General features: G+C 39.7%; 4 protein-coding genes across 6 annotated transcripts in view; 3 read left to right on the top strand and 1 right to left on the bottom strand.

Moving 5' to 3' along the window:
- tpp2 (tripeptidyl peptidase 2) overlaps positions 1–6232 on the top strand; it is a 15235-nt gene extending 9003 nt beyond the window's left edge. The window contains exons 23-29 of one of the 2 annotated variants that reach the window (XM_061035783.1): positions 418–456; positions 863–1014; positions 1122–1218; positions 1340–1470; positions 2007–2250; positions 3040–3159; positions 3258–6232. In XM_061035783.1, coding sequence (XP_060891766.1) covers positions 418–456; positions 863–1014; positions 1122–1218; positions 1340–1470; positions 2007–2250; positions 3040–3159; positions 3258–3347 — 873 coding nt within the window. In that variant the 3' untranslated portion in view covers positions 3348–6232. The remainder of the gene's footprint in view (positions 1–417; positions 457–862; positions 1015–1121; positions 1219–1339; positions 1471–2006; positions 2251–3039; positions 3160–3257) is intronic. The other variant, XM_061035792.1, reaches the window with a different exon arrangement.
- A 3098-nt stretch (positions 6233–9330) lies between these two features.
- LOC132972728 (F-box/LRR-repeat protein 3-like) lies at positions 9331–18431 on the top strand. Its single transcript, XM_061035771.1, has 6 exons — positions 9331–9546; positions 10785–10989; positions 11577–11741; positions 11870–11992; positions 12514–12685; positions 12936–18431. Exons 2-6 carry the CDS (start codon positions 10786–10788, stop codon positions 13574–13576), a joined length of 1305 nt encoding a protein of 434 aa, XP_060891754.1. The 5' UTR covers positions 9331–9546; position 10785; the 3' UTR covers positions 13577–18431.
- Positions 18432–19706: 1275 nt separating this feature from the next.
- LOC132972704 (LIM and senescent cell antigen-like-containing domain protein 1) lies at positions 19707–27606 on the top strand. The gene is made up of 10 exons (XM_061035740.1): positions 19707–19878; positions 20854–21010; positions 21128–21194; positions 23191–23311; positions 23523–23672; positions 23796–23946; positions 24733–24825; positions 24979–25027; positions 25158–25233; positions 26796–27606. The coding sequence occupies exons 1-10, from the start codon at positions 19850–19852 to the stop codon at positions 26908–26910; spliced, it is 1008 nt and encodes a 335-aa protein (XP_060891723.1). The 5' UTR covers positions 19707–19849; the 3' UTR covers positions 26911–27606.
- A 706-nt stretch (positions 27607–28312) lies between these two features.
- Positions 28313–38840, bottom strand: nkpd1 (NTPase, KAP family P-loop domain containing 1). Of its 2 annotated transcripts, none has more exons than XM_061035719.1 (6): positions 38434–38840; positions 36956–37026; positions 35873–35989; positions 32246–32574; positions 30251–31687; positions 28313–29255 (listed from the first exon to the last, which is right to left on the bottom strand). In XM_061035719.1, the coding sequence occupies exons 1-6, from the start codon at positions 38493–38495 to the stop codon at positions 28965–28967; spliced, it is 2307 nt and encodes a 768-aa protein (XP_060891702.1). In that variant the 5' UTR covers positions 38496–38840; the 3' UTR covers positions 28313–28964. The 2 variants fall into 2 exon arrangements, with proteins under 2 accessions (XP_060891702.1, XP_060891711.1); XM_061035728.1 differs by lacking the exon at positions 38434–38840 and adding an exon at positions 38251–38415.
- Positions 38841–69630: the final 30790 nt, after the last annotated feature.

Below are 69630 nucleotides of genomic sequence, written 5' to 3'. Positions count from 1 at the left end.
TTCCTTGTGTCTTTCTGATGAACTTGCTGACCCTGCTGCTTTGACGCAAAACTCTTTTTCGCTTTGTTTGACATTTTGCATTCCTGTTGGCCTGTGTATTGTTTTGAATTGTGGATTTAAAAAAAAGAATTGTTTTGTCATTTTACCGTAGTTCATGGTACTGAGAGAACGTGCTTTAGCCTCTTGGGAGAGCAGATATAGGAATCCGATATGTTGGATGTAAACCAAAGAACCTGAGTTGATCCGAGTTGGCCAAAAAACAATGACACCATTGTTAACCACTGAATCATTTATTTAAGTGTGACATCAGGTGAATTATACCTCAGTGAGGATGAAAAATGAAGCGACAGAACAGAAGTATCCTTTTTGGTGTGTTTGTGTTGTCTCTTCCTTACTGTGTGTTATTCTGACCACCAGGGGCAGGCCTCTGCAAAACGACAAGGAAAGTTTAAAAAGGTACTGGATGAGCTAGAACCACTGTACAACAGAGCGTCCACTGCTTTTTGGGGATATGGGATATGCTAAACATGTGTAATCAACGTCAGAGCATGTCAGTATTTCTGTCTAAAAAATATGCAAAACTCCTCATCAATGTTTATTCTGATGTAGAGCAGGAAGTGTTCTGGTGGTCAGTTAGATTACTAATATATATGAACCTCAATTAACACTACTTTAAACTTGTATACCTTTGTGTTAAAAAAAACACATATTTTAAGTGGTTAAAATAAAGCTAACAAAAGGGAGGAACCATGGGGAACAGTATTTTGAGGAAGAAGACTAGAATGTAAGATGCTGATTCAAAGTAATAAAAGGATATCAGCAAATAGTCTTTAACCAAATTAGTTTTTGTGTGTTCATACAGGATATTGTTCCAGTCGTATACCATTTGATTCCTGCTCCCAACAAAACAAAGAACGGAGGGAAGGAGAAGGACAAGGAGGGAGACAAAGAGAAAGAAGTGAAGGACGAGTTTGCAGAAGCAATGAGAGACTTGAAGATCCAGTGGATGACAAAGTGAGAGTTGTTCATGTTGTTTTCTCAGCAGCACACAGCTCTCTTTGCCATATTCTTTGAATTCTTTCTCAACCGTCTTACATTCCCCCCCCCCCATTGCTTTTCAGACTGGACTCCAGCTCCATCTATGAAGAACTGAGGGAGAGCTATTCCGATTACCTTCCTCTGCACGTGCAACGACTGCACCAGCTGGACTCTGAAAAGGTAAAGGCACACTTCCCCTCTGACAGAATTGACTTCCAGGAGCAGTCATTATTTTGCTGGAGTCACAACGTTGCAATGATGTCTTCTCACTCTAATGTCTTTCTCTCCTGTTTGTCTACAGGAGCGTGTGAAACGACTCAGGGAAGTGGCCTCAGCAGCCGACATCGTCATCTCACAAATCGACCAGACAGCCTTAGCTGTGTACCTCACCATGAAGACAGACCCCCGGCCGGATGCTGCTTCCATCAAGACGTATGCCACAAAACATCCTTTTTTTTTTTAGTTGTAGTTCATGTCAGAATGCTCAACCAAGGAAGAAACAACTGATATATAAGAGAGCTGGAGACAAAGTGGGTTGACCACAGAAATAGTACATCCCCGCAACCACAAAAAACAAATTAAACATGTGACTCTTTTTGATATCTAAAATAGTGAATATCATGTAGTTAGATATGAATGTATCAAACATAGAAAATCGAGTGATAGATACAGTAGCTGCTTCAAAATAAGTGCATCAATGTGTAAAGAAGAAATATCCTGTCTCATTACAGGACAGTGTTACTTAGATGTAGCCAGTAGCTCATTGAAGCAAACGTTAGCAGACTTGTAATTAATATTGCTGTGTAACTGACAGTTGCAAGCTGGTTTGCCGACTGTGTCTGACATTAAAGCTTAACCTTCTGTCCTTTAAAATGGTAACACAATCTATTTCACAAGCTCTCAAACACAGTAGTATTTAAAAACCAGCTGATGCCTTAATCCGACCTCCTTAAATGTGTTTCTTTCAGTGACATGGAGAAGCAGAAATCATCTCTTCTAGACGCCCTGTGCAGGAAAGGTTGCTCTCTGGCTGACCAGCTCCTGCTGCCCCCTGCACCGCAGGATGGCGCCTTGGCAACGGGACAGACGGCAGACGAAGAGGTGGTGGAACAGGTGGCCAGTAGCTCTGATGACTCCCTACAAAACGTGGCTAAGGCCCTGATGGATACATTCTGGGAGGTGCAGAAGTGGGCGGAGCTGACTGACTCTAAGGTGAGCATGTTTTTTCAGAAACAAGGGAACATTTAGTAAATTTAGAAGAATAACGGGTAAGTCAAACATTCCAAGTATTCTAATGTGATGATGTAGCTATGTGACATGAGTGAGGCTGGAGGTTTCATATTTCATTTATAGTCAAAAGATCATGTGCACATCAAAATAAACAATGTAATAGTCTTGTCTCTCAGTACTAGCTGACTTCTCTGATGTGCCAATCTCTGGCACTTACGGTTACTTATGTTCAGTTTTTTGATATAGTTTTTAAAAAGAGGATAATTGATTTCCTAAACCAGCTGACTGTTGGAATAAACAAGTTCATTTGTTGTTGCACTTTTTTTGTCTTCAAATTCATGCAGATTTGTTGCAAAAAGAAATCCAAGTAGGATGTTGTGTGTGTGAGACTCAATGATCTAATATTGTGCCCATGTTCATCATAGTTAGGGAACATGACATGTGGTGCAACATTGTGTTTCCCTGCAGAGACAGATGCTTCAGCTTTATGGACTATTCTAGTTCGGTTTTGGTCCTTCATGGTTTCTGATTACGATTAGAAAATGTCAAATACCAGACTTCTACACTGATAGCCATTTAGTTTGTGATTTCCCCCCCCTCTGTTTTATCAAATGCTATTATCGGTCATTAGGTCATCTTAGACGAGTTACAACATTATGAAGTTTGTATGGTATATATCATGTATTTATGTGATTTCTCTTTGAACTGTCTCCATAGCACTAGCCACTCAAGAATAATTGAGTGAATCTATTGTCTTTGGTCTCTACTCAGGTGTTGATGTTTTCATACAAACACGCTCTTGTGAACAAAATGTACGGCCGAGCCTTAAAATACGCCTCAAAGATGGTGGAGGAGAAGCCAACTAAAGAGAACATGAGGAACTGCATCCAGGTATGAGAGCAGTGATTGCTGATATCTATTCAACATTGTTTTCTAAATGTCTGCTTAACGTTTCCTTTGAATAAAATCCTGTTTGTCGTGTCTTCTAGCTTATGCGTCACCTCAGATGGACGCACTGCGCCACCTTCAGTGAGAACTGGCTCCCAGTCATGTACCCTGCAGAGTACACGCCTTTCTAGGCACACACTCACACGTACACACATACATGCATGAGCAGTGTGGCAATACATGGTCCATGAAATGGTAACTTTAACGTCATGTCCCTCAGGTTCACATGGTCTACACATCTGGATTTTCACATTTAGATGCACCAAAATGACGGATAATGCTTAGTGTAAATGTTTTGATGCATCCACTCCCCACAGCTGGAGGGGTCATGTGTGTTAATGTCTCATTGAACGTCTTATTTAGTGCTCAAAACTCCTGCCAAGGCTTTGTGATCTCTTTTGTTTTCTCAGTTGGGTGTTCTCCTTTTGTTTGGATGTCATTTTCAAATTTTCGGAAGCTTTTCCAAGCTGCCACCCTCCGCTGTCTAGACTCCATCCATATCATACAAATATGATACCCTGAAGCTCTTGTTTTGTGTAAATACTGTAAAAGGGCCAGTATAAACTCCCAAGGATGCATCCCAAGTAAACCATAAGAACTGAGACTCTCATCTACTCTATTAGAAACTCTTTTAACAGGCCATCATGATCTGAAGATGAGAGAATTTGCTGATTATGTCTGCCTGAGTTATCATGATCCCTGAGTTACCAGGGCGTCTCAGACAGACTTTTATATCTTGTTATTCTTTATATTTTGATTTTTACACACAGGCATAGTTGGTTAAACTAAGATTTTGTCTCGTCTTGTCTATTTAGGCTCTGACTCGTGTACTCAAATCAGTGTTGAGGTGCCTTTCTATATTTACCTTACCTGATGCCACAGACAGCAGCAGAATCAGTACAGTCAGTCAGCCGCTTGCAGTCATTTCTCCCATCAGCTTTTGGCATCAGATGTTTCAAAGCTCATACCTGCTGTATGATGCGTCCGTGTCCTGCATGCAGGAAGTCTTTGACTTGGCAGGTATGTAGAAGCAAAAAAAAAACGCTTACTGGTTGTTGCTTCTACTTACCTGCAGAGGTGTTGGCCACCCACATCATGCTGCAGGTCATTGAGCAGAACATCTGATGTCCATTCAACGGACCTCACTGAATAAAACAGATGCAGTTGTGGGCGGCGTTAGAGGCTTCATTGTAAAATGTTCACAGTGCTTGATGTTTTTCTGCAGCATTTCAAATGTTGCATTTGTACACAGTGTCATAAACTACTGTACATACACACGTAACAAAACATATTGAGATGCAATAGGTATATAATACAAATATTATTCTAAGTGATGTATTTTGCATATATGCATGTCTTCTTCTAGTGAGTAAGGAAACATATGGTTTTATTTGGAAGCAGATTTTAGTTTGTTCGATTTAGAAGATTTTTAATCCCAAAAACAATTCTGACAATATCCACTTTTTTTTTTCGTGTGTGTGTGTGATTTATGAATGTCTTCATGTGTACTTGTGAGCATATTTTGTGCACATGGGCTAAACTGAAATGAAAAGCGTTTAGAGGGCTTAAGCATGACCTTGTTTTGTTTTTCTTCCTTCTTTACGTTTACTTTAAAGGACTTTGCAGTTTTTAGAACCATATTGATTTGAGTCAATACAGAGCAGTTGAAAACCTTTAACGCTGTACCCTCCAAAATATTACCCGTTACAAAACTGAGTGCAGACTTGATGTTCACAGTGAAAAAGTAAATCAAAGAATTAAAAAAGTAATTAAAGAGTAGTTTTCATATTTAGTATCTTGCTACTCGAAAACTGTTGAACTGGAAAGTGATTTTTATTTTTTTTTACCAAGTGTGAAAAATATCAGTGCTGCAGAATGTCAGATACCGCTCTATTACCCCACACATTTATTTCCCTTCCTGGTCAAATATCCTATCTATGCTACCAACAGTGTAACTCAGCCACTGACTGATTGGATATTCTAGCGGGCTATGCTAGTAGGTGCTAATGTAGCCTTGGGCAGCTAGCCTCAAGCAAAGATGGATTACAGTCTTGTAAGCCTGTCTCTTTTTAACAACACCTGCCCAGATTTTTTTAAGTGAAATGTTCATTTCCAGCTTTTTCCACATTATGAATAAGGACTCGCTCAGACGGGATATAGACAATCGTTTATGTGTGAAATCAGTGGAGTTCCCCTTACAGCAAGTTTGAGGAGTTAACCGTTTATCATGACGGCAGAGAATGGCAGAAAAAAAAGCATGTTAAAATATGGAAATGCACAAAAGGCATTTGTAAATGATAAGCATACCTTTCAGGTGTACATGATAAGTAAATGAGGAAAGAAAAAACTGGTGCAATCCTTTAAAATCTCTCACCTGAATCATGTAACACACAAGGAAACATGGCGGTTTGTTTTCACTGTGCCAATGAGACAAAGGACAATTGAAAGATACTACATTTGAAATTCTCATCTTTAATATTAGTGATTCATCCTGCATGCTAAAGAATGTAAAACCCCTTCCACTTACCTGATTTGTGTGTGTGTGTGTCTGAAAACATTTTGAATCTTGGGTTTCATCCTTCTGCTTTGTCCTCTATCTCCTCTTTCGTTTTTATTTCTGGTTCATACACATGTTAGGTTCAGGGCTCAGCTGTCCACTGTAAGCGTTGCCAATGACAGTCTCTCCGAAAAATGGCCTTAACCTTCACCAGGGGACTGTACCGTCCATTTGTGACACCTCTGTTGCTCTCACTCTGCAGGTGTCAGGAAACACTTCATAAATGCTTCTACTGGATGTTGAGTGTTTATATTTATAGTCATCAAATGTAGTAAATGCCAATATTTTACAGAATGTTCTGAGATGAGGTTGTATGCTCTTAGTATTATTTTATATCCATTCTTCCTTGATGACGTGGGGAAATACCTGAGCTAATGTCACACTATTTTATGGTCACATTGAATTTTAAAAAAGGAAAACATCACTGAATTAAAAAAAGATTTGGAAGAAAAAAAAAAAGTGTCTTCTTGTCATCACTTGTATATAGCAATACAAAGCAGCTGGGACTTCCAGTGCTGTGTGAGAGGTTTCATATGATGCCACCAACTTGGTTACGATGGATTCACAGAGTTCAAACACCAAGTACAGGAAGGGCTGGGAAAGGTGCTGCTCTAATGTGAGTTTCACCTCACAAACCCACTGATATACCACCGTTTAAAATCAAAGGAACATTGTTTCATTCATTTGGAGAATACCTATGAAAAGTGGTGAAAGATAAAGCATCAAATGTCAAAAAGGAATGGTTAAAAAAAATATTTTGGCAGGATTGGGTAAAAAAAATTTTTCTATGATTTCGCAGTGTAAACTTATCAGTTTAGGAGAATTTGGTGAAATGTACCGGTACTTGTTTTTTACCCTTCTGTTTAAGCTTTTTTGCCCTTATTTATTACCATATATTTGTATTAGGCTACTGAAGCTTTTATAGTTTATTAAAAGGGGTTAAAGGTCATAAATTATTATATTTCAAGTTCCTCTTAGCTTACTATTTAGCGTTCGCTATCTACAGAAGTTAGTGTAACATTATGGGTTAAGGAAAGTCTGAGCATAACGGTATTTATTTCGTACTTTAATTTTTAAGTTGACCTTTTCATATTCATTGTCACGACTCAATGTTACCTTTTTGGAAGGGTTAAAAGTAATTACTTAACCAGCCTAAATCAGCTTATCCTCACTGTCAGCCCTTTACATCCTACTGCTCACCCTGTTTCTTCACCAACACAGAAACAAACTCATCCACATCTCACATATTGCCTCAAAAATCATTGGACCGCCCACCCAAAACCTCTCAGATCTCAACAACAAGGCTCTGACCCTCAGGGCTGAGCACTCGCCTTAGTCCAGGACCCCACTTGATCCACTCCTCTTTGTTTAAGAAAAAAGTCCCTGACCTGGAAAAGGGCATGCTTCAAAAAAAGAGCTTTGTTCCCTCAGCTATTGAAGCTCCCAACAAACCGCCACATTGACTGTTATGTATGCTGTTATGTGTGCTACTCCATTTTTATGTTATGTGTTTACTCATGTATGGATGTACTATGCACGTACCAACTGTGTAACTGTGATTACACATTTCCTCTTGGAGACAATAAAGTATATTGTAAATGTGATTAAAACCTTTTAATCAGGTCAATAATCACATTTTAAATAATTAGATTTATTAGACACATTTAATTGAGGAACATTTTAGTGAGGCATTGGGCTTTGTTTGTGAGTCTTGGTAAAAAATAAAACAGTTATTGATTGGGAGGTTTGCCAGATTCATGAATATTTTACCGGGCAGCAGTGAAGATAATTCTTTCTTCAGGAATGTGTTCCAAACACATGAATAAACATTTTTAATTTCTCTAAGTTATAAAAAAACTGGGTAATAACTTTTTTTTTTACAGCTTTGATGACACTAGCAATATCTGAATTGTATATTTGTTGTTGGAGATGTAATAACATTTTTGACCACCAGATGGCGATGAATGTTCAAGTTGTTTAAACTGGTGGACTGAACCACAAGTGGAACATAATGAAAATAAATTAACATTAGAGGGTTTTTAAACGACATCAAAAAAAATGCAATTAAATATGTAGATGATGTCAGATGTTAAGAATCAATGCTCCTTTTTCTTCTCTTTTCGTCCATATTTTCTACACAACACATCTATGTTCACATCCTCTGCTCTGGCTTTGACGGTCATAGAGCAGTGTGATTAAGTTTTATTCCTAGGGGTGATAATAACAAAGTTATTGTTCCTAATGCTGGATCAGATGTATTGTGACAGTTTTCAACATTGGTGTGAAACATCCAGAAAAGACGATCGACGTAGTCTAAGTTCTACATTGCCAATGAAAGCGAAGAATTGATGTCAAAGAAAATGTCTGTTTCACAATGTTTGATATCTCACTTCACGTAACACTTGTACTTGTTTTTTTATGTTTGGAAATGGAGAGAGAGAGAAAAAACCATCTCACAAACGACATGTGGTCAGATAAATCTCAGCTTTCATATCTGTCTCCCCCTGAGTACTGAGGTTACGAGTCTGACCTTTTCATCCTGACACCGCTCTCCAAACCTGAAAGAAACTCAAGTCAAGAATATTGATGAAGCCCAAAAGTTCTTTACAGGTCTGTCATCACAGAACACTGCTTCATCTTTTAGTGCGTTCCAGATGTCATTTTTATGTAGAATAACAATACAATGCAGCTTGGACCTCATAAATGTTCTCCCTGACAGACATAACTCGTGAAGTTTATTACAGGAGGGATGAGAGAACAGCTAAATGTGGTTATGTAAAGCTGCTGTACACAGCTCTCTTCATAAAGTTAAATTGTTGGGTACCTCTATGCTTTCTTAATCATATTTAACACGTGTGTCTCGTTGAAGAGATGTGCCAATGTTTTTCTGTTTCCGAATGTAACCGCCCAGTTTAACTGGTGTGAAAGAAACCTCATTCTTTGCACACTTCATAACACTCTTCTGAGATCTACAAAAGAGAAAACATATTCTTTGAAAAAGTAAGCCTACATGTTCTATGCTTTTTAAAAGTTGTAATTTCTTTAAATCACGGGGGCATCAAAAAATACAAAATAAAAGTTGTAGCTCTGCTCTGACACACACCTCAGTTGCCTTCTGTAATCACAACACATTTCTGTAGGGATCATGCTGCAAAAATAACAACACTTTTCTAACACAGAAATGGGTAGACTCCTTTTCAATGACAAAAAAACAAAACTGACTGCTTCAATGTTAAGGTTGTGCATATAAACATAGTTAAATGTTAAAATTTAAATGTTAAATGAGACTATCCGATATTTAGAAATAAATACAAATCATTTCTGGTATTGTGTGAAATATATGTGTAAACATTTTCTTGGCTGTTCCTTTTCTAATGACTGATAATATGGAAAATTGAATTAATATTCTATTAAAGATTATGGGGGGGGAGCGCCCCCTGGTGACAGTCCTCTGTAACTGCAGGCCGCCCACGGAGTTTCGCTCGACGCAGCAACACAAACGCCATCTTTAGCTGACAGGCAAACTACTGACGCCGAGTTGGGGAACCGAAACTAGGTCAGGCGCTTGGAATACAAAAATTCTCGTCAAAAACTTGCTTTGTAAGATTGCAGTCGGCGTTTGCTGACTTACCCGACACACCGTGCGGTCCTATGGTCCAATGTGTTTGATCGGTCGACCAGCTCGGACGCGGTTTTCTTGTGCGGGTCCTGGTTGACGGTGATTGATCGCTTTTGTGGATAACCAGCCGACAGAGGCGAAAGGTGAAAGACAGGTAAGAGGAGGACGAGGTCGATAGCGACTAACAACTTGGTCTGTGAGTTAACTACGCTGTTACTCAGTTGTTACTTTCACTGTAAATAACTACAACTTGATTGCTTGTTAGCAGTATGTGAGACCATCCTAACACGTCTCCTGGTTTGGTTGACATGGTTACATTTTGGTGTCGACGGTAAACATGGAAAAGATTTAAGTGAGAAAATGTGCACATAGAGGTAGTTTACGATGGGAAAATGTTAAATTTTAGCTTGTGAAATTAGCAGTAGACTGGTCAGAAGGTGAGTCAGGGAGGCGTGTCTTTCTTAAACAATGTTTTCATTCTGACTCAGTCACACACACACACACACACACACACACACACACACACACACACACACACACACACAGACAGTACAGTAAAAGTACTTTACAGGTAAATGAACAGTGTTGTTTGTATCGTTTACAATCCTTATAACCCTGTTAAAAGGGATTACAGTAGTTACAAATTTGCTGGTTAATATTCTTCAAGTAATTCTTTCCCCACTTTCAGCAGCACCTGAATACAAGACAATGTTGTCTTGTCCATATTAAACTGAACATTATCATATTAAAGACAGAATTGATGGCAGATCTCTGATGAACTGATGCATAGAGTGACTGAAAAAAGTCTGATCATTTCCACTAGTTAATGTATGGAATAAAACAAATTACTTAACATATCTTTAAGAGAGCATTGCAAATGTTAGGATCTGTTTATTATTTATTTTTTATATTTATATTTTGGGGGCTTTTGCAGTTATTCGATTGGACAGTGAGAGTGGGCAATGACATGCGGGAAAGGAGCCACATGTGGGACTCGAATCTGGGCCGCCCACTTGGAGGACTCTAGTCCCCATACCACTAGGCCATCTGCGCCTCCCCCGTGATCTGTTTCATATTGTGAAGTTAGATTGTTGTAATTGTTTTAAACATTTAATAAGCTAAGAAATTAGACAATTGATCCTGCTTATGAAAATAGTTATAGCTTTACAAACATGTAGTAGTACACAAATATGTATTTAATATGTGTCAGCATGCATCAACCCATCAGACATGCTCTGCAAACTTACTAACAGGACAAGTGGAATAACATTTAGTTTGCTAAGCATGCCAGGTCTGTTGACGAAAGAGCCTCACATAAATAATACTGCTAATGAAGAGTTCCCTCTCCCATTAAGTGAACTCAGCCCAACCATCTGGATGTTGTTTACCCAGGATGAAACGTGCGCTGAAAGGCAATAAGCAGGAGGACGGAGGTGGCACCAGCGCCGGGTCTCAGGAGACTCTTAAACGGTCCCGCAAGCAGAGGAGGGAGAAAGATTTTGAAGGAGAGGGAGCCCAGTGGGAGTGTCTGCCACAGGAGATCCTGCTCCACATCTTCCAGTATCTGCCTCTTCTGGATAGAGCTTACGCTTCTCAGGTAACCTTGAATCATTTTTGCATAATCCTCCTCAGTCAGTGTGTGGTTTGTAAGTATTCACTTAAAATAACCATTTGGTAGGTTCTCCTAGTCTTGACATGGGACTGCAGTTAAACAGTAGAAGTCTTATAGGTGTCCATTACATAAGGAGGCAGGCCTGAACTTCAAATGAGTGTAAATAACAGACAACATGGGAAAGATTAACTAACACTCATACCTGGTGTTTTTCTATACCAGCAAGTCTTGTGTGCCAGGTTTAAGGCCACTCATCTCAGAGTAAATCTTTGGTTTTAGTTCTCACAAGTGAGTCACTTTTTGACTAGGTGTTCAAAAAGCATTTTTTTGCAAACAATCCCTCTTCAGAAAAACAAGATAATTGTTGTATAAAAGATATAGATTCAGAGGAAAATTCATTTTGTATGCCAGTTTTGGTTTGTCCTCAAAGTATTAAGTTTGCATCAATGATGTCATTTTGGTTGCAGCTATAAACCGTTTTCAAAATTGAGATATTATAATAAAATTCAATACAGAAAAACATGGTTTGTAGCTAAGAGAGTTTGTTTGAAATCCCTGCCCTCCCCTAACAGGTGTGTCGAAGCTGGAACCAAGCTTTTCACATGCCAGAGCTGTGGCGATGTTTTGAGTTTGAGTTGAACCAGCCAGCTAGCTCTTACCTGAAGGCCACGCACCCAGACCTCATCAAACAGATCATCAAGAGGCACGCCAACCACCTGCAGTATGTCAGCTTCAAGGTATGTACTGAGTGTGTGGCTCGGGAGGTTACGTTAAGAGAAGTGTGCGGTGAAGTGAACTCTTCTGTCCTGTTCAAACTGAAGGTGCTGCTGGGTGTTCATTTTCCCCTCTTTTTCTGCTTCTCTAGGTGGACAGCAGCAGAGATTCTGCAGAGGCGGCGTGCGACATCCTCTCTCAGCTCGTCAATTGCTCTTTAAAAACTTTGGGGCTCATCTCAACAGCCAGGCCCAGCTTCATGGAGCTGCCCAAAGTAAGCCTCAGCAAGATTATTCTTCCTTCTGTCATCTTTATATTCAGGCAAAGCTTACTCACTGTATTATTTCAAATGGCACCTGGTCATTTGAAGAAGTTTTTAGTATTGTATTTGTAGGTAGATGTAGTTAAAAATGCACAGGGATGGGGCGCCGGTGGCTTAGTGGTTGGTGCGCGCTCCCCATGTACAGAGGCTGTGATCCTTTCAGGGGAGCAGCCTGGGTTCAAGTCCCACCTGTGGCTTCTTTTCCCGCATGTCATTCCCCACTCCCTGTCTCCCAGATTTCTGACTCTCTCCAATGTCCTATCTCTAAAATAAACCTTTAAAAATAATGCACAGGGCTGCACATACATTCTGTTACCAGCAGAGGGTGCTAATGCAAATGTGAAGTAGAACCAGACAGCAAACTAGAAGTCTTTTCAATTACTTGATGAGCTGACGAGTGAGACATGAGTTCAACATGTGCACTAACAAAAACCAGAGGATTAAATGCGCCTCTCCTTTGCTCTGTTCAACAGTCTCACTTCATCTCAGCCCTGACGGTGGTTTTTGTCAACTCGAAATCCCTGTCCTCCCTGAAGATTGATGACACCCCTGTGGACGACCCCTCCCTCAAAGTCCTGGTGGCCAATAACAGTGACACCCTCAAGCTGCTGAAGATGAGTAGCTGCCCTCACGTTTCACCTGCAGGTACTGACAGTTATTAGAAATGTTAATAAGGTGTTGGAAGGGTTGGCGCAAACTGTTTGTTCATACCTGGAACAATTGTTCTTTCTTAGAAGAAGTGTGGCACTCACTTTACATGTGTTCCTTAATGTTACAATTAAAGTCTTAAAGCCACAGGGAGGAAAAGAAAAGTTTCTACCACTTTCTGATGTTTTTCTGTGCTTGGCTGTGTGGATCTAAAGTCTCCTTTAACTTCTCTCTCTCTCTTTCCAAGGCATCCTTTGTGTGGCTGATCAGTGTCATGGACTAAGAGAACTAGCTCTTAACTACCATTTGCTCAGTGACGAGCTTCTCATCGCCCTCTCCTCCGAGAAGCACGTCCACCTGGAGCACCTTCGCATCGACGTGATTAGCGAGAATCCAGGCCAACAGTTCCACAGCATCAAGAAGAGCAGCTGGGACGCCATGGTGCGACACTCTCCTAAATTCAGTCTGGTCATGTACTTCTTTCTGTACGAGGACGAGTTTGGCCCTTTCTTCCTTGATGAAATCCCTGTCACACATCTGTACTTTGGACGCTCCGTCAGCAAAGACGTGCTGGGCCGCGTCGGGCTCACCTGCCCGCGCCTGGTGGAGCTCGTGGTGTGCGCCAACGGGCTGCGGCCGCTGGATGAGGAGCTGATTCGCATCGCCCAACGCTGCACGCAGCTGTCTTCCATCGGATTGGGAGAGTGCGAGGTCTCCTGCAGCGCCTTCGTGGAGTTTGTGAAGATGTGCGGCGATAGACTGACACAGCTATCCATCATGGAGGAGGTGCTGGTTCCAGATCACCGCTATGGGCTGGATGACATCCACTGGGAGGTATCAAAGCATTTAGGTCGCGTCTGGTTCCCAGACATGATGCCTACCTGGTAAAGCTCGGGGAGAAGTTTGTGTCCAAAAGTTTTAGTGTCTGTATGTGTGCCACTTTGAGAACTAAATGTATTGCAGACGCGCCTCATCTTTCTTTTAGTTCTTTCCCAGCCACAAACTTTACGCTAATCTCTCTTACTGAATGCACAAAAAAATTACTTCTTTTTTTATTTGAAGAAATGAAACATATAGCAATGATTGCAACTACTTCACACCGTTTCATGTATATAATTTTATATTTATATGATATTTATATCTAAATGTATTTCTCACTTGTCACAATTAGCACCTTTTGCTCTTGTCTTTGTTTAGGTGCAACATCTTTTAGATTGGTTAGAGGTAGTGTTCGTGCAGAATTCAGAGGAGACATTTTTCCAGAGGAATAAACAGGCATGTCAGGGCATCCTTAAAAAATGAATTGACATTTATGTACACAGAAGTAAACACAGGAGAATGCATAAACATTTTGCCATATCATGAGCAGACATTTGTACAAGTCCTCTAAATCAGCCTTTCCGAGTCAGGCCCGTTTTTACTGGGTTGCCCCAAAGTAAAATGCCTGAAAGTTGACAAACTAATTATCCTTATTAAAATAGAATTGGTGTTCATTTTTGCTACACATGCTGTGTGGGGGGGGGCTGTCTCTCCTCCTCCTTTCCTACTCACACCGCTGGTCAGTGACGCTCTCACGGGCCCTCTGGCTTGACTGCGCGCTATGCGGAGAGTGAGTGAATGGTACTGTGTCCATGATGTCAAAGCGAAAATATAAAGAAGAGTTCATAAACCAAAGCCTTTTAAAATGCAGAGGGAGAGGCCTCTGTGTTTTATGAGGCGAGGTGCTCAGTACGGTCATTAAAGCTGAAGCTCAAAACGAAGCATCTGCAGCAGCGAGGAAAGTCAAAATGATTGTTCCTGTGAAAAGAAGAGGTTCAAGAAACAGTATTTTGATATAGGAAAAGTAGCCCAAGTAACGTTAAGTCATTTTAATGGACGCAAGAACGCACATTTGAACTCAGTTTGCCATTCATATCCGCATGATTTCATGTGAATGCAGCTGACTGATTAGAAACATGTTTGTACCTTAACAATTAGAGAGAGAGATGGGAAAGAGGGCGTTAGAAAGATGTTGGGTTGTGTGTGTGTGTGAGTGTGTGAGTGTGACTATGTGGTAAAGACCAGTGAGAGTGGTAACTTTTTAAAGATAATATCCTCTCTCATCAACCAGACATTTAAAGGGAACAGACTCGAGCATTAGTTCATATTTAAAGATGTTATGGCAGTACATGATGTATTTCTGTCAGTTTGGATCCCTGCACATTTCTCCATTGGGTTTAAGCTGAAAAAGCTTGGGAGCCCCTGCTCTGAATAAACATCAGCAATGTTAAACCTTAAGAGTTTGAAGACGGTATAAAAGTATAACTTTACTTAACACGTCGAGCGCTGACTCAGTCTGACTATATCAGAAACATTTACACATGGACTGGATAGTTCGTCAGAAAACTTCATTGAGGGTTTCATGTCTAAGTTATGAGTTTTTGTCTCCTGTCATAGTTTTGGTGTTTGATGGATATTTGTCTCTGTTTGATATCTTTAGAGTGTGTGTCCTAGTCACAGCATCTTATTTTGAAAAACAGCAACAACAGCACTGCCTCTTCCTCTGTCCTGTCACTTTAACAGGATTAAAGCTAAAGGCAGTTTCACACTCCTGCTAATAGTGAAGGTGCTGCTCTTATAATCATCTTAGCCTGTATGTACTGTACATATGAATGAATGTATATTTACATAAAGGGTGTTGTTTTAACATGCTTTTGTGTTTCATGTACAGCAGCTATATTTCTGCATTGCCTGACCCATGTTTGGAATGTAATTCTTAATATCTATATTTCAATCACTTTCTATCTGTAGAGCATTAAATAACAAGAGTTATCTGGTGACACTTTACACACAGAGCAGGTCTAGACCATACTCTTTCTATATTCTTATTGACTGACGCACTTATTTTCATGAAGGACCCACGTTTAACAAAATGAACTGCAAAGTCACATGAGGATGAAACAGATTTTATAGCATAGTATTTGTAGATGTTGATCGTTTTCAGTTTATCTGTCAGTTTAATAAGTCACCTTGAATATGACGGTGGACTTTTTCATTTGTGACTTTGGACAAACTCAAGCTGCTTGTAAGCACAAACGTTCAACACGCTAAGCCAATAGTTTACCAGAGAAATATTTATTGTTGTTTAGCTTTTATAATGTACTTTGTGTGAATGTACTTTAGCTGCAAAATAAATCAATAAATACGTGGAGGATGCCCCATGATGAGAAAATGCATGGATGTTCAAGTGTGGACAAAAATGAGTAATGTTCACTGATGCTTTTGAAAACATAGAAGAGAGGCTCATAGTTTCACTTACAGCGACGTCTTCTTTATCTTTAAAGAGCAGTTTTTGTGTGACTTTAACTGAAGTTTCCATGGCAACATGATTAAAGCCAGACAAATGTAAATGTTACTGCACGTCGGCATATTTGAAGTATTACTCTCTAAGCCTATCATCCAGAAACAATTAACATGGCCTTAAATAAGGATCTTTATTTTCAACTGTAGTTCATGGTGGGCTTTTATTGTTTGTCCTCGGTCATATTTATCTCTTGGATTAAAAAAAAAGAAGTAGGTGCACATCATCCAGAAACTGTGGTGTTAATGTAATTGATAATTAAAAAAAAATGTAAATACATGCTGTTAATGAGATTATTGTGGAGCAGTAGACAGGAGAGTGTGTGGCAGCTGAATGTTGATGTAAATGTGTAGGTATCAAAGTTGATGTCTGACTGTGCTGAAGATAACACCCTTGGACTTGTGCAATGAAAGAGACTGGAAATCATTATTTGGTAAAAAATGTATGATGGTTTTACAGGCTTCGTATACACATCCCCTTCTTTCTTTTTACAAATGTTGATTTTTAAAAAAAAGAAAAAAGGCTTTGATTCACAACAATATTTCTTCTGTTGTCTCCCTCTAATTTGTACCCATCATGTCTTAATCGTATGTGTTGGACTTTATCCTTTAATTGTCAGAGCTTCTTTTTTTGTATTTATAAAACCAAGCCCCCTGCTGGTTTATATTTATTGCATTTGTATTCAATGCGTATAGATGGGTAGTGTACCATTCAAAGAAAGGCTTAGTAAGGCCTGCTGTTTTTATATAAAGAGTACAGTGGCATGGTGTTTTGATTTCAGCTCAACAAGGCCGCTCTGTACCGATCAGATTTATTGGACGGTAACCTGCTTGTACTTTTTCCAAAGATGTGTGATATTTGAGTAAAGTTCATAGCCACATTACAAAAGTCTGTGTTTCTCTATTCTCGACCTGTTTAAGAATGCTTTTGTTGCCTTGTGCACTCCTCTTATCATTTGTCTAACACTATGCAAAATATGTTTTGTCTATTTGTTTATGGTTAACAATAGACACATTTAGCTGGTGTAAATTGGTAAAAAAAAAAAAAACGTCAGCTCAAGGCAGGACAGATGTGAAATTAGCCAGTCAAAAGGTTTAGACTCTAAAGCTCTAAACTGTGTTGGAAATGGGCCATTAAGGAGAAAAAGGTATGGATGCAATAAAATGCAAGTAAATGTTATTTATACTGCACTTACCTCGAAGCAAAGTGCTTAGAAGAAAAGGTATATAAACGAGTGCAAAACTGAGGACATAAAAACAGACACAAGCAAGAGAGGACACATTCAAATAATAGCTCCATTAAGTGAAATCAGATAAAAGATATAACTTGAGCGCTGTCTTCTCTTCCACCCACAGCTCATTAATTTTTTAAGTCTTTAAGGATTTAAAAGGCCAATAAGTGATATTTCTTAAATAGGAAATGTGCTGGAAGAGCTTCAGGTATTGACAAAGAGCTGATGAAGTTAGATAGGTGGTGCTACTTAAATCCATGTGCTTTATTGTTTCAAACACAAAAGTTTTACAAAGGACATCAGCCGTCATCAGGTTTTACAGCTTTGTTTGCAGAGCGTTCACACAAAAAGAAATCGTATTTTTAATTATGATCCCTTCATATTTGAATGTCAATTAAACGTCAGCTGTAAAAGCTAAGATCATGAAAAGAACATGAAGTGAATGAAGAAATAAGTTTATTTGGTATCTTTGTTGGTGAAGTAAAGTGATTGAGGTGCTACGTTAAAAAGAGGCATCACTTTGGCTCTTTTATTGCACTAATAAAGTATCGTTTATTAATGAACCTTTTCACTCTTGATAAAGTAATGAAGCATCTATGTGACCTTAGTCTTTGAGGTCAGTACTTTTCTAGATTAGGTGTCCGAGGTCTTTGGCTGGGAAGAAACATTTCTTATTTGACAATCACAAACTGTCCTTTTTTGCTGCTGTTAGTTTGAAAAATGTTGCTATATCTTTTTCTAAACTGTCCTTAGAATACAGAGTGAATTCAGTCAATTTTACTGTGTGGGCCTACAGGGCTCTTAAATCAACAGCAATACCCTAGTGTGTGTGTGTGTGTGTGTGTGTGTGTGTGTGTGTGTGTGTGCGCACTCCTGGTAGAGAGGCAAACAAGAGTGTTTTGAGAATCAGTTTAACCCACACAAATGACGTTATGTAGCCAAGAAACTTAATTTGTGGCAGTTATTTTATAATTTTATAATGAAATCTCTTCAGAGAGCCTATTCACCTGACATGATAATATGATATATTGCCTCACATACATTTTTATTATTAACGTTTGGACCTTTCAGTCAAATTTAGCTGATGTACGTGAATTGTGCATAAACTGTGGTGCTGCCTATTAATCCATCACCCCTATGTTTAGCATTAAAATACATTCCTGGGAGTATTATGAAGTTAATGTTTACATGAATTACATATACTGTATCTTACCGGTATATATTTTATTTCAGTCCCATAGGTCCATATCATATATATCATATAGCCTACGTTTTACTTTATCTAAATTAAAGAGACACAATGCAGTTTTAAAAGCACATATAGGCTATAGAAAAACATCATAAAGGTCCTGCTTTAGATCCATAAACAGACTGTGTGTCTTCTTAAATCAGGACAATCTATGCCACATATACTATCACATATAGGCTATTCTTTTTTTGTCATTCAACTTTTTATTTGAATTTAACATTCAACAAACACAACAGACAGCATTGTTGTTGTTGATGTTGTTGTTGTTGTTGTTGTTGTTGTTGTTGTTGTTGTTGTTGTTGTTGTACAATAGTATGCCCAAAGTCCCATAACAACTGAGTACATAATTGGAACCAAAATAAAAATTCAGTAACCACAGTATACACAGTACCACATCTTTATCATTACAATGATACACATGTATAAGCAAAACAGTGGCCCCATAACCTCTGGATGTTCTCACATATAGGCTATTCTAATGATTTGGTAATATCTATAGGCTATATAGGCTTATATTTACTTTTTATTTTTTATTAATATTATAGTTTTGGGTTTTTTGATCCTTTAACCACTTGTTTCTATTTCTTTTACTGCTCTTACCTTCTTATTGCTGTTATCTTTTTATTTATTTTTTTCAGCTCTTTTAGTTTCTTACATTTTTAAAAAATGTTTTTGGTCCTCTTGGTCTCAGCTCTTGTTGTTGGGTTCTTGTGTTGCCTGGGTTCTTATAATGGTTCTTGTGATGGTCGGGTTATATAAGTCTGTTGGGTATTGTGCACTTTGGGTTCTTTTCTGTTGAATTGTATTTAATTATTTTTAGTATTTTGCATTTGTTATATTCTTGCTGTTGTTAATGTTCTTCTGTGTTTGGTTTAGTTTGCTTTGTTCTTGTTTTTGCTGTTTGTCAAAGCACTTTGTAAACCTGTGTTTTTAAAAAGTGCTATATAAATAAAGTTATTATTATTATTATTATAGCTTTCATAAAAGTGACTTTATGCTTGATATATTGGTAAGAGACGACCACAGCAGCCTGATACAACAGGCATGCATTGTCAAATATCACACATATTTTATGGGACGGTCCCAGTGAGGCTTTTAACAAAATCAGGACCAAACCTGGACGACTTGATGAAGCAGACTGAGAGAGGGGCTGAAGACAAACTTCCGTGGACACAGTCTACGGGACACACCCTGAGTGGGTGGTCAAAAACCCCCTCTGCCACCTCAGCTGCGTTTCGGCTCTACAGGGAGGAGACGAGTCTGCTTTCCCCCCACCTGAGAGCTTTCAGCACACAAGTCCGTCTGTTTGCCACATTTCTGAATCTGTGGTGGTAGAAGGTGATGCTTGGGGTGGCAGGAATGACGGGCAGGTGAGTGTTTTCTTTAGTTTGAGTAACTTCAGTAGCAAAACATCAACAACCTCAGGAGGGAACAAGCTAAAGCTAACTGCTAAGCTAGATAACAAGACGTGTGTAGGATACCCACAAAATGTTATTATAATTACAAATCTGGCCCAAGCGACAGTATTCACTTTACTTACAGCTAACAACATCACGTTACCTTGTGTGTGTGTGTGTGTGTGTGTGTGTGTGTGTTTTCTACATTTGTTCTAAGTAACTCTACGGCTTGCGAGCTAGTTAGCATTGTAGCTTTAAGTCCAGTTAACTTGACAAATTCCCTTTTTAATTCTCAGTCTATATTTATCATTGTTGGGCGTTCACATACTGATTACAGCAACGTATGAATAGTTTCCTAATATGACTGTAAATTAAAAAAAATTGCACTCACTTTTTGTATGTTAATTATAACTTCAGCTTGGCTATTATTAACATATTTTACTCAGTCAGCAATTACTTTTTACTTCACTGGTCTACTTGCATTGACACGCAGGCTTTGACATTAAAGAGTTTATTCAACGAGTTATATCTAAATAATAGAAAACAAAGTTGTGAGAATGTGTATATGAAGTACAAAGTGTGTGTGTGTGTGTGTGTGTGTGTGTGTGTGTGTGTGTGTGTGTGTGTGTGTGTGTGTGTGTGTGTGTGTAGGAAATGCAGTGCCCCTCTGTTAGGTTTCAGTACCTCTATTCCTTTACCAAATTAGGTGATGATGACTGTGCTGTGAGTTAGTGTGTTAGTGAGTTCCTGTCAAACTGATTCACATAATTGTTTCCATTCTCCATGGTAACAGCTGCTGAAACAAGCAGAGCAGTTAATGTAGGAGCAATGTGACAAATGATAAACACCGGTGCAGCCTCGCACCCCAGTTATTTGTCAGCCCAACATTTCTCGGGGACTCTGTAACAAGTAATGCACTAATGTTTATATTCTTGTCTCACGGAACAGCATTGCTAATGCCCTGGCCAATGCGGCCTGCGAGCGGTGTAAAAGTGGCTTTGCTGCGACTGAGAAGATTGTCAATAGTAATGGAGAGCTGTACCACGAACACTGCTTTGTGTGCGCCCAGTGTTTCCAGCAGTTTCCAGAGGGCCTCTTCTATGAGGTAATGTACTCAAAATGTTCTTTACAACTGTTTTCTTATCAACACAATAATGAGCAATACTTAATGCGCTTCATGTCTGGTTTCATACAGAGAATGTTTCTGATCTTCTCTTTGCAGTTTGAAGGAAGGAAATATTGTGAACATGACTTCCAGATGCTTTTTGCTCCGTGCTGTCACCAGTGTGGTGAGTGTCACATGGCCTCTCAATGAAGGGGCTACCCAGGGCTTATACTTATGGGGGTTATGTGGGCCAAGAGGGAGTTGTGACCACTTTATTATTGATACAATCATTTTTTTAATGAAATGTCAACAGGAAAAAAGTATGTGTGGATTATAAGTGATTTCACTTCCCTTCTCATGTTTTATTTTAAATGTGACTGGAAGTTGACATCACATAAATAACATGGCTGTAAAAAAAAAGGACCTTAATGCAACACCTGTGGCTGTTGGATCTTTTCTATTGGTCCCCTATTAAGTCTGTACTAGAGGTGGGCGATATGGGAAAAATATCATATCACAATTTTTTTTTTTTTGCAAAATCACGATCACAATTTTTTTCATACTGATCTTTAGACAAATTTGTAAGTTACTGACCAGTTCAACCAAACTTATTTCCCTGTATAATGTTTTTAAATGCACAAAAACTGCGCTGACAAGTTTAATCTATTTGGAAAAACATCTTTGTAGGAGGTCTGGAGGTCTCTCACCCAGAACATCTTTAGCAACAGAAATGTCTTTCCCTCAATTTGATCAATATTTATGAACAATTTGAAGGTTTTCCTCACCACTTTGAAATTATGATTTAGTTATGTGTCCTCTTTTTATGTTCATCAGGAACATTTTCACGCAGTGATGCATTCATTTAAAAACATGTAGACTTCAAGTTCTTGTGTTTCTTTTCTATTTTAACCCTGCAGAGTTTCTACAGCTGAAGCTTCATACAGGCTCTGCAGCCTTTGTTGTTTTTTTTTATGACATCATTGGACTAACTTTAGTTTAGTTTATATATAATCAAACATAATACAGAATGTGTTCATTCTGTGACACATGATCAAAGTAAGTTTTACTGAAAGAAGTTTAATTCACAGAGGGGGCAGGACATTGTTGATTGACAGACAGACAGTCACCATGGTTACTCACTCTCACCTGCCTGATGCTTTGTAACATTGTTTAGCCTAATCCCTATAAATTCAGTTATCACAACAGGTGAGCTTCGGGTGGAGAGGCTTAATAAGTAACTTTTAAAAACTGAGAGAGAGCAGAAAAGACAGACAGCAACATTTTAAACACCGGGGTTATATCTCTCATCTCTGTCTGTCTCTCTGCAGACTGTTAACGTCTCTCCGGCTCGTTTATCGGTTTCTTGTGTCGCTATCTGAGATGTAAATTTAACTATGCAAACTATGCAGATTAGTTAAATGTTGCTCACAGTGTGTCGGTTTGAGAAAATATCAGAACATTTGCATATAACCGAGATGGAGTTGTTTTTGCGGACTTTACTTTTAAGTTTCGTTTTCACCGCTGCGGAGCAAAAAAGGAGGGACTCGTCTGTGTAGGAGCATTAACTGCAGCATGATAGAATAAACACATAAGCCCGGTTCTACGATCTCTCTGCTTTGGCAGATCGTCAGCAAGTTAAAATCCTTCACGATCTAAGATCGTTATATCGCCCACCACTAGTCTGTACTGCTCAGTGATTATTTGAGAGCGCTCACACACTCTTCCATGCTTTGCAGGCCAAACATTCATCCTTCACTGTACCTCTCTTTTGTAGCGCACTATGGTACATGTGAGTGTAAGCGTCCCTGAACTCTATTTAATTTCTCTGAAAAGATAAGACCCTAGAGTTTCCCTTCTGATCTTCATATCTATTCATACTTCCGTTCAGAAATACCTAATCATGTTTAGAATGCATTTTAAACCTTGTAATTCACTCCTTAATCTCCAGAGGGACACCAGCATGGTTTAATTAAATCAAATTGACTATTAAAATGCATTCAACATTGAAGTGTCACTCTGAGAACACTACAGAAAGCACTGAAGAGCGTTGTGGCAACACTAGGTCTCTAGAAAGGATTGCTCATAAGGCACTACCATTACGACCAACAACATAGCATATAGTCCAAACCTCATTAGAAATGTCAAAGTTAAACTGATCTCTCACTCATGGTTTCCTTCAGGGGAGTTCATCATTGGTCGTGTCATTAAGGCCATGAACAATAGCTGGCACCCGGACTGCTTCTGCTGCAACATTTGCCAGGCTGTGCTTGCGGACGTGGGGTTTGTCAAAAATGCTGGCAGGTAAGTTTCCCATCTTATTACAGTCTTAATATAACACCGTGACAGCCTGTAAAGCAGGTGGTTACACACACGCCAAACCTGGTGACTTGTACACTTGTGTATTTATAAATAATGGAATTCTGAGCAGCTGTGACAGAGTATGTCAAAACATTATTTGAGGCAGTCTCTCTTGACACCCCTATTTTTCTTTTCTTTCCTCCACTTACCTCAGGCACCTGTGTCGCCCCTGCCATAACCGCGAGAAAGCCCGTGGCCTGGGCAAGTATGTCTGCCAGAAGTGCCACGCCATCATTGAGGAGCAGCCTCTGATCTTTAAGAACGACCCCTATCACCCAGACCACTTCAACTGCAGCAACTGTGGGTCAGTGTTTTTCACCTATCGTGTCAGTTTAGTACAGAAACGACACACTCTCAGGCTGATTATATTTCAAATGCTCAAAACCTGTATTCTCTCTCTCATATGCGTTACCATGTTTCTATGCAGCAAGGAACTGACAGTTGAAGCCAGGGAACTGAAGGGAGAGCTCTTCTGTTTGCCCTGCCACGACAAGATGGGTGTACCAATCTGTGGAGCCTGTAGGAGACCCATCGAGGGGCGTGTTGTCAATGCTATGGGCAAGCAGTGGCATGTGGAGGTTTGTTAGCAAGAATACTTGAAACAATTAAAAGTTCCTGTTGCTGTTTGTTGTTTAAAGAGCTAGTTTAAACAGGGAGTTTAATTCTAAAGAAAACGTGGTCATTAAAAGTTTACCTTAGTAATCATGACCTGTTTTTGCTGTGACCATGATGGACTTAATCTTTCCAATGAGTGGACGTGTCCAGATTCCCAGAGAGAGGTACACAAAGTGAGGTTTCAGCTTTAGAGAGAATGCATAAAAAAAAACACATGCATAAACAAACGTGGCTAAAAGTTTCACAGATTACCTTTGTATCGATGATGTTAAGTGTAATGTTTGTCGCCATTGCGCCAAATTCAAGCACAGGAAAATAGAATTCATGAAAAAGCCTCATCAGAACCAATTAACTAGTAATGATCTGACTTGAGGCAGGAGGACGTCTTTAGAAAATGACTTCTTCCTCATCAAGCTGTATGTTCGTCCATCTGGAGGCTGCCAAATTTTGTACCATTCAAATAAAAGACCGAAGACATTAAATTAAGTACTTTCATTATTAATATTACAGATATATTGATAGGGAAACAACAAAACAAAAATGAAAGCTCACTATGGAAAGAGTTTTTTTTTTACAGTTCAAGTCTATAACATAAATATATTCATGTAATGCTCGTGAAATATTCATTATTCAGACTACAAAAAAGAAATGAGCTCCCTCTCCATGTGTGTTGACATCTGCTCCTCTTTCACGTGCCTTCATTAAGAGTTTTCCCTCTTTCCCTCAGCAACATTTGTTTTTGTTTACAGCATTTTGTGTGTGCCAAGTGTGAGAAGCCGTTCCTCGGTCATCGGCATTACGAGAGGAAGGGGCTGGCTTACTGTGAGACTCATTACAACCAGGTAAGGAACAAGGAGCCAAATCATGTCAAGGTTTTTTGGGGGACACGACAAGCATCATGTCTCGAATAACACAATGCAATAAATCCCTCATTGCTCTGCGTAAGGAAAAGTATGTTTGCTGTACATAAATCTTCTTCTTGTTCCGCTGTCCAGCTCTTTGGAGACGTGTGCTACCACTGCAACCGTGTGATTGAAGGTGATGGTGAGTACAACTACAGTATGATAACGCTCTTATTTTGACATTTTTTGGAGACATTTCCATGAAATTTTGCTTGAAGATTTCTAGGAGTTGGATTTTAATCATTTAATTTTTTTCTTTGTGATTCCATCAGTGGTGTCTGCTCTCAACAAGGCCTGGTGTGTCAGTTGTTTCTCCTGCTCCACCTGCAACACCAAACTCACTCTCAAGTAAGTGATGTGGCTCATTAATTGCTTCTTTAACTGTTTGTGTACAATACTAACAGCCAATTGTTTGTTTCCTCTATCTGTAACAATGTAGACATGCGTTTAACCACTACTTTAATGTTTAAACCTGTCTTTGTGTATTTCACTCTCTGGCTACAACTCGTCCCTCTTCCCTCCAATTTCTCCTCTTACACGCTTCACTTGCTGCTTCCATGGTAACTCAGAGATAAGTTTGTTGAAATTGACCTGAGGCCAGTGTGCAAGCACTGCTATGAGCGCATGCCTGAGGAGCTAAAACGCCGTCTGGCCCGACGTGAGCGCAATGCCAAAGGCTGCAAGAAAAAACCTGCTGCGAGTCTGTAGAGTTATTATTCTCAACAACTCAGCACTCCATCTCTTGGTGTGTTCTTCCTCTGCTTTCTTCTTTTTCTGTGCTGTTCCTTGTTTACTCCTATGGCATGCTTTTTTGGTTTTACACAAAAATGTGCATGTATTATATTATATTATATTATGTGTATATACATATATATATATATATATATATATGTATAAATGATGAGCTTTTCTTCATTGATTTATTCGGTGTGAGACTGCAACTAATGATTATTTTGTTTATTGATTGTTTAATTTTTTTTAATCAGACACCCATTTAGTCATTTTCAGAGTTCAGGGCTTCTGCAATGATTTTCATCTTTAGTCAATCAACGATTTACTCGAAAAAAAAAACTAAAACTAAAATCTACAGAGACACTACTTGATCAAACGAGTAGAAACAATTTGCTCAATTCAACAACATTCCCAGTATAAGACAAAAAAAACCAAACCATCTTGTGCATACAGTAAACACAACCACATGCAGAAATGAGTCAAGTGACACTGAACAGATAAGAAACGAGCTTAATGCACAATGCGTTCATATTGCATGATTGAGATTGGAAGTAAACTAGTGTTCACTAAAATACTTGAAGCTGCATAATCTCAATAATGCAATGGCAGATTTGAAAGCTTAAACATGTAATTTGTTCATTTCCTAACACCAGTAAAGGATGATCAAACAATTTAACTTCATGAGCCACAAACCACAGCAACAAGTAACCTGTCCTGAGCGTGTACAGCCATGTTTATCCTTCAGTTTCCCAGTTGCATCTTCTTAGTGGCACAAAGCATTGATTGTATTTGTTTTATTTTCTTAACGCTGCATGTTCTGTTCAATCAGTTAAGATGTTTCTAAATGTGCTTTTTAAATTAAATGGTTAAGTGATTAACAAAACAATTACAGATGAATTTTCTGTCAGCTGATTAGAGGTTTTGTTAGGATGAGTGAAGTTATTGCTGTTGCTCATTGCACTAAAGTTCAAAACTCATTGGTTACCATAGTAATTCCACACTTGAAGATTGACATTGCTGCCTAATAGAATTTAAAACAAGAGGTTGTGTGTTCAGATAAAGTTAACCTGATGTCAAGATAATTCTTGGATATCAATGATTCATGCTGGAGGGAAATGTAAAACGAAAATGTTGAATTTTTGGCACTGACATAGTCTTCTTTTTTCTTTTTTTTCCAGGAACAAGTTTGTTGAGTTTGACATGAAGCCCGTTTGTAAAAAGTGTTATGAGAAGTTCCCCCTGGAGCTGAAGAAAAGGCTGAAGAAGCTGGCTGAGTCATTAGGACGCAAGTGAGCTGCTTCCAACCAAACAATGTGGAAGTGTTCCTACTAATGTCTGCGATGCTAAAATATCAACGAGTGCTTCTGCTTCACAACATAAAGACCCACAATCAAACATGATGAGTATTTGTCATTTCAATCTGTGATCCATTTCAAACGTATACATGTCTATCACTGCTGTTGTCTAAAAGTTGCTTATTAGATGCTTTCTGTTGTTTGTTTTTATACACAGTTTGATTTAATTTTTTACTTATTCCTAAATTGTCCACTTCTAGTTATTTTAAACAAGACATTTGTTGTGCCGTTATATTTTGACTTTACCCAGAAGGCTACTAAAGTAAAGTAGCTAACTTCTATATATATGTCATAGATTAAAATAAGATTTTCTTGAACTTGAATAGATTGTTGTTTGGCATTATATTGAATAATCCTTGTGCCTTGAATATATATATATATACATACTATGTGTCTTAAAGAACAAATAATGGTTCAAATGTAACTGGCATACAGACATCCAACAGTTTAGCCTTAGTTTATATATCTTATCTAGAGAAAGTATATACTGAAAGCTAACTTTTACTAGCCTTGTTGCCATTTCAGATTGTATTCTTCCAGTATGTGAACAGTAACAAAGCAGACACTTTATTCTCTAGGATTCTGTGATTCTTTATTTCTGATTTAAGAAATAAATATTTTCTGAAAAAGGTAATCTGTCCCGTGACACTTTTATTATTTAGTTTAAATGTTTAGTATACCTGCACTGTTGTTAATTTACTGCTCTGTGTGCCTTTGAATTGCCCTCCCTCCCCCGGGGACAAATAAAGAATTTTGAATTTGAATTTGTAATATGGGTTACTACTAGAAGCCTCAATCCACGACCAAGTGTTAGATAATCCACTGGATATGTTAATACTAATCTGTGTCCAACATATATTAGATCTTAGATAATGATGTATACTGTGTAGGTCTCTGTTCATGTGTTGAGCTACAGAGGTTCTAATGCTCAGGTAAATAGTTCATAAAGAATTACTCCATAGCTTTTTCATTTGCACTGATGGTCCCTGGCTCCCAGTGTGATAAAACATGAATATTTGGTTTGGACAAATCATGCTTCAATGATAAGAAATGCTGCAAAAAGATTCTTTTACAATTACAAACGGGTGCTGAGACACATATTTACTGTACACTTTCACTAATATGTTTGGCTGGTACTGTAAATGCCCGAGGTTATTATTCTGATATTTTTAGACGGATGAACCTTTTCAGCTTTCTGAGGGAAACAAGTTCAAAGGAATCCGGATGAAATGAACCTTCAGCTGATTTATTTATTTATTTATTTTTACTTTGATGTTCGAATATCATTGGTGAATCAGCATATTCCTAGTGCTCCTTTTAACCTGACAAAGTACCCAACAACACTTTGATGAGCAGTTTAATTATTGCACACATAAGCTTACATTTCATTTACTGCCTGACCTGTTTCAATGTTTAGCATTAAAAAGAGCATTATGGTTTACTGGAGCTTATACTTATGCTGTATTTTATTATCTTCATTATCAATAAATTCTATCTAAAAAAAATACTCGTGAATGTCAATTGTAAGAAAATATACACAGAAGCTACTACAGCTTTTCTTAAACCTAAATGTTCAGTTCTTTTATTTTTTACAGTACAAGAGATTCAAAATTCTAGCATGCTTTTATGTTTTTTGTAAAGGCACAGAACACATTATTTATGATATTAGAAAATGTAGCAACAAGGACAACACATTATTAAAGTTTTATGCATGAGTAAATTACAGCTTTTTACAGATATTTTGGTTCATCTGTATGTTTTTCCTTTTCTTAACATATTTCACAGCTTGTTTGTCGCCCTGCTAATTTTCTATTTCCACCTTCCATAGCCCATTTAATTATAAAAATACAGCAGTGTTGTCCAGGCCCTTTTCACAACAAACATTTTGACTTGTTAGAATATACTGTATTAAAAGCACAGGTGTTATTGAAATCTTACATATTTAAATCACAATATTAGATATGCCAGACTTCATGGCTCTGTCGTGGATTCCTACATGCAGTTCTTAACCAGACTGGGGTTAGACGAGTAATGCTGGGCAGCATGTAATCGAGACAGCCGGTTCTGAGGGTGAGGAGGAGTTGACGTCGTTTTCTTGTATTGTGGTCGGAGCTGCGTTGGCAAGTGCGGAAGGAAGTGCAGTCTGAAAGTTGCCCATTCACCAAAGGTCATATTCAGGAGGTCCTTAAGATCAGCTGCATCACCAAAGATCAGTGCTGAACCACTGAGGTTATTCCTCTTCACAATATCAATATACTCAGGAGGGTATTTCAACCTCATCAACTGGGAAAACAAGAACATTTTAATGTTAAACATGCAGAGGAGAACATGATGTAGTCCCATAGTGTTCACTTATATGACATGGTGGATCTGAAAATACTTTTCTTTTGCATTTTCAAGAGTTCAGACAGTTCTGTTTAGTTCCGTTTTGTGGGGTTAAAGAATCTAATCAACTAATACAGCATTGTTACAAAATGTACAAAAATAAGACCATAAACTTTAAGATGTTTATGAAATGAATCCCAGCTTTAATACATTTATGTTCAGCATTTTCAGAAAATGCCATTTAAGGTTTTAACATCTTAATAGGTCGGTTTAATGTAATGCTTGAAACTGCATACTTTATTAAAATCGTCAACCCCACACAAGGTTTTCCAGGAGATGGAGCAGCATTCAGTTAACAGCCTCAATGTTTACTGTTAATCCGTCCATCTCTGTATCTGTATCTAAATTAAATTACTGCTTAAAACTAGAAGAATGAATGTGGTGACAAATGGGGTGTCATTGATTGCAAAGAAATGCAATGTACGGTATTTGCAGATGAGACAGTAAAAGTTGTCTATTCACTGCATGTTTTAAGAGCACATCTAGCTTAATATTTCAGAAAGTAATGGAACAAGAAAAAGCAGCCACTGTGAGGGTTTGAATAAAGAGCTGCCAACAACAAGCTGTACACCTCCAACTGCTCAGCAGGGAAACCAAATCCACTATGCCCTTCTGCTGTGCAGAAAAATACTCACGCTGTGTGAAAATCATCTTGTAGTTGCTCATGGTATGAATGGAAAACTAATTATTGGCTGACTTTCTCATTCAACGAAGAAGAGTTTTTGTTAGGCTGCTCTTTAAACCGATACACAAGATGTTCTTCTGTTGTAACACTGATAATGCAGCTGCTCAGCAAGTGTTGTTTTCTTGATTACCCAGCATTTGTTTGTTGTTTGTTGTCACCATGGATACTTCCAGGTCAAGCTAGTCTGAAATCTTTCGAAGGGTCTTACCTCTTCACAAACATCCTCTTTATCCATTTTGATGATGGTTGCGATTGGCAGAGGAGCAAGGTCCCTCATCCAGCCAGAATCTTTCAGACTGGATGTCCCTCTGATCTGAGCCAGCTCCTTCCTGATCGAATGATCCAAGTTCACCATCGCCAGTTCAAAAGTCTTCAAATTCTTCACAGTGAATTTGAAATCAACTTTGAGAAACCTCTCAAACATCTCAGGATCTCCGTCTTGCTCGAGGAGGTCCTCGATCTGTGAACTCATCACGTACAACTCTGCCCTGGACTCGGTGAAGACTTCCCATAAGGTCTTTGACTCATCAGTGTTGTCCACTTTCTTCCCATCGATATCTGCTCTCTGCTGAGCATCTTCCACACACTGGATGATCCAGCTGAGGCGACAGGGCCACTCATTGGCCAAGACCACCCATGCTGCAATGCAATCTGGTGGAGGAAGCTCTTTATTTAAGGCCTTCATGATTATCACGGTCACTCTGATGGTGTTGATCACCCTCCTCATGGACATGGCATCATCTACCATGTACTGGTTTAGATTCCTTTCATTGCTGGTCAAGATACTCCTCACCAATTTCTCCACTTCCTCCTCCTTTACATCCGGTGCCGCAGTAGATTTATCAATCAATGGCTTTGACTCTTTGGTTTCCAAGACAATTTCAATTAGTGATACATTGGAGGAAGATTTCTCATTCCGACCCCCAGTTCTACATCCGTCTTTGGAATTTTTGGTCAGGCAGTCAAACAAACTGCGCCTTGAATCGTCACCCAGTGGAGGGACTGTGAAGGCCAGTGTCATGATAGAGTTCAGCAGTGCATAAGCTCTGTCCTCTTTGCTGAAGCATCCATCTGCAAAGTTCACCTTCTGTACAAGAACATCAGGGTTGACGGCCAGAATGGAAATAAAGGGACTCTCTTCTTCTGAAAGCAGTATGTTGATTGCATCCAGAACTGAAACGATTTTCTTCGGAGAGCACCGATCCAGATTGGTGATCTTTAGTACAACTCGGATCCTCCTCCTCTCGAATACCTCCATAAACTGGATAAAGCATGTCAGAAACCACATTTCCTTCCTCACTTCGTTCATGAAACCCAGTTGGCTGCTGATCTTTTCATTGTCCATCCCGTTCTTGATGTTCAGATCCTGGCTGAAGATGAGGTTCTTGCCCATCTGATAGGCAAACCTCAGTGCGCTTGCAGCAGGGACTCCTAACGCAGCAATGAACAGACCCTCGAGAACACCCACTTGGCTGTTTGTGTTATTCTCCTCCTCATCTGGTTTTATCTCAGGTTTGGGAGGACCAAGAGTGAACATGACTACCAGGATTACCATCGGTACTATGAGAATGGACAGCAGGAGAAACCACAGAGGGCAGCAGCAAATCTTTTTGGACCTCCAATTGTTTCGACTCTCCTCCACTTTCTGAAACAAGAAAATACAGAACCAAGAGAAGCATGTTATACATCACTTACACTGTTTGTTTGTTTGTAAAGATTTATTTTGTGTCTTTTTATGCCTTTATTGTAGTGATAGGACAGTGGATAGAGTCGTGAATCAGGGACAGAAAGAGTGGGGAATGACATGTCGGAAAGGAGCCACAGGTCTGATTTGAGCCCGTCTGCCTGCTTCGGGGACTACAGCCTCTCTGTATGGAGCACGCGTCCTATCCACTTGGCCACAGCACTTTCATATTTTTGTCACAATAGCAATTTGGGTGTATAAATGGTTGGTTAAACATTTAGGTTCCAAAACGATCTATCTATTAAATAGTGCATATTTTTGTACCTACATTTATAGTGTAGACAGTAAATCCCAATGACTTTGAGAAATATCTCCACTTATGGATAGATTGTGTTGATATTTGGTTCAATGTTCATGTTCCTCTAAGGATAAATAAGCAATTATTTCCATCAAAGGATGCAACGGAAGTGGTGAATATAATACTTTTATGACCAAATATATGAAAAAAAAATCACAAACCTTGTTCAGGACTTCCCTTTCTTCATCATGTTGAGCAACACGGTATAGTACAAGCTGTAATTTCCCAAAGCTCATCTGCATGGCACGTAACAGTCGTATGGCAATCCCAGCCCATAGCAGGTCACTGCCTGCAAAGTGCCAGGCACTAAAATGTACAGAAATGAACCTGATGTTATGGTGCTGCTGGTTCTCTTCAGTCCAAATGGGCCTATAGAAGAGCAGTCGGACAATGAGCCCTAGAAAGTCAGTGGCTGAGGGAGGAATTGAGCGGGGCTTGGATCTCCCTTCATGTTCCTGCTCAATCCTCAAAGTTTCCCTCTTCATGTAAACTGAAACAAACAAAAAAATAAAAACACAGTATTACAGGTAGGTTAGGTAATTGAACGAGCTGGTAAATCTAAGGACAAACCTGTGACAACTAAAACAACATGTGGGCATTGGAAGAGATGTAGACAATGGTTAAGGTTTTTAAGTTAGTAAATTGGTTAGTTTTACTTATTTTGCTTTTGACAACTATGATAGGCCTATAATATGGCAGTTCACCCAAAACCAGTTACAGAGAAAATAAACACCTTGAGTTTCCTACAGAAACACAGACATGAAAAGGAATTTGTTTTTCCCCAGGAATTTTAAAATGTAAAATACTTACAATTTTTTTTTAATACTTTCATCTTGACATCAAGCTGGCTTATGGTATATTTATATTACTATTTTTATTTACCGGTATGTAGCCTAGCTAACTGTAATGATTGATTCGTGATGGGACCTTTGCTGGTTGGTTTGTATGCTTGCAGGACGTTATGATGCAGGTGTGGGACTACAAACAAACTTAATTCTGAGTCTGAGTCTGTTTAGTCTAGAAGTTAATTCATATGATTTAATTGGTTCAGTGAAAACAAGTCTATTAAATATAGAGTGTGAAAGTTAACTGTTACACAGAAAGTAGCCTTTACTTTTGATAGGTAAGAAACGAGGGAAAGTGGATTATATTGGTTACTATTATGGACAACTTCCAGCAAAGGGGATGCTAACGTGGAGAAATCGTGATGCCACAGATGGAGGGACGATGAAGAGGAAAGGGGAAAAGAGGACTGTCTGAAGAAGCAGCATTAAAACTGTAAGTAATGAGCTGTAATATGTTTCTTTAGTCTTGCTGAGTTGAGTACCCACAGGTTAATGTTAGCTAAAGCTGTCACGCAACTGCAAATTCACTTGCTGGACTTTAAAGTATTCAACCAAAGCAGTGCTATGGACACAAGCTGAATTATTTTGTGTGGACTTTGGTTTTTTGTTGTTGTTGTGGTGGTGGTTGTTTACTTGTTTTCTTGCCTTTGTTTAGTTCAATTTTGCACATGATTGTGCTTGCTGTGCACATTTAGTAACGAGAAATTGGATTATATTCCCCGGATAATTGAATGGTTTTCAGTAGTAATGCCATCTGTTGTGGTTTTTGTGTCAGTTATCATCATTGTGTCATTAGTATCATAAGCACACAGCCCAGCCTCCTGTAGTTCCCCTAGTTACAAGACTTTTCTTAAATAACAGTAGCATACTTATTGGTAGTCTTACAAAAAATGGAAGCATCATTTTTTATCTGGATATGTGAACATAGAGCTTGGTCTTATGTGTGCAATATATATATATATATATATATATATTTTTTTACCAAGGTTTGAGAAATAAATCATTGTGACAACCTTACAGTGCACCATGTATACTGCAAGACCTTTTAGGTAACACAAAGAAACAACCTTAAACCCAACTTTTCTTTTGGAGCTCTTCACTGAATGGACCGTGTACTGTTGCACCTGCTTGTCTTTTTTTCATCAGTTGAAAATATGCTCATGAATTTTCAGTCAGGGATTTAAAACACAGTTTGATTCTGTGTGTTTTGCTTGCATTTCCTCTGTTAAAGTCGTCTGTGATGGGGATGGTTTGGATGGTATGGACACTCTGAGAGTGGCACACATTCTCTTGAAGGCAACTATGGATATTTACTACTATTTACCACCTTTCATATAAAACATTAGTGTTCTTTTTCTGATTGCCAGGATATATATGCAGTGTTATGAGAATTATTATGTGTGTACTTACGGCAAAAGAGATCCCCTGCAGGCCTGAAGGACAGAAATACAATGTCCACTTTTCAATCAATCATTCGGTTGTGAAAAACTAATTAAAGCAGCAGCCAGCTCTGAGGAGCTGCACAGGTCGGTCACAGGCTCAGTCATAGCTCACTGATTTTCTGACTGCAGTGGCAAAGTCAGTGCAAGAAACAAACATGAAGTTTATATTGTTGCATTTTTGAATAGATTTCAACATGGGATTGTGCTACATGCAAACGTGTTTTTCTCCTCTTTTTTTCTACTTGATTGGCAACATTAATTCTGTTTTTTGTATATTTACTTATTTTTACATCTCAGTTGGGCTGATGTATTATGTATTAGGTCATACAAATAGCAAAAGCTTGTTCAAAGCTTGTTTTGTTGTTTCATACAAATATGATCTGTTACAAGGGGTACACCCTGTTTGTGCTTGTTAAGTTTTTGTTGCTTGTGATCTTTGGGTAGATCTGCTGCTCTGTCGGGAATAGAGAAAATGGTTTTCTATCATTATGCCCTCAGGGATGATAGTTGAAAATACTGTTCTTAATTACACTTAATGAAATTTGTAAGCACTCATTGGTGTGTGTTGGTACCCATAAGTTAATTAAGGGAAATGTGAGGTTAATGTTTTGTTATTCTGAACCATTTGAAGGCCTGATCTCTTCCTACACTTACCTGGGCAGGTGCTAGGTTCCAGTTAGAGGAGGCTGAGAATGTAAAGTTTCATTCATTAAAGCAGTGGCAGGAAAGAGATGACAGCTTTAAGAAAAAGCTAAAGACCCAGCTCTTTCATGAATACCTACTAACTTAAATATGATGGTTTCGATATCATTGATGATGATGATGGTTGTCACGATTGTTTTTGTTTGATAACGATGACTTATAAGATGGTTTCTATACTGATCAGAGCTCTCAAGAACTGCCGTCGATGTTGTGCTTTGCCTCTGTGCAATGCCTGTCAGCACGTGTGTGTCCAATCGGACTCAAAGCTGATCGTTTGCTCTTACTGACATTGTTCCCCTTTTTTCTAGATCCTTGCTTGTGTTGTACTCACTCTCTGATGTACGTCGCTTTGGATAAAAGCGTCTTCTAAGTGAATTGTAGAATTGTAGAATTGTAGCTTGCAGTTCCTTTTTTTGTTTCAGCCTTACTTAGTTTTCTTGAATTTTCCTGGGTCTGTTTTTTGACCTTTTCTTTGACATCTCTTTTTAAAAAAGTTTTTCCAATGCCTGTGGCGCTACATGCTGCCACAGCATTTCTGTTGCTAACAGGTGCAGTTTCCACAGTCAACATACCATAATTTCACACACTGCAGTTGTGTTTACAGCTAACACTGGGTGGTGAAAACAGAAAACAAACACAGTGTGGGAGTCATTCCAAGTTTACTTTTCTGTGTTTGGTGCCCACGTAAGAATTTTTTAAAATCCTTTGACCCATGGACCGTAGATGCACTGAAATCACATGATTTTAAGTGGTGAAAGATACAATATGCTGGGGTACACAAAGGGATAACATAACATACTTTCCATTCGTCTGAGAATCATGCTCGTTCGGTTCTCACATGAAGAGTAGAGTCCCACAGTCGCAGGTGAGGAAACCTTTGTCAGAGTCTTTGACAGTGCATATGCATAAATCTCATCTAGAAGGAGATATACAAAACAAAAAAACAGCATGCATTACTCACTCAGCTGAGGAGTTCACATTTAGTTTTGTAAACACTCAGAAATAATTCACGCTTTATTTCCACAGTCTGCTGTTGGCAAAAAGCATTGCACGTAATCTAAAATGAAAGATTATCTGACACACCCACTCGAATAATGAGTCACATGAAAAACTGAGACAACTGGATCCTGCGGTAACCACGCTCACAGGATTAATGATTACCCCAAACATTCCTTTAGCTTACTAATACTGAGCTAAGTGTCAACAACTGGGGAATGATAATGTGATTCATATAGGCAGATAGGTGAGCATTCACACACATCTCAGGAAAATGTTCTCTTTAGACTCTAAAGTTGGTGCTGTCGTTTTGTTTTTAAGCAACTGTCATCATTAGCTGTGAAAAGAAAAAGAAAGGTGAAGACTCGAGAGGAACATTTTTTTTTTATGTGGCAGACATATCTTGAATAATGTTATGGTGATAAAATCTATGTATTCAGAGTCTCTATTATATAGGCTATACCAAGTGTCTTCTCAGAATCCTGACTGTCAGTAGCAGCCAGATACATAGGTAAGTAATTCAAATGCAAAATGCAACTAAAAACTCTAAAGGAACTCAAATCTTACTGCACACTGCAAAATGCACAAGTACAAACCAACCTTGACTGCTGGTTTAATCATTATACAAACAAACACCATGAAAAAGAACAGCACAAGGGACAATTGTTTCCTTATATCTTCCATTAATATGACATAATGATGACTGTAATAATAATGGAGAAGGGCCATTGACAACAACGATGGGGCGTATGTCTATATATTTTAAGCCTATGTTAGAAAAGTACATGTGTTTATTTTCATGAACAAATTGAAACTGAAAATAAAAATGGAGCAGCTCTAAGCAGTAGGGGACAGAGCTGTGCCACACTACCTGCAGGGATCTTACCTTTTGTCGGCTTACGCATGATGACCGTGTGGTGGGCTGACGTGCAGCTTTCACAGAGAAATCCCTTTGACCTGGGGAGAAAAAGGAAGCAGCAAGGACCTCAGTGCCTGCAGTGGAGGGGTGTGTGTGAATGTGAATGTGCATGTGTATGCGTGGGTATGGGTGTTGCTTTCTGTACAAGTTCCCTGTCCTTCTTTACATCACTACCTTGTGTTTATGCCAACCGAGGAGGGTTCATAACAACGACATTTAACATATTTGCACCATTTGTAATTAGTCCTGACAAACAACTTCTGTTTCTACAGTTGATGGAGAGGATACATATTCTTAAAGATGCGGAAAAACTTAGGTAACAGTCACCTGAAGCACAATTAGGATTGCTGCTCTAAGAGAATTATGGACTGTAATTGAAATCTCTTAATTGTTAAGGGCAGACATTTCAACAGCTATACATGCAGCTTAAATACAGGCAGGTAGTGTTATTTTAGCACTTATATAGTAGCTGCAACTCAGCTGTTGTGAAAGGACACTAGCCAGGACTTGAGGAGGCCTGACAGAGTAAGTGTTGATAAATGCAAAGTATGTGGAGCAGACAGAGGTGTTTTCAGCCTCCAGTGAGAGGAGCTCTGAAGCAAAAAAAAACTCCTGATTTGTTCTCTGTTGATTCACTACTCTCAGTTTAACTTGAGGATTTGCTGTTAAGGATTTTTGAGCTCATGTACTGAACTCCTCGACAGCTAAATGAAAAAAACAACCCAAAAAAACCCCACAACACACCATGTGTGAATTGCACGTCCTTAAGAACGCTTACATTGCAGAAAGAGAGAAATTCACAGCCTACAGTGATTACATTTTGCTCTTTCTGATTGATGGCCGTTTAAGTGAGTTTTTTTCTAAAGAAGATAGCTGACATTCATGCACGTGTACACACCACCTAGAGTCTAGGCATTTTTTTTTATGATCTTGGAAATGTCAACAGTTTTGCTGTGTCAATGATTACCTGACATTACCTTCTCCTTTTCCCTGCTGGCAACATAGTTTAGTGTCTTTGTGTTCTTGCCTGTACTTGCCTAGTAAGCTACATGTACAGTTTTACATGCAGTTTAAAATACCACATACAAGCCAGAAACACCAATAGTGTTTTTGCTTATGTTCATATTTAACTTTAATGGTGCGACCTATGAGCAGTGTGGAATGAAATACTCTTTACTGCAACCGTAAAAGTTCAATTATATCATAATCTGCAATAAAATAAAATAAAAAGTCAAATCCAGATACAGATCAAACAGGCTTACCTGTTTAAGTTCCAAATGCCAGTTCTGATCTATATTTTGAATAATCTCGAATCCCTTCTTTCAATATCCAGCAGACAGAGAGGACAATGCAGCAGCAGCTAAGGCGTCTGCGAACGTCAAACCACCGAAACCTCCCTGCTGTAAAACTTAACAACACTGATATCAGAGGGGGGAAAAAAGCACCTGATAACCTCAGGCTGCAGTCTGTCTTTAGGCCGGTCACTCTCCAGGAAGTGCTTTAACATACAAGATGAAATTATTTCTCAGGGATGGAGCTGTACGTTTCTTCCATTCCTCCTCTTTCAGTCCCTCAGCTCCACCGTCCTGCTCCCAATCTTCTCTCTATTCATAGAATCGCAGTGAAGTGGGTAGTTCCTGAAAGCATTACGAGCTAGTAAAATCCTCATTCTTGCTATAGCTCGTGGCGTTCACAGTCCAACTTTTTTCCGTCCGTGGAAAAATGGAACAAATGAGTGATTTCATGCCGGAGCCCGGGGTCTGCATGATTCATGAACTGAATTCCAAGTTTGGAGTCCCCCAGGTTGAGAATGGCTGGATTGCTGTTCATGGCCTGAACTGACACGCAGAGCAGTTAAGATGCCAAAGCATGCAGCACCAAAGTGTGTGTTTGCCCGGAGCAGGATTTGTTATGACATGACTGGTTAGTCAAGCTTTGAGAAACAAGCTAGAAGCCTAATTTAATTTGGCATATTTTTATGGGGGGGAATTAGCCTACTTTTGTCATCTGGTGTCGAATAAACTTTGGAAACCTATGTCTTAAAAATAGGCATCATTTACTTTACAATATTTAATTTAAAGAATGTACACAGCTATGTTTTCCTTTTGATGACGGCAGAAATGACAATACCTCACATGAAGCTCACTCTTAAAAAAATGATTTCTCACCATGACTCTTTTCGATTATAAAAATGTATACTGTTGTGTAAAGAGCTCTGTGGGCACAGCTATGTTCAGGTACATTAGCTTTAGGAGCAGGCAGGTTTAATGGTAATGACTCCATCTTTTTTATATGAGTTCAGAGAAAGTGAAAATTGAAAAAGTATTGTATGTTTGTCACTTGTTATATGATGATTTAAGGGCTACATTGTTAAGGGAAATATGCAATGACATTTTTGATGGCAGATTGTTTGTGGCAGATTTTATTTGTTGATCCAATGATAGGAAAACGAAGTTACATACGTTTGCAATTGCAATATGTCAATATGTAGTGCTATGATTTTCCATTGCTGCAGATCTTGATGATCACTCAGGCTTTTCTATTATATGTGCAGCTAACTGTGCAAAAATGCACAAACTGACACCTGTCGGAGAGCAAACATACTTAATTTATGACTAGTTGTTGAATAAAGTTCAATTAGTGAACGTCTGATTAAGATTTAAAGGGCTTGGCCTGAGGGCAACTAATTCTGCCTTTACTCCGACTACCTGATTGTGCAACTTCTCTTTAATTAACTTGACTGTGAGAGAGAGAAAGGCAATATGTGTTTCTGTGTGTGTGTGTGTGTGTGTGTGTGTGTGTGTGTGTGTGTGTGTGTGTGTGTGGGCACACACACACACACACACACACACGCGCGCGCAGTTATCGCTTGTCCACAGGTCTTTTACAAACCTATACTGAATCAATTGGATGGTATCTCCCTGTGTGTGAACCCCCAGCACACTGCAGCCTTTCACTAAGTAAAGCTTCCAATTAAGGTTAACTAATTCACCTGCATGATCAATCCAAGATAGGTATCAGACACAGATAAATTATATTCCAGGATTGGGCAGGCTTGGAGTGATTTTTGCGAAAGGCGAGGGGAAATTAAACCAACATTGTAATATGTTGGGTTCAGGGGATGACAATTATTTTCTGTCAGGAGCTGGGTGGAAATGTGCTCACTAAAAGATCATTGGTATGAACTTCGCTGCATACATAGATGAAAACGGTTGTAATCTCTTCAACCAACAGAGGGTGCTGAAGTATAGTACATGAAAGCAGGACAATGACATATGATCTGGCTTCCCACATCAAACTTCTCTGCTCTGTTTGGTATGTAGCACCAGTCCCGACATTGAAGGAGGCATTTATTGCAAACGGGGTGCGGTCAAGAGCTTTAAGACGTGCTAGATGTTCTCCAGGATGGGCTGCTGGTCATTTGATGTAAATCAGTGTCTGCAGCACACACATTAACACACTGAAACACACACACTCAGCTATATCTCTCTGCCTCTAGTCCTTATCCATTGTTCCTAAAAGCAGACAAGCTTGGGTATTGACACGTGGCCTGACACCAGCTCTCCTGCCCGGCCTAATTGGCCTCAAGACCTCTTGTTGGTGTGATCTATTGATCAGCCTCACTGCAGATGCAGCTAAATCACAGGGAGAGGACGGTGAAATAGCCAGATATACTGAAAGTAAGCACTACCAAATCTGAGCATGATGTCTTAAGCTTTGCCTCTCCCTTGTCAGAGCTGTGCAGCAAGCTAAGACAATGATAAGGTCTTCACCCCGAGGTGCAAGGGTCCAGATTCTCGCCACAAGCTGATTCACACACACTGATTGTCCTTTATTGTTACTGAGGGGATGATGGCGCCAACAAATGGAGGTTTCTGAATGCCATGACCCCCCCCCCCCCTCTAAAGATCTATAGACAGTGTCTGCTTTAACAATCCCACCAGAGACAGCGAGATGAAAACCCCTCCACTCTCAGGAGATCCATTTTTTGTTTGATACCTCTGCAACAAATATTAGGAGGGGTAAAGAAAGGGGGCTTTGAGATTGCAACAGAAGAGCTCTTCAGGGGCAGGGGTGAGCAAAATGGCATGCATGCTGATCTTGTATCTATCAGCGCAAACATCCAACACCTGATTATTTCTGCCTGCACCTTCAACCTCCTTCCCCATTCACATTCAGATCCGAGATCACATCATCCCCTTTCTCATCTCTTCCCGACCTCTCCTCCTCATCCTCTCCCTTCTCACCAAGTACAGCCATTTCATTGTAAATAGTGTCTATGCTTCTCTGCCTCTTAATCCTGCTTCTTTCTCATTCGGTACAGCCTTCTCTCAAATCCCAGAAAAACTCATGAGAGAAACATGCATGTGTTTATGAGGCCTGCCACACAATATGTCCTCTGCTACCTTGTAAAAGGCAATACATTCTTCTTCATGGGGGTGCACAAATTTCCTATTCTCTTTTGTGTGTGAGAGCTCCATTCCCATATGGAATTACATTTATGATGCATGACAAGGCTTACTATTCTCCATCTCCACTGCGCCGCGCTGAGAGTAACCAGAGCTGTCCAAAAGTCATGGCTGTGACAACGCAGATCATTATACATTTTCTCTCTGTGCGGCTGCCTCTCTGTATTCCTCTCCATGCCTCCATGAAATCTGTCTTTATCCCGCCCTGCCAGAGTTGAGCTACCAGGTGCAAATATCCCAGCTCTCTCTGGGTGTTGTTGTTGGGACTGAGTGTCCACTCTTGGACCTTTACACCAACACGCAGACTTACACGCATGCGTGCACACATTCACACCGCCCCGCTGATCCTGCCTCCTGTTTTATTGTCAATATCAGGCAGCTCAGGGGTGGCAGGGGTTGACGGCTGTTGACAGGGGCAGGATTGTCAAGGTAAAGATGATGGCAGCTCTTGCGGAGATGGAATAGCTGCATCTTGAGACCCCTTGGAGGGTGTTATTAGGGCGATATGAAATCTGCCCTCTATCGGACCCACATAGAAAGAAGGGGGGAGGATGCGGCGAGATGCAGTGCTAAATGTTGAGCCTCTCGTTCCCCCTTTCAGCTTCCTCTTATCTACCACGCTATCTTCACACACATACACACATGTTCAGCTTCAAACCACCTGTGTCTGTGTTTTTCACAGCGTGCAGTCTCCCTGCCTATTTGCACAGAGGAGTTGCTATATCATATAAGAAAGGGCACTAATCTTGTTTATTTTGGATATCCTGAACATGTACACCTGAGGGCTCACAGCATGCACTGCACCATGAAACCCGGAACCTGCTGTCATGCTGCTCCAAAGCTCCTGACAAGATATCTAAGCTCACACAAGTGAGTAAACGGCTGTAGTAAGGTTTGAGCCTTTAGTGCAAACAAATGTGGAAAAAGAGGTGACATACACATGTCTACCATAACTGTTATGTATTCAACAAGTCTGCAATATCAAAAAATCTTAATGCAAGAATCTATCATATATTGAGTGAATGCACAGCAGAGGAGCACAACTCAACATTCAAGGTATTTCTATTGGTATGCTTTCGTTTGATTTCCATCACTGAATTCCCAGAATTAAATATCTATAGACAACTGTTGGATTGGATTGCTTTGATATTTTTATGCAGACCACCCTCAGAAACAAACCCAGAGGATGAATCCTTGATGACTTTTTGGATTCCTGTGATTTGTTATCTGTGGCCACCATAAGATTCACATGTTTGACGACATCACTATGAAATTTGTAGCGTCGGTCATATTTTTTTGGTTTATTGACAAATACTGTACGTGTAAAGCTATTGTATATCTCAGCAGCTTAGATATACATTGTGTTTGGTTCTTATATGTAAAATCATTACAACAAAATGCTAAAATGAGATGGTGAAGATGCCAGAAGTTGTTCCTGCTTTATGAGGTCGTGTGAGACTTACTCGCTGTTTGTCATTTTGACTGACAGGGTAAATAACACCTGTCATAATGCTTATTTGAATTTACTTTGACTTCCTGTCTAAAATCCACATCACTTGCCACTGTGGAGTCACTACAGTTGGTTTGGATAATGTTAGCATTTTTCTGCCACAAGAGGTAAAAGTATCACCAGCCTGGGACAGCATTTCACCTTTTTTTAATTTTTATTTCTGTGTATACATGCCACATGTCTAGGACCTTCAGCTCTAATCATCAGCAGCCATGTCTTCATGATCATGTTTGTGTGTTGACATTTAAACATTACAAATCAGAGCACAGCTGTGACTAAGAACAGCCTCACATAACTGCTGGTGTGGCTGTAGCCTGTCTTTTAATAAGGAGCGTGTACATAAAAGTCACCACTTTAATGCCTCTGATGTGCACAGAGAACGTGTGAAGATTCAACTCCTCAAACCACCTAGCGAGCCACTGAGCGATGCTTTGGACGGGCTGAAGTGTAAATGCTAAATAAACACGCTGCACTACCTAAATGAATGTTTCTGCAATTTATTTATTCTGCTGTTTTGTTGTTGTTGTTGTTGTTTATTCTGGTATTGCTCACATTGCACTTAAACATAAACAGCCAAGTCCACATGTTATTATCAGCCTGATTGAAATTGAGCAGCTAGGGCCTGTGGTGTGTTCCTGACAATGACGCATTTTGAATTCAAAGAATAAGGGCAGGCTTTGTTATGGCCTCTCCAGAGTCGGCAGTGTTCTGAACAAAAAGTAATAATTGAACATTGCTGTTAACATTTCTGTCAGGTTCTCCAATTCTTAATTTGATAAAGAAAAGACTCATCTGATTTAGCGTGGAAAGGTAAAATGCAGCTTAATGTTTGGTGTTCAAAGAATTTGTATCATGTAAATAAAACTATCAAGGCGCTATACACATAAAAAGGTGAAAATAAAATAGTGGAACGTGGGTGTGCCACAGGTGTGTGTGTTATTTGTCTGACAGGAGAAAAACAGGTTGCACCAATCATCAAAACATAATTTGTCACACCTTCACACAGCAAACAGACGCACTTATAAAACATGCATTTGGAGATTTTCTGTGTCGCGGCAGAGCTGTCAAGATTCAATAATAATGTCTCCTTATGCGGTGCAAAGGTTCTGTCTGTGCTCTTTTAACTGTTGCATCTAGTATTCAGATGTCAGGGCTGTTTACACGGCACACACATCCTGCAGCTCTTTAAAAATCCGGGCTGCAGAAAGGCAAAAGGTGGAGGCAGAAATCTTAGCTGGAGTGTGGATCTGATTTTATGAGGCAAGAATCGTTTAAAGTGACTCTCAGAGCTCCTTCTGTCAGCTGTGAGAGAGGCCGCTCTAATCCATTGTCACTGGGTGGATTAATTTGCATAATTCCACTATTGTGCAGTCCCAGATCTTATTCTGTCTCCTTTCACACACACACACACACACACACACACACACACACACACACACACACACACACACACACACACACACACACACACACACACACACACACACACACACACACACACACAAAGTAAAAAAAGAAGACTTTGCCACTTGTTGCTTTGGAAACAGGGGTGGAAATGTAAGGAGAATGAACTGGAAGAACAGAAGGGACTCTGCGGTGCACAGGTATAGAGATGAGGAGGGCGTGTGGAGGGAGATATGATGATGATGAAGCAGAAGGAAGGGAGGACGAACAAGCTGAAGACAGGGAAAGAAAGAGGGAAGATATATAGAGAAGAGAGGCAACTACTGTTCAGTGAATGGAATACAGAGCAATTTTCTGTTACTTAAAAAGTAATTTATCTATGTCGACAGTCTATTAGTCATGTATTCGAGTGTGACCCCCCCCCCCCCTTTGCACACGCACACACGCACACATCCCTCTTTCGCACCCACAGTGTATATGTGCATACGTGTGTTACTGTTTATGTGTTGTTGTGTGTCGGTTGGTGTGTATGATGAGGCTGTATTGCTTTTTCCTCCAGGGAGGGGAGGTGGAGGAAAGAGAGGCAGTGCTAAATTGCTCAGATAAGATCAATATGTAGTTAAGGGGTGGGGCTGCTACTTTCAGAATGAACACTGTATAATATTGCATTAGCCCTGCGCAGTGGTAAATAGATTATTGCTAAAATGTGATGTGCAAAGCTTAGCTATCAATGAATAACATTTTAGGACGAACACTCAGTGCTCAGGGATTTCTGTTTTTTTTTCTTCTATAGGATGCGAGCATGACAGAAAAGTCGCAGAAAAAAACAGTAAGAAGCCACCTCAGCAAATGCCTCAAACATAATATGTATATTTTTAACGGACAAAAAAACCCTCTATTTGGTGTTTTAATTTTGACTCTTGACTTTTGGGAGTAATAGAGAAATAGTGTGGCTTTTTTAAAGTTGTATTTTTTATTGTATAGGACAGCTGAAGAGAGACAGGAAATGTAGGGAGGAGAGAGTGGGGGGATGACATGCAGCAAAGATCCGAGGCCAGATTCAAACCCAAAGCCGCTGTGGCAAGGACCATATCCTGCTCACATGGGGTGCGCAACATAACCGCCAGGCCATCCAGCACCCTGTATTGTGGCATTTTTAAAGCAACATGGATTGGAGTGTTGATTTTGACGAAAGAAGCTTTTTGCAATGGTGTTCTTTAATGACCATGATTGTCCACTAATCTGAGAGGAGCACTTCAAAACAAAGCATGTGAATATGGTGGCAACAGATAACAAGTGAAGAATTAAAATGACTTGTTTAGAACCCGACCAGAGATCCAAACAGTGTCCTAGCTGATGATGTGTTTTCTCCACCTTGAGGTCAGTTGCCATTTGTTTTGCTTTGGCTTTGCACTTGGTTTGAAGAGCCATTTTATGCAGTCATTGATTTTTTCTTTGTTTGTTTGTTTGGCTATACTTACCGTTTACTCACAAACAGCACGGACCAGAGAAAATGGTACACCACAGTAAACTCCCTCAGACGCTCTGATTGGCCAACCCCTGCTGGTGATTGTTCCTAGAGAAGTTGGCTGGATTCCTTGTTTTGAAATACTGAAGATAAAATGCAGATTTGGTGGCCACAGGCTCAATCAGAAATGTAATAACTCAATCAGCAAAAGATAGAGACTTTACAGACACTTAATCACTGAAAATCTTCAGAAATAATAACTTTAATTAAGTATTCAAGTATTTTGCTTTGCAGGGCCATCAAGACTATCGTGGAACCAACTGAGATTCTTTAAACTAGACTTAGAGTTTTTGATGGGAAATTATTAAATAATCACCATCACACATTTTTCAAGTATTACTTCTTAAGATTTGAAAATATTGTTCTGTTTTTAGACTCTGTCTATATTTAATTAAACCAACCTCCTGACTGCACCACTATTAAATAGCTCCACTTGGAGTAAATGAGCAAATCCTTTCAATAGGCTCTAAACTTGAACATCCCAGTGCGGCGCACTGCATTAGCACATTCTGCTTTTTCATTTAAGGCCATAACACATTTGAATACTCTTCCATCTGCAGCCTCAAACTTGCAGACTTTCGTTCTTTGTCTTCAGGTGCGTAAGAATAGATATTGGGCAATAATTTGATCTTGACTGAGTTTAAAAGAGTAATGTATTGTAGTATTATACCTGTACTGGATGAATGTGCTAGTATTTATATATGGATTTGTGCTTACATATGTTTCTATTTGCATATAAACAAACTATTTCAGTGTCTATTAATTGTTTTGATCTGCTCATGGTGTGCTCAAACATTCTGGGTATATCTGGCATACAATACATTTCTTCTATGCACAGTTCTTTTTGCAAAGAAAAACATATGAAAGCCAGGACAATATGTTATTTTCTTTTTCATTTAAGTGAAGTGGCCTTTAAAAATAGAATCAGCTTCAGTGAGACTTGAGCAGGAGTAAGTATCTGTTGGCCTCAGCTGAGAGACATCACACTGTTAACCCTGCTGGCACAGGACGAAAACCCTGCTGAGCACATGTCCTCTCTCTCCCCTGCTGCCTGTCTCTCTCTCAGCTCTCCCACTGCCTTAAACAAGCGAAACAGCATGTCCTGCTATAATCACCATCATACATTACATATAATCATGTATGCTAATGAGGTCATAATTTGGATAACTCATGCATTAATTAGCAAATATTTCTCTGTCAACACAAATAGTCACACCAACCAATATGACCAATAATAATATCTGCCTTCATATTGTGTGAGTGATCGAGTCACTTGGCAATGTAATGGCTTAGTTGTTTTAGCAGTACATTGCCAAGTGACTTCTAAAGTTGGCCTGCATGAGATAAGTAAAATGTGCAATGTACGATTGCTTTTTCAATATTGAGATATCGATATGAAGTGGGATAAAAAAAAGCATCAAGAGTGCATGTTAGTGGTGGCGCAGTGGTTAGTGCGCGTGCCCCATGTATGGAGGCTGTCGTCTCAAGCAGGCGGCCTGGGTTCACATCCCACCTGTGACTTCCTTCCTGCATGTCACTCTATCCACTGTCATATCCCTCCATTAAAGGCATAAAAAGCCCAAAAATAAATCTTAACCAAAAAAAAAAAAGAGTGCATATTAGCTATAACTCGCACTTTCTGAGTCTGCTGTTCTTCATGTTTAACACATGTACCCGTGTTTGCAGCATGTTAGACCTGAATCTAAAATAAATCCGAAGGGCATTTTTTATACCAACACTAAATTGGCATCAATTAATCTGAGTGTAGAAGATGTCTTGAGCTCCATGTGACTGCATCATAGGCCACCATCCAACATGTATGCATTCTGAGACAAAGCATTGCTTGTTTACATAAAATTATTTTTTATGATTTATTGCAAATGATTCTGACTTTTGTAAGGTGAGTATTGTGAACATCATATTGTCAAAGCAATAGAATTATGATTTCTTGTGCAGCCTAATTCTATATCATCATATTAAGATTGAGAAAATCAGATCTGATACTGATTCTGTAAAAAAAAACAAAAAACAAAAAAAATTTAGCTGGCAGCCATTTCTGATACGATGATATTCTTGAATTAATTGTTGTTTCTTAATTTTTTTTTTGTTATGTTTTTTTTGTCAAAGCCACAAACTCCATTAAAAGTTTATCTTCAGTCCTTACACAGCCCAACAAAAGTACTGAAAACCATCACTGTAGTTGAGTTGAGTAGTTGCAAAAAAAAAAAATTCCTTAAAAAAAGGAATCTAGGAATCTTTGAATCAGATGTTCACATCAAGGACTCGCCCATTTATAGCAAATGTTTACAGGGTTATATTTATATTAAAGCTCTGTTCTTTGAGGCAGCTCTGAAATAATCCGAGCAGCAGCGAGGCTTCTGCTGCTAGAACTAATCCCCCGTTAATAAACACATAACTGAACATTAAATCTAAATTAAAGCACCACATTGGCAGGTTGCGCTGGTGCAGGGAGCTGTGACACCAAACAGCACCAACAGAGTCAGGAGATAAGTGTCAGGTTATACCGGCTTCTCCGTACCTCTGGATAAATCTGATTGGATGTCGCTGGTCAGCGTGTGGCCACATCGCTGCTGAATGAGTTGGTGATTGTGAAGCGTGCTGATTCCAATCAGCTGATGGAAGCCCCCACTGCTCTGCCTGAACTATTACTATACGCTCCATTGGCTCTAAAGGGAGAAATGCACAGATTGTGAAAATCACTGCTGATAAAGAAAACAATTTAAAAAAAAAAAACTCTTCCACTGATTGCTGATGTGAATACCAATGTCTTATTCATCACTAATTTAACTTAATTCTTCTTTCAAATAAGCTTCATGTGATTTGATGTATTGCATTTAAATTGTTGTTAGTAGTGTCTCACTGGAACATGTCTTACAAACTGCATGTCTCTGATCTTTCCCAGAGACGCTGTAACACTCCCACACTGCAGACATTTTCTTTCACATTCGACCATGAAAAAAAACGTGTCGGTCCAACAGGTTGATTTCTTCTCCTCAATAAAAAAAACTTCTCTGAATCGTTGATAAGGTATGCTAGCTTGCAAACATTAAATTGACACGACACAACAGATAAAAATCACCTATACTGTCATTGGTGACTGCCACCTTTTTTTTTCTCCCCCAGTTGGGCTGATGTCTACCAACACGGCCAATATCGGCCATTACAGATGTTCAACCGATACATTGGTGTGTCCCACATGAAGGGCATTGTATGTGATGTTTAAGCTTTAATTTAAAGTTGTATCTTTATTTTAATTTGTTCATTATAGTATAGACTGAGCTAAATATTGGGTAGCACAGCAGTCAGACATTACTGTATAATCATCATCATCATCATCATTAAATATGTTATAATATATGTTAAATATGTCAATGAAACATTGGACACATTGAAAAGCATTGTCTATGGGAACACCTTTAGCTAATGAGATGCTTGATCCAAACACTGCAGGTTGTGATTCATTGCTGTAACTCTGATCAACTTAATGATGCAATGGCATATAACACACCTCCTTAAATGGATGGCATGTGATCATCTAGAAGAGCATGCCTGGAGTTGTTGGGACTACAGAAACACTTGTGGATTGTTTGGTTGTCTTACAGAGTTTGGGAGCTTTCCTCAAAAATGATCTTTGGTGGATTTATTTATTTCTCTTTTACTGCACATAGTTCTGTTTACATCTGTTTACATCTGTTAGTCCGATCACTGTCCATCTATATCTACTCTTTTTATATTTTGTATTTTGTATTTTAAGTTTTAGCTTTAAGTTGTATTTAAATTGACACTTTATATTTAGGTTAAAATGTTTCGTCTACCTGCACTGTTATTAATTTACTGCTCTGTGTGCCTTTGAATTGCCCCCCGGGGACAAATTAAGCTTTTTGAATTGAATTGAATTGAATACAGGCACAGGCTTGTAAAAAGCACACCAACTCCACAACAGAAGTTTGATTCTGGGGTTTTATTGAGTTAACCACGGGATGAACAGTAATTAGCAACAGCTGATGTGACCTGCTGTCTCTAAGGTTTGCCAGTCAACTTCTATAGGGATATATTTTTTTAAAACAAATCCTTTCCTCTATGTTTGGAAAGTGCTTCCTCTAAAGAAAGAAGATCATCACCAAACTCTGCAGTCCCCCCAGCTCCATAGAGCACAACAGCATCTTGTAATATATGAGGGGTTTTAGATTTATGGCCTGTGATTGTACATTTCTTTTGATGCAATGTTTGCTGCAGGCTGTATGGACAGCTGAAAGAGGGTTGCAATATTATTTACGCACTACATAGGTGCAGCAGGGCAATTACATAACAGCAGCAATAAGGTCTGCACACTTACTCAATGCCATTAAAAGTTTAATAGTCACAACGTTTCGACCGTACGATCCCCGGGCGATGATTGTTTGGTTGAAACTTGTGATTATTAAACTTTCTGTGGGACTCCCTAAGTGTGCCGCCTGTCCTCCTTTTCTTGCTGCTATGGACAGCTGACAAAAGAAAGTGAGCAACAAGTTGTTGAACATAGCAGACCCTGTAGATTATCCTTCAAATTCCCAACATCAAGTTTTTTGACCTCAAGGGGAAATTGATGTTGCAGCTACTTACAACCATTAAAACACAGCAACAACAACAACAACAACAACAACACATAAACAGAACATGCACATAGGTGCAAAACACTGAAAAACATTAATACAGAAAGGAATACATAGAGGCGGTATGTTAAACCATAATGAAAACCTTCATCAGTCATCCTGGAGCTAGAACAGACTAAACAGAGCTTATAAGTAGAGCCTGACCGATTAATCGACCAGCGAATAATATCGGCCGATATTACCTTATCCAGTGACTATCGGTAGCAGCTAATTTATCGCAGATATGTGCCAATATTACTAGATTTTATGAGCAATCAAATAGCATTTAATTTGAGTTTCATCGTATTACACTAGCAGTTCTCTTTCACCAGCAGAGTTTGCTATATGGATTACAACCAGCATCATCACCCTCCGGAGTCACCACTGCACTGCACTGCACTCAGTCTTGTACATATTAGTCTTTGCTTATTTGTGTTTATTTTGTGTTTATTTTTGATATTTAATGTCGTTCTTTTGTACATAGAGCGCACAGTTCACCAAAGTTAAATTCCTTGTGTGTGTAAGCATACCTGGCCAATAAAGCTGATTCTGATTCTCAGTGTCAAGCAGTGATGCACGTACATGCGCAGGTTACTTTCCAGTTGAGTGACCATCTTGTCTTCGTTATACTGAAAATCTTTTCCACAAGTGTTTTAAACCTGTATTTGAGGGATCAATGCAATAAATGTGTATATATCAACTATCTCTACAGATTTCAAATATCTAAGAAAGATATCGGCTGATATATCGGTATCAGATTTCTTCTCTGCCCAAAACATCGTTTTCGGCCCAGAAAATCTCATATCGGTCGGGCGCTACTTATAAGAACATTTATCTACCCAACCAGCTCATCTTAAACACAGAATAAAAATCTTAAAACATTATTGTGAAGGTTTCCGATTAGACATTCAGTCTGAGACACTCTGCTGAGATAAATGTAGGAATTAAATTGTAATAGTTGTCTAAAAAACAGAATGAGGAAGTTCATGATGTCTCAGAAGAGTTCTTATGTTTATTTATGCAAAAACATGACCGTTCATGCTTTCTAATTGTTCAACAACGCTTCACATTCAAATTGTTATCCTCCCCAACTGTCCAGTACAACAGCAGCCTTGAACTGTCGGACAATACTGGAGAAAAAAAATAAATTAAACAAACAGATTTCAGTGTGGGCCTTGCCTGAGGGATACTGAGAGCTAAAAAGAAAAATCTATTTCTCATAATTATGACTGAAAATGAATGTCTATAAGTCACTGAGCGGGGAAAAAGGTCGCAGAAGGCTCTGCAGAGTTGTCGATAGAAGCTATTGATTAGGTGATTACATATATTTCAGACCTCCCCTGTGTTGTATAAGGTGCAAAACATATGATTTGCAATAAAATCAAAGCCTTAATAAAGGGAACAGGGCGTAGTCACCTGTGGCGTCGATTTGTTTTTGAGGCGAGAAAGAAAAATCGATGCGTAAAAACTGTACCCTTCAAAACATCAGATTATAAATTCAAGTATAACTGAAACCCCCTCCAAGCAGTAGCCTTTATCAGATTACAGATTTTTTCAATTACTTTTTTAACCTCATGTCATTACATAATCAGAGGTTTGCATTCGGAGGTCCTGCAGCATACACAGGCTCTACGCTGGATGTTTATTCATGTGAGCTGTGAGCCAAACCGAGCGGACCATCCATCAACACACTCCGGATAGAAGTGACTTTCCTCCTCTTTCCTCACTCTGTTCAACACCTCCTCCTCCTCCTCCTCCTCCTCCTCCTCCCGCCAGCGTGTTTGCTGATGCGTGAACAGAGTAGCCGCGACGGAGCGCTGCAGAAAACAAAGGCAGAAAACAAACGGGGGTTCTCGTTCGTCTCTTCTGTCATGGATCATCAAAAGGAGGTTCATTGTTATTACTTCCGCTGTTACACTCAATGATGGAAAAACAGACAGGGGGCTGGGCCTGATTGGTAGTTAAGACACATCATGCTAAGAACACCTGCTGGTTGATAATTGTCACAACACAGGAAAGGGATACAATCAAGCGGTGGGATGTGCTGTGAGGATATACCGATACACATGCATTCAGTCCCTATTATTCAGGCACAGACACACACACACACACACACACACACACACACACACACACACACACACACACACACACACACACACACACACACACACACACACACACACACACACACACACACATATATATAAGCACACTATAATGGGCCAGTGTGTGGTTTAAATTCTCTTTGATGCTTTGGATACCCCCCACTGTTCACCATATTACTCTGTACACATCAAACAGGTTGTTCTGGGAAGAAAAAAGGGACACGATGACAAGACCGTGGCTCAGAATTCAGCTCATCCTTACGCCAGGCTTTTTATTCACATAAAAAATAGTTTCCTCTACCCCTTTTTCTCCTCTTTCTAGTCTCTCTTTGTTGCTCTGCCATGGTTTCCCTTTTTTTCAGACTTTTTTTCCTCACAATATCAAACCATTCCTCTTCCTCCTCCTTCTTCTCCCTGCCTTTCCTCCCTTTGCAACTCTTGCATCTGTTTTCCTCATCCTTTTTGTTATAGACAAAAAAAAGAAGCTTTCTATAAATCTTCCCCATCCTGTTTTGCTGCTCGCTCCGCGTCTATCCTCTTCCTGTCTCTATTTTTCTTGTAAGCTGCCGCCGCCGGCTACACACAATCCTCTTTTGGAGTCACCTGGAGCTTGTCGCAGCATGCCACCCCATCATAGCTGACCATCCAGACAATGTCAGCATGAGTCACAGTTCACAGATGATAATGACCCTGTCCAGCTGCTCTGCAACCAGGGACACACTGCGGCCCCTATATATATACGATCCTGCTAGGCGTGCGAGTGTGCCCATGCATGTCCTTTTCAATGCATCCGTAAATGTGTTTGAACAAATTCTTCATGTGCAGAATGGGAAACTGGGAAAGAAGATTTCCTCCTTGTGTTGATTTGTGTTATGTATGCAAATGCATCCATGTGTGCAGTGAATTTACTGAACTGGAGATTTGTCCGCTGATGTCTGTGCATGAGCCTATTGGTATGGATAGCATGATCTGATCTCCAGTGTGATCTGCCCTCGCCGCCTCCCAGCCAACGCCCCCCCAACTCCCTCTCAACCCTTAATTCCACTGCTACCTCCAAAGCCCTTCTAACCTTTCTCCTGCACACCCGTCTGTCAATCATGTTCAATGCAGCATAGCAACGTAGGGACACTTGGTTCAGTGTTAATTGAACCCTCACAGTTTACATTGGAATTCGCCTGCATCCCTTATCTGTTATTCCTGAGGTAACCCTTTGCAGAGCCATTATTAATCACTGCACACAGCCCGGGGAACCTCTATCGGCTGATAAAACATTTGGATAAATGAGGTTGTCGCAGATGCATTTGCTCAAAATGTACATGCAATTATTAGTTTACCTTTAAAATTTAAGGCTGTTTTGCAGATAACATAGAACTGTTTCTTGTCTCCTGCAGTCTCGGGTGATTCAGAGCTTCCCAGAAAGTGGTGTGAAATACTGCAGAAAAACATTTTACCATACTTAAAGGTCACACCTATTTAAGTAACACTTTTAGGTGGTCCATTTTGCATTTGCATTTCACACAAATTACATCACAAAAATATATCTTTGCTGTGTTATACTGATGGTCTCTGGGAAGTTTAATCAGAAGAAAACCTGTTTCAGCCTTGACACATCTGAAGATGTTTGGGGAATCATTCTCGTGATGTTTTAGATTAAAGCTTGTTAATCTAGTCATGTTGTTGAACATGAGTGCCATCACTCGATGGGCATCAGTACATTTAAACACAAGTTTATCTGACCAGCTAAGAGCATGTGAAACCATTTTACTGTCAGCTTTCCGGCTTTGGTGAATGCTGGTGAATCATGGGAGCTGCATTTAACAATTCTTGTAACTTTCCGATAACAGCCAAAAACACCCATTTAGGCATCAATTAAAAAGGTATGCAAAGGTGAGAAATGAGCAAGATTTGGATCTGCCACTTAAAGATTGTAAAACTTAAATACAGTTGTTTAAGACTCTTGCTTATTGTCACCATAAAAGGAGTCCATGAAAATATAAAGGACTTTTTTTGTTTGACAATTTCAGGACCTCACGACATACTGTGTAACAGATTAACACTGTGCCTCAGAGGTGTTCAGACACGTCCCATGACCTAGGTCAAGCATGCTGAACCCCTTCTGTGACGGGGTTTCTTTAGAAGCAGAGACAAATCAGTTTGGAAGCTTCTGATCCCCAGTGGCACTTCAAGCATGCCCTCATAAATGTGTAAAGTACCATTTTAATGTCATGAATTCTGCCCAAATCAGTTTTTGGATTGACTCTTGCTGGATTTGTGTCGTCTAATGTCCTTGGCGTAGTTTAAAAATATTCTTGACATCTCGTTTTCTTTACTGATAAAATTTTAGTTGCTTAAATGTAGAATTCTTGAACAGTGTTTCTGCAAATCGAGTCTTTGCTTGATAGAAGTTGTTCCCTGCGTTAAACTTGCTCCCTGAGGGCAAGCCCACTCAGTTCTGCTGAGGAAATTGTCTTGAGTGATTCACATTCTCAAAGAAATTTATTGACGTCAAGATCATACAAAGTTTGGTTTCAAGATGAGGAACAAGGTTTGTTATTTTCAAGAAGAGCATTGCACCATCTTGCATCATCTGTGTTGCAGAATGCAACTGAAAATTGAGTTTTTAAAAAAAATAGAAACCATATAGGATCTGTCTGATTTTTCTGTGACTGGAGTCTTGTTCTTGGAAGGTTTCTACCTGGCTCCATGTTCTCTCTGATGAAACGATGGTACAACAAAGCAATGTCTGTGACAAAATGTCATGTCAGAAATTGTCTCTCCTTATCCGCTCCAGAGCGAGGATGGACTTACAATATTTCCTGCTCTGCTCCCATCTCAATCAATTCACTACAAGAAGGTTAAATTTTCTTCTCACAAGCCACCGTTTCCACCTTGCGGGAGAGCCTACAGGACAGAGCTCAGACTGCGATCAATTGAGCGTCTGTGTCATTGCAGGATTAGCTCTACCTACAGCATGGTCACATACATGGGGAAGCTTGCCCATTAATGAGCAGGTAATAGAGCTAGTGACTGCATGTCCCCTGGGGAAGATTAGTGCTCCCATGTCCCATATTCACTACACGAACAGGGAGCAACAAATAGCATGGAACAGAAATAGAGTTCACTAAATAACTCTGTCATGGTTACATTCGTCGCAATTTCCTGATATTTTAAGTAAAAAGGTCATGACTTGCCCCACAACTGACTGGAAGAGAATCCAGTTTGAGGATGGTCTTCATATACATTTCTTCACATTTACCAATATTTCAGAACACATTCTGTCCAATGAGTTCCGCAGTCTTTGTATGGGGTTTACATTACTTGTTACCATTTTAGCATTGCTATTATTGTGTCTCTTTGGAATTAAAATTCTGCTGAATCAAACAGTAGTGACCCGATTAATGAGATTCTCCTGAAGTCACAGCAAATACTTAATCTAAGATAAAACTTCTTTTGGCTTTTTCTTTTGCACTGGGACTCTTAGAGCTAACATTTTACTGCAAAGAGATAGAACAGAGAAGAAGGAGACTGGGACAAAAGTCAACAAAACCATAGGATCGATGGTTAATTATTAAAATATTGATTTACTAGACTACAGCTATCAGTTGCTGTTATGTTTAGTGATCGTTGATTACTTTGGTCAAGATATAATTGGTGCTCAAAGGCAGAATCCCCTTGTTTTTGGTCATTTCCTTACTTTATTTTAAAAAAAATGTATGCCACCTGCAGCCTCTAGAGAATCATTACGTCAAATTCTGGATGGATTGGATTCAAATATGTGGCTCCACAGATGATCATGCTCCCCAGAAGATGATCTTCAACAGAAACACCCTGATCATTTTCTAAACTCAAACAAGAGTGGAAGATTGTGGTTTTGGGTTGGGGTTAGGGGTTGTGTCTTAACATCTATCACTACATTTTTAGCATGCTAAGAGGCTAAACCTATCTGGCATATTTATCAGATAATACACCACTTGACAGATATCTGCAAGTTGGTGCATTGACGGTAGCATATGGCTCAAAGCATCACTTTGCTTTGTAGCAGTAACTGCCTCACAGCGCTCTTTGTCTTAGTTTTGTTACTGTTGGAACCTCTGTGATGGATGGAGATGTGACCTATACTGTACCTTCTCCGCCTACCCGATAAAGAAAGCTGTCTTGGATTTAATTGCGGACAACTGTCAAAATGTCAGAGTATCCTGCATATTTTTAAGAAAGTGACTCATGCAAATGCATTCTGCCTCTCTGTCAGTGATGGATCAACACTCCCAGACATGGACAGATGCAGGAAAACCCACACCTTATAAGATACTGTTGGCCATGTGTGAAGTAATAGGCGTAGGATTTGTCCTACACCACCTCGAAGCTTCAATAGGTCTCAGTCCTCCCTATATTCCCTCATTATCCAGCCTGCTGGTATTTGAGTTTGATTGATTGTTCATAAAACATGCATGACCCTCATGAATTATTGTAGGAGAACATCCAATAAATTGTTTTAGATGGCTTATTACAACAACATTACTGGCTGAGCATATTAAACTATTTGCAATGCTGTAAAACAGGGAGGAGATTTGAAAATAACGTATGAGAGACATCACGGTGACATTTCTCCACTTCACACAACATAACCATCTCTGTCACAGCTCTTTTTAATCATGAGGAACTCTGTCATCAATCACATCCCATCGGGACTTTAATAAGAAACAGACAGAATGTGAAGTGATGAATCTGGAGGGATGAGCAGGGTTGGAAGGGACGTTTTATTATTATCATAATGATAACTGTGATAGATGTAACCAGGATTTAAAGACACAACTAAAGATACTTTTTCCAAAGTGCAAGATTACATCCAAGCGTAATGAAAGTAAGCTTGAATCAATAAAAATTGAATTAAAAAAGCAATTAAGTCCAGCAGTGTGATCATATTTTCACAAAGTATTAAAATTTGAAAGATGCGAGTATATTTTTAGTGAGGATAAATTGTGAGTTATTAGATTCTCTGTGAGCTGACCCCAGAAAAATCTGAAAGAAAAACATAAAAAGCCTGTCAGAGTTAGGGCTTCAATTTGGTCATTTCAAAAGACTTATCGTTTTCATACATCATTCTGCCTTTAGATATCTGTGCAAGAGTGAAATTTAGCCTCGGCGTAGGTTTTGATTTGAGTGCAGTGTAGGTTTTTTGCAAATAGACACAGAGTTAGCCATGCGTTTCAGGTGTGTGACCCTCACTCACCTTGCCCGCCTCCCATGGGTGAAGGGTAGAGACAGGTGGGGGGTGGGGTGGGGGTGGGGTGGGGGGGGGTGGAGGGGACAGAAGAAAAGGAAAGCAGAATGGGACGCTCAACCCTTCGCCTTCGACCTTCAGGTCCCACGGGGGGGCACAAGTCAAACTTCAAAAATAAAACTGAAGGGCTTGGGCAGCCACAGGTATTTGGAGCATTTGGGGAGTTTTAAAGGGGCCACCTCATATGGGTTTTTAGCAAGATTTCCCCAAATTAGCATAGATCCTAATTGAGCTAACAATACATTGATCATGCAGGAAAGAAGCCACATCTCTGATTCAAACCAGGGCAGCCCGCTTGGAGGACTATAGCCTCAGTAAATGGGGCGCGTGCACCAACCAGACCCTGTTTTCAAAGTCACATTTTAGCACAGATTATCAGGGATGGTAGGATATTTGTACTAAAGAGAAGGCCTTGTGTTGTGAAGCAGTGCAGAGATGCTGTTGTGTTTGAACAGGAGACTGTTACTGTCAGCTTTGAAGGTCCACACAGAAGTTTTTACACACTTGTCTTGCTCCGGCCTTCCGAAATCAAATTATTTTTATGACCGATGGCACATGTCAAGTACCGCTTTATATTCAGGTTCCAACATCTGATTTCTTTCTGAACCACAATTTCATTTGATTCCAGCTCATTTATTCACATTAAGATTCAAGTGTTGTAGTGAACGTGGCTCCTGCAAGCAGAGACATGAAAAGCGCCATAGATGAAGGGAAAGGAGCCATGGAGAGAGTTGTGTACATTCACCACCTACCTGCACCCACCACGTTTGATCCAAACCCCACGCCTTTGAAGTGTGCATGCCTTTGTGCTAGGCCAAATAGGGATGTGTGTGAAAGACCTTGCATGCAAGTGATGTCATCATTTGCACACACACACACTCACACGCACACACACACACACAGATGCACCACATTTCTATTCATGAACACGTGTGTCGACACACAGTCATAGTGATACAGAAGTGAAACTAAATGGGAAAATGTATTTATCACCCTCAGATATTTGCTTTCAAAATTGCCGTTCAGACATTTTTCTTTGCTGACTGTGGACAATCTCAAATGGCAATTCAAATTTCCCTGTCTTTATCAGATGGCTGGGAAGTAGAAACGAGTTCCAAAATTTCTTTAAGACTTGGCTGAACTTTTCTCTAACCGAAGAAAATTCATATTTTCATATTTACAATGGCAAAGTGTTGTTAATTTTTAATCATAGTAAAACTTTATCATCAGACCCTGCTGCTGACCTCAGCTCGACTGAGAATTTAAAGACATAATATGCAACATTCTGAATATTAATATGACAAAAATCGAATATACCTTATGGAGTATTGGGGAGTAAAGGCTTCCTAAAAAGAGTGTGAATTAAAACTCCCCCTGAAGTTGTCGATCTGGAGCCTGTGTTCACATGGAGGGGACGACGTTTCCTTCAGCTTGATAATGTTTCACTCAGATGCTCAAACATGTTTCATACACGTTTTCTTTTTTAGTGAACAACTCAAATAAAAACTTTGCTGTAACTTACAGAAATCTTTTTTGTGACCTTTTTTTTTCTCACATGACCTTTGACAGTTTTGAACACAACACACACACACAAACTGTTTATATAGACAATGTGTGTGTGTGTGTGTGTGTGTGTGTGTGTGTGTGTGTGTGTGTGTGTGTGTGTGTGTGTGTGTGTGTGTGTGTGTGTGTGTGTGTATGTGTGTGTGTGTGTGTGTGTGTGTGTATGTGTGTGTGTGTGTGTGTGTGTGTGTGTGTGTATGTGTGTGTGTGTGTCAATGCTTTCTACCAATGTTGCGCCGGAGTCAGACAAAACAACTTCATCTTCAGTTTTTGAAGGGAACACAGGGCTCTGTAACAGAGTTTATTGCAGCTTTATGTTTACAGCTGCAGTGTACAACAGACTGTAACATTACTTACCTTACGCTTCTGATTGATGTTATAGGTAGCCACCATATCTGCATGATAACCACAGACACAATGAGATTAAATGGAGAAAACGAGGCAGTGCTTGAATCAAAGTAACCATAAAATGACCTTCCTATATGTACAGCAGATCTCTATGGTGCAAACACGCACTACTTAAACGTTGTATTCTCTTCACTGAGACTAGATAGGAAATAAAGGTGTTTACTGCCTGGTACAAATAACAGCTTCAGGCCCTATTGCTAATTTCTCTATTTATGAAATCTGCATGACGAGATGTATTCAAGCAACTCACAACTCCAAATGATGTCTTTAGGTTGTGCAGGTATAGCTGCTAACTACCAGTACACAGCACTAGTAGTCTGCTTGTTGTTTCCTCAGCTAATTTGTTTACTGAACTTTACCCCTCGGTCGTAACTGTTCTGTTGGTTACATTTCTGATGAAGTATCTAACATATGGCTTGGTTACAAGTTAATTGTTGTAACAGACTGTCTAAGAAAACTGTGCATTTTGTAATGCTTTAACTCTGTTATGATTTCATTGATATATTTGCACTAATTGGCAGGTGACCACTTCCTGCACTCGTACCTGGCTTTTTGGCTTCTCAGTATTGCTCATACATTTGTTTATTTTTTGGTGACCAGTGCATGGGAGTAAGCAGTTGTCTTTTTGCAGAAAAGACTGGGGTTTTAAATATGTCTGTTTTTCTATTGTTTTGTTCACCAGTTGCTCACCTCTCTGGAAGGAGAGCATGTTTGTTACATTCCACAGGCTCTCTCAGCTTTTATAGACCAATAAATAATTGTAAATAACCAGCCACCAAGATGAATAGAAACGTAATTAGTAGAAAACATACTATCCTGCTTATGAATACGCCTGTGGTTTAGAGTGTATATCTTTTTGTTTGTCATCCCTTTACCCCTCTCCAACTCAACCCTTTTCACTAAAAATGGTTACTTCATGCTCCTAAAAAAACAACAAAATGTAAATACCCACAATGCTGATGTTGAAGCTTGAAACAGTGGTACAATAACCTTCTTGTGTCCACTTTCATGCAGTCTTTGTCAAAATAACCTGCTGTACAATACCTGCCCAGCAGCATTAAGCAAACAAAGTTGGCTGTGAACATTCAGCGGGTACAGAGCAACATATTTCCCCCAGGACTTCGTGGAAAACAAAACAGTAAAGCTAATTATGTATTAAAGAGTCCAGCTTTAAAGCAAACTAGTTCAAAAGCAAAGAGTACAGAGCTAAACTACTTTACTGATTGTTAAGGATAAAATCAAAATAATTAATTCATGACACAATTGCTCCTGTTCATTTTGTGTGGACAATATGCACATAACTTTAACAGTTCGCACCATTATATAGCCGTATACACATCAATGGTCTGTTCATCCACACAGGCACAGCAGCCCTTTGTTATGGAGGGAGACAAAGGGAGCACATGACTCACCCTGTGTGGAGTGGAAGACCTTTCGTCCTTCACAACAGAACAAATGGTCAATAAACAAGTCATATAATTTCCCAGTGGACTCCCAGCACACAGGACTAATATTTTGGCTAAGTGTCCGTGTCTCTCATGAGCACATGTGCAGACTAGCTTTATTTCGTCTGCCAGGTCTCATTTCAAAGAAGTTTCACCTTCTATGAGTCTCTATTTTCAGTGAGTGGCAATTTTGGGAAGTTGTTTTCACCCAAACTACAGCTAGCTGATGAAAAACATTAAAGCCAATCAGCACTGTCCCTGCTGTTTCATTTGAATGATGTTGGTTTAAATGGTTTTTGGGAGCCTCAATCATATTTTCCCTTGTTTTGTGCCATTCAATTTGCTTTGGCATGAAGTGATCGTATACTATCAAGGGATGCTGAGGCTCTTGGCTGAATTTTTAAGTGGAATAGGAATCGATATAACCTTAGGTTAACTGTTTTACTCTATACACTACAACACTACGCAGTATATTGTTCATCCATACCAACTGCATTAAGCCTGTGTCACTTCATAAGTCAGATGATATCAAGCATACAGTATATGACCGCTAACATGCCACTTTGTAGTGCTTAACACAAACATTAAACTGGCCGGTTTCTTCTTTTCCATGGTTAACTAACAAAAGTCTGCTTGGTATCAAATTATTGCAGCACTTCACCAGAGCACAGACTGAAGTGACTGCTGTACATGCGGAGTCTGCATCACATGACTGTAAACAAGCACAGGACCCAAGCTTGATGTAAATTGTCTGTAATGAGAGGAAGCTTTTCAGTGTCTGGTCCCGTTACACTGTGGCCACATATACGTTTTTTTAAGATTTATTTTTGGACCTTTATTGTAGAGAGGACAGTTGATAGAGTTGGAAATCAGGGAGAGGGATGGGAATGACATGCGGGAAAGGAGCCACAGGTGGGATTTGAACCCGGGCTGCTTGCTTGGAGGACTAAAGCCTCTGTATGCGCACTAACCAATAGCTACGGGCAACCCATATATGAGGTCTTTCAACGGAGCAGACATGTTTTCAAAGTTTACTTTTAATGACCGAATCCCACGACTCCACAATACGAGCGGCTGCTCCCAGGTTGGCAACAGGGAGGAAGTGGACCCCAACTGAGGCTGTACAACAGGCAAAGTCAGCTCTCAGGCATGGGGACATTGTAGGCCAGGTGCAGCGTGGAAGAGGTGGTCTTGGTCTCGGAACAAGCAGACCTACATGGCACAAAGCAACACTCGGCCAGAGAAGAAAGCTTGTAGTAGCAGAGGTGCGTCACCAGGAAGAGGCAAAAAGATGTGCAATGGCCGTCTCACAGGCCAAACAGGGCCAATGGACGAGATGGGAAAATCTGGAGTATCGAAAAAATCACATGGAGGGATGTTTGGGAGATGGAAGGAGGCAGACTTAGTTTCATCATTAGAGCCACCTATTATGTCCTTCCCACTCCTAAGAATCTAAGCCAGTGGTTTGGAGAAGACCCAGCATGTCCACTCTGCCAAACACCAGCAACCCTAAGACATATCCTCACCGGCTGCAGAACAAGCCTCACCCAAGGACGGTATACCTGGAGGCACAACCAGGTCCTCCGGCAACTGGCTCTAATCCTAGAAGGGAGGCTACCACCAATGCACCCTCTCCCCCAACCTCGGGCTTCAATTACACTACTACCTTCGTACCAGCAGGACAAGACCGAAGGAATCCAACCATGAGAAGGGAAGCATGCCTATTGGATGCATCCAGGGATTGGAAAATGCAAGTTGATCTTGACCAGAAGCTTGTATTTCCACCAGAAATTGTTGCAACCAATCTCAGGCCGGATTTGATTATGTGGTCAGCCTCACAAAAGTCCCTATATATTGTTGAACTAACTGTGCCATGGGAGGCTGCAGTTGGGGAAGTATATGAACGCAAGAGGCTGAAATATTCAGGTCTGGCAGGTGAGGCAGTACAACGGGGCTGGAGAACTACTCCCTGAACTAGAAGTACTCCCTGTGGAGATTGGCTGCAGAGGCTTTGTTGCAACATCTTCCACCAGGCTACTAAAAGGGATGGGAGTCCGTGGACAGGCCCTCCGACGAGCCATCAGGTTGCTGTAAGAGGCTGCAGAACGAAGCAGCAATTGGATCTGGCTGAAAAGAAAGGATCCCAACTGGGCTGCAAGATGACCATAAACATATAGGAGGGGTAAAAGCAGAGGGGGGTGCACCTGGGACGCCAGGTGTTGCCGTTGAGCCCTCTGGAGATGTCGTGGGCCTATCCATGAAACATCAAGGAAGGAGGGTGCCCACCTGATGACCCCAATGAAGTGATTACCCCTACCCCCCCATTCAAGACATCAAGACTCAATAAAGTGCTGATTACTGTAAGAGGGATTGTAACAAGTGAGCTCAACTAATTGTTACACCTGCGCTAAGGTGCAGAGTAATGTGAGTCACAGGCAGCTCAAATGAGAAGCTTTCACTTCAAGAAGTTGCTGCCATTGGACTAGACACGCCAATCAACATATGAACATTATTAGAAACGGTTGATGACATAACACAACAACGACACAAGTCTGTTTGTAAGTCTTTTAAGAAACAAATCTTTCTACCTGTACTCTGTCCAGTCTACTTTCACTGCCCATGTTAGAGCCAAGTGTAGTGTAGAGGAGCAGGGTTAGTTTTGTTTGCAGAGGAGAGCGTCTGAATCTTAAATATTATCAGTAAAATTGTAAGTGTTAATTGTCAGTGGTATGCGTTCTTAAAAACCTGCATATATATGGTTTCATTTTCTGTCATTTTTCATATCTCAATATTTTTTGCAGAAAGTAAAGATATCACAACGTCAGTTTTTTTCAACATGACGACGCCCTTGTAGTATTTTACTTCACAAACTGACTTATTACAAACCATTGTTATCCAGTCTGATGCTTTTTCTCTAGTTATAAAAAAACAGGGCCGGAATTGCAGTGACGACACAGCACAAGTGTTTTATTAAGTGTTGGTTTCATAATTGACACTTTCATGCAGACTGGTCTTTGCTATAAATTCAGAAAACACATACACTTGGTGGGTTATAAAGAAATTAAAAAGATTTAAAGGGTTTTATTCCCCATTAAACCCCTGTCTGTGCCCAGCTGTTGGTGAATAAATCAAACCGCAGCCAGCTGAATAACAATTAGAAGATCCACATTTTTAAAATAAGATGCTATTTGTTCTGCAGGCAAAAGAAAGTTTCACTCGGAAATAGCTACTGGCAAAAAAAAAAAGAGCACCAAAATGATTTGATTTAACTTCTCATAAATGTTGACGTTCACACACTCCCAGGGTTTGATGCCCTCTGATCCGAAGCTCCCACTGGTGTGAAACATTAGAAATGTGTTTTGCATGCTGGATCGCTTGTGTAAACATATATGCATGTTTTATGTAACTGCTCGACAAAAAAAAAAGCAATTTAATCGTAACCCTCTCGGTTGGAAGCTTCCTGTTGTGCAGTTAAGTGTCAGATGACGGAGTGAGAAAGGAAAAACAACAAGGGAGGAGATGAGCTATGAAGAAGAACAGGAAACAAGAAAAGTGGAGGAGCTGTCAGTCTGGCTTCTTAGAGTTTAATATCTCTTTCACATGCACACATCTAAACCTCCTCCTCATCTGCTGTCTGTGAGTGCCAGCTAGATGTCACCTTCGCTCTGGATTTCCAGCTCATGACAGACGAACTGAAGGTCAAATCAGTAACAGCGAGCTCTCTTTAATGGGACTGAACATAAACCTCAGATAGTCTTAAAATACACTCAACAGCAGAGTCGTTTCAGAGGATTGATCACGTTTATCAGAGTCTGCCGCACATCCTGCACACACCCTTTTTAGTCATTATGCATTATATAGTGGAAGATAAGCTTTATGAAAATTTACTCCAGGTTGACATGGTTGTATAACTAGGCAGCACAGATGAGATATGACAAGAGTGCTGCTCTACATTTAATCGGGGTGTGAATAACACAGGGAAGCAGAAATCCAACTTCAAACCTTCAGAAAAATGTTGGGGAGTTTCTTTTTATTTAAACTGTTTTGTTACCATAGCTGCTGTGTAGTCTGAGAGATTGAGCGCCATTATTTTGGTATAAGATAACTTAATTCAACAAATCCCAAAACGATATCCTTATAAATTATGTATCCTCAGATATTCCTGATGTCAATACTAATGTTGTATTTGAGCCTTTTAAAGCTGCGGTGAGGATTTTTTAACCGGTTATAAAGCAAACTGAAATTGATTCTGAGGCATCTGTATGACCTTCTAAAGCAAAAAAAAGACAATTTGCAAGGAGAATGATTATATCTCAAAAGTTATTTCGGGGCCTTTAATCGCTGCCATGGGGTAGGTGTCGGATGTTGGTGTCCATCTCATGTTACAGCCCTAGACAGACCAAAAGAGACATGCTGCAAGCAAGCACACTCACTTACTGTTGCTGTCATTTCTGAAACTTAAAAGAGAGGAGAATAGAAGTTTGAGCCTGATTGCTGTGGCACAATTACATTTCTTTGTAAACACTGACACCCGCTCTGACACAGCGAGGCAGTGCCCTTTAGTCAGTGAGTGTGTGAGACCGCTGGCTCTGCTCTGAATGTCATAGTGAAGCATGCAGTGAGTAGACCGATGTACTCAATCTGATTCAAACTATTAACTGTACTTTTATTTACCAGCCATTGCTGGTAGGTTTAGCAATCGATGTTACAACCAAATATCCATCCATCCATTTTCTTCCGCTTATCCGAGGTCGGAAAACCTCCAAAGGGAGGCATCCTGGAGGCATCCTAATCAGATGCCCAAACCACCTCAACTGGCTCCTTTTGATGCGAAGGAGTAGCATTGAAACTCTACTGCAGCTCCCCCCGAATGTCTGAGCTCGTCATCCTATCTCAAGCCCAGGCCGAGCCCAGCCACCTTCTGGAGGAAACTGATTTCGGCTCCTTGTATCCGCAATGTTATTCTTTCGGTCACTACCCATAGCTCATGACCATTATGATAAAACATAATATCCCTGACGGTATTGATACTGGCTTACCACACATTCCTAGTTCACATCCAAATCGCAGTGCTTTAATCTGAACAGTGGGGCTCACATCCTGGGTTCGGTATATGCGGATGAAGTTGAAACATCAGGGTTTTGGGTTCCATGCTCTTCGATTTAGCCTGCTTCAAATCACTTTAACCTTTTTCAGTGTTAAACTATAACTACAATGTCTTTCTGACCTAATTAAATAGATGCATAACTGTGTGCATATGTTAACTGTTAAACATTGTCAAGCTAGATAGATAGGCAAAAGTTAAACCATGTCTGCCTTTTTTTCCACAATAACCATCAAACAAAGCAACTGCAATAAAGATGCCTGCCTTTGATCTTCCACGGTTGTAGTTTCATCCCGGCTTGGTCTTTTCGTTTGATCAAAGGACGCCGGCTGAGTCAGTGTCATAAAAAGGATTCTTCTTAAGTGAGAAAATTACATAATCACGATTGTACCCATCAGCCAATTTTTACTGCTGCTCTCATTTATTAACTTGCCGTGATGCATTGATCTCCGATTTGGGCCTATTATGACCGATGACAGAATGAAACTTATAATGGATTTTTGATTTAGACTGGAGCTCACTGAGGGCGCGCAGTATATCTGACATGACAGGGAGATATCTGTATTCATCTGTGTGTGTGTGTGTGTGTGTGTGTGTGCGTTGAGTGAGGAGTGCGTTTGTTTGTAAGTAAGGTCACACTTTTTGATAAATTTACGGAAGCAATATTCCTTCAAGTGCAGCGGTTTATATTTAAGACAAATAGGAAGAAAGGGATTGTAGGATGTAAGGGATTGTAGGATGTTGGCATTGATAGTCATCTATTGTTCACTGACAATACTTGTTTTTCTGCTGGCCTATGTGTTATATGTGTGTGTGTGTGTGTGTGTGTGTGTGTTTGTCTATTTTAATAAAGTGGCGTCTGATTTGTTATGTGATTGCATCTGAAGCATTTCACTGACAGTCCTGAGAACAGTGAGGCACATTTAGAGGATTATGAAAGCATCGGGCTCTACAGTTTAACTACAGTTATAATAACCAACTACCTTTAGTTAGAAAAATATCCTTGGGATTACAGAGTGATGGTAAACTATATATTACTATACATATTTTTTTTTAGACATAATCTTTTCTAATGAAACTTTTAAGCCAAAACATTAAATAAACTTGTTAAATTCCAAACCCTTTTTAATGACAACATGTTTTAAAGTCGGCAGATGGCAACAGCTGTATGATTATATGATTGGATTTGATAAGCACATGGGTATAAAAATTATGTTTTTAAAATCCTTAATTCGTATACAATGCAGGGTTTGTATATGGTCTAGATTGGGAATGTACCTGCCAGTATTTGAACCTGTAATCTTTAAAGTGATTTCATGTTATATAGTTCCAATGTGCACCTTTAGTGGCTAAGTCCTCAAGTAACCCGAAGTCATCATGCTACGCATCTGCTTTTTGTATGATTTGCTGGATTAGAGGAGAGTACGGCTAACGTCATGTGTGAATTTGATATTTGAAATATCAATATTAGTCAGTTTGCTGCCCAATGTCAGTAATGGTTGCTGTCGGTCCATACTGCAAGCATGGGCAAAAACTTAGATCTTCAGATGACTTAACCTCTTACCCTATACCTCCAACAAAGCAAAGTACATACAACATCATTTGTTTGATACTTTTGTAAAATTCCCTCCTAATTTTGGTTAAAAAAAAAAAGTGCTTTTCATGTTCTTTATCTATCCCCCTAGGGCACCTCAGTTTTAAAGCCTACTAAATTACATAACTACATTGAAAAAAACAGTTTTGGTAGCATTCACGTGTCCATAAAACGTCGAAGAAAAAGACCGTCCTTATTTACCTTGTCGGTTGTCGGTATTAAGTCCCTTTTAGTTCAATGATTCGAAGTCAAAACCATTCAAAACCTTCACCCACACATATTTATATTAATGATGTTGTAACTCAATCATACAAAACTGATCATGACTGTTAGCTAGGAGGCGGTAACTATTTAGGTTATGTTGTTGATGGCAGTATGTGTTTGAACATCAGTTGGCTTAAACTTTTAAATGTTAACAAAACTTCAATCTGTTTACATTTTCAGGGAATATGTGAGGGGTCTTTATTTATTCAGCCCTCCCACACACCTCTTGATCTAACGGTTGGGCGAGGAAGTCTGAATCCTCACTTATTCACCGGCGTCCCACACAAAATTTCCGATCTACACTGCTACACATGGGCGCCCATCTTCCTCTGACACTGACAGAAAGTTGGACATGAATCGTGTGTTGCGTTTAACAACCTGTATTAACATAATTTCTAAAGATGCTGGGCTGAAACCCTAACAGTGCCAGTTTAAAGAAACATTACATCAAACACTGTCTGAAATGCAAATGTGGGCTGAATTCATGAAATGTATTTCAAAAATTAAAAGTTGATATGGGGGGTTGTATGCAGTGAGTTGTGGAGGTTTGCATATTTTTTATCCAGCGTACTGAAAATCTGAAAATGTCAACAAGCTATTAGTGTGATTAAACATAATTGCAGTGAGATTTCATCACTATATGTAGTTACTACAGGGATCAATGAAAAAGATAACATGCTTATCGGTAATGGATGAACTATCACAACTTGTAAAGCCCAACACTTTATCTATGTAACGAGACCCCAGAGCAACTTCTCTGGTCTGTCAATCAAACTGTTAAGCCCCTGAGTGCTGGCTGAGTAACCTGTAATTCACTGGAAGGCAGCGTTGAGTGAAAATTACTGTAAGTATGTATTTCCCTGTATTATTTCCTGATGGTACCTGATGCTTTTCTTGTGCAGGTGCACATTTATTTCCTGCCTGAGTCTTGCTTTCCAGACATTTGCTATTGTTGATTGAGTTAGTGCATTGAAAAAGTAAAGTACTGTGCAGGTCTTTGAACCCTTCAGCTGCAGGCTGTGCGGCTTTACAGCACACACAAACACAACAAGTAATATAGCATGTACAGAGGCAGGGTCTGAAAATCCATTTTGGTGGTTAATATAGATAATGTCTGTCAGTAATAGTACCAGATTACTTTGACTGACCCTTGCTGTCCACCATCGTCTTGGTAACGCCTCTTTCCTTTATCAAATAGCTCATCAGACAACTTGTGTTGTGTCAGTCTGCGTTCTCACTAGCATCGCTGCGCCTGACTTGATGCAGGTTAAAAACGGAACAATGGTTAGAAAAGTGAACTCGAGTGGGCTGC

Source organism: Labrus mixtus, chromosome 1, assembly GCF_963584025.1.
Source record: "Labrus mixtus chromosome 1, fLabMix1.1, whole genome shotgun sequence".
Classification (NCBI taxonomy): domain Eukaryota; kingdom Metazoa; phylum Chordata; class Actinopteri; order Labriformes; family Labridae; genus Labrus; species Labrus mixtus.
The sequence above is the reverse complement of the archived record's forward strand: the minus strand, read 5'-3'. Positions and strand labels throughout refer to the sequence as shown.

Bases quoted from the DNA above. Each gene is read 5' to 3' on its own strand.
- nkpd1 (XM_061035719.1), bottom strand. From the start codon at position 38,495: ATGTTAAAGCACTTCCTGGAGAGTGACCGGCCTAAAGACAGACTGCAG. The intron at 37,027-38,433 runs GTGCTTTTTTCC...TTTTCTCCCCAG, and splicing joins CTGCAGCCTGAGGTTATCAG to GTCAAAGGGATTTCTCTGTG. The intron at 29,256-30,250 runs GTAAGACCCTTC...TTGTTTTCCCAG, and splicing joins AAGAGGATGTTTGTGAAGAG to TTGATGAGGTTGAAATACCC.
- LOC132972704 (XM_061035740.1), top strand. From the start codon at position 19,850: ATGCTTGGGGTGGCAGGAATGACGGGCAG. The intron at 24,826-24,978 runs GTAAGGAACAAG...TCCGCTGTCCAG, and splicing joins GTGAGACTCATTACAACCAG to CTCTTTGGAGACGTGTGCTA. The intron at 25,234-26,795 runs GTAAGTGATGTG...TTTTTTTTCCAG, and splicing joins AACACCAAACTCACTCTCAA to GAACAAGTTTGTTGAGTTTG.
- LOC132972728 (XM_061035771.1), top strand. From the start codon at position 10,786: ATGAAACGTGCGCTGAAAGGCAATAAGCAGGAGGACGGAGGTGGCACC. The intron at 11,993-12,513 runs GTAAGCCTCAGC...TCTGTTCAACAG, and splicing joins GCTTCATGGAGCTGCCCAAA to TCTCACTTCATCTCAGCCCT. The intron at 12,686-12,935 runs GTACTGACAGTT...TCTCTTTCCAAG, and splicing joins CCCTCACGTTTCACCTGCAG to GCATCCTTTGTGTGGCTGAT.